The following is a 72,089-nucleotide window of genomic DNA, read 5'->3' as shown; positions in this document are numbered from 1 at the left end:
TGACTCCCGAATCCGTTTTTCTAAAACTCGTAGACCAAAGCTATTCTTTAGGTGATCCAATCACACCTTAATAAAAGATTGGTGGCGACTCCCAATTTTTGTTTTTTTTAAAGTCGACAACTAATTTTTGTTTTTTTCCAAAAATAAAAGTTGATTTCGACAAAGTTAATTTAGCATTGTATTTGGTGATACATATGCCTGCATAACTTGCAAGATTATTGTGATTAAACTGTTTCAAGGTAGAAATACTCTGTTACCTTACTTGATCTTTTATATGCTTGTGAAGATTGATTAATCGCTTGGATTGACATTGAAAAATGTTCAAGAGATTGATTAATTTAATAAGTATGTATGAGCAGTAGTTAGCAAATTATCGAGTTGTCATGAATTTGTTCGTAGCAGTATAAACATAAGTTTAATAATTCTAAGTTAAAGGAATGTAATTAATCAAACACAATTATATCATCTTGATTAAACCTTATTTGAAATCGTGCATTAGAACCTTTTTATTTTTAAATTTTTTTACTTAGTTTTTAACCCTTAGTTTTTAATCATCTTTAAACTAAAATATTTTCCATCACCAAAGTGTTTTAACATTAATTTCATAAATATTCCTTTTTACAGTCCCTGTGGGTACGATAACTCGATATTTACTTGTCACTTTATTACTTGTTGTGATTGTGTACACTTGCACATTTTCGTCGTTCCAAGTTTTTGGCGCCGTTGCCGGGGGGACTGTCTTAAAAAAACCATCATTTGTGAATAAGTTTTTAAATTTTGGTTTATTTATTTTTCTGTTTAAATCTTTACTTAATTTTTCTGTGATTATTTGAGGTGTTTATGAGTATTGACTAGATTATCGACTTACTCCCTGTGGACCTTGAAATAGAACGAACCTTTTGACAGCGAAGAAGACAAGTGAACTAGTGAAGGACCAAAGAGATAAACTTTGAGAATATGAATCAAGGAAACAGAGCAAACCTTGCTCAAAATCCTATCCTTATTGAAGATGATAGGGATAGAACTTTACGACAGTATACTGTGCCAGTATTTAACAATCTTAATCTGGGTATTAAGAGACCCGAAATCGAGGTACAACAATTCGAGCTGAAGCCAGTCATGTTCCAGATGCTTCAGGCTGTGAGCCAATTCAGTGGAATGCCTACTAAAGATCCTCATCTTCACTTAAGACTATTTATGGAAGTGAGCTATTCTTTCAAGTTAGCCGAAGTACCCGAAGATGCAATACAACTGAAGCTGTTCCCATATTCACTAAGGGACAGAGCTCGTGCATGGTTGAACTCATTGCCACCGAACTCCATTTCTACATGGCAAGAGTTAGCCGAGAGATTCCTTATTAAGTATTTCTCACCGAGCAAGAATACCAAGTTGAGGAATGAGATCACTGCCTTCCAAAAAATGGATGATAAGTCCCTGTATGAGGCATGGGAAAGGTACAAAGAGTTATTACGAAAGTGCCCTCATCATTGAATCCCACATTGCATTCAACTTGAGACATTATATAATGGTCTCAACGCTCACACGAGGATAGTAGTAGATGCCTCTACTAATGGTGCTCTCCTTTCTAAGTCTTATAATGAGGCTTACGAAATTATTGAGAGGATTTCCAACAACAATTATCAATGGCCAACCAATCGAGCAACGTCAGGAAAACGAGTTGCTGGAATACATGAAGTGGACGCTCTCACTACACTCACATCTCAGGTATCTTCAATATCCTCAATGCTTAAGAATTTTACCACTAATGGGTCTAACAGTTTTACAGCCCAACCACCTAACCAATTTGAGAATATTGCCTGTGTGTATTGTGGGGAAGGACATTTGTTTGAAGAATGTCCATCGAACCCCGAATTCATATATTACGTGGGTAACCAAAATCAAAACTGAGGGAGGAAAAGATTTAATCCAACTTTTATAACTCATCATGGCAAAATCACCCAAATTTTTCCTGGTGTAACCAAGATGCTGGAACCAGTAACACTTATGCCTAACCTAGACCAACTTAGCCGCCTAGTTTCCTCCAACAAGTTCAGAAACCAACCCAAGTGGAACCATCCAATAGCCTAGAGAATCTATTGAAGGCGTACATAGCAAAAAACGACGCCACTCTAAGGGATTTAGAGAATCAAGTAGGCCAACTTGCTAGTGAACTCAGGAACCGACCACAAGGTGCTCTACCTAGTGACATGGAGAATCCGAGAAATCTAGGGAAGGAACATTGTAAAGAGTTGACATTGAGGAGCGAAAGGACAGTAGAGCCCAACACTGTCGAAGTTGAAAAGGAGCCAGCTGACGCTCAAGATTCAGAAAAAGTTTAACCAAGTGTTGAAATTCCAGTTTCACCAGACTAGAATATGCAAAACCTGACAAAGTAACCTCAAGACCAGCTGATTCTGAGGAACTAAAAATGTCGTTAGATACAGTATTGCCGCCAAAGACGAATCAACCACAATCAGTCCCAATAATGAAACCACCATCACCCTACCCTCAAAGACTTCAAAAACAGAAGAAGGAGATTCAATTCAAGAAGTTCCTTGACGTACTCAAGCAACTGCACATCAACATCCCGTTGGTTGAAGCACTTGAGCAAATGCCGAACTACGTCAAGTTCATGAAAGATATCTTGTCTAAAAAATGAAGACTTGGAGAATTCAAGACGGTAGCTCTGACGAAGGAATGAAGTGCATATCTTCAAGAAAAACTACCCCTAAAATTAAAGGATCTTGGATGTTTTACCATACCGTGCAACATTGGATTAACATATTGTGGTAAGACATTATGTGACTTAGGTGCAAGTATCAACTTGATGCCTATGTCAATATTTAGGTAGTTGGGGATAGGAGAAGTTAGACCAACTACAGTTACGCTTCAACTAGCAGATCGATCCTTAACACATCTAGAAGGAAAAATTGTGGACGTATTGGTACGTGTAGGTAAGTTTATCTTTCCTTCTGATTTTGTAATTCTAGATTTTGAAGAAGAAAAAGAAGTACCAATCATCCTAGGAAGGCTGTTCCTAGCAACTTGAAGGACCCTTATTGATGTGTGAAGGGCGAGCTCACAATGCATGTTCAGGATGATCAGGTAACATTTAACGTCTTTAAGTCTATGCGAATTCCTGACACAATGGATGATTGCTCTGCAGTGTCCGATTTAGAGGATTTAATAGTGGAGAAGGAAGTCAACTGTGTTGAGGACCCACTGGAAAGAATTTTTACATCGGATCCTCCAAATGATGAAGAGGAGGATGAATACTTAGCTTTGCTAGAAGCTAATCAAAGGAGATTTAATCCGCAATTTTGTTTTGAATCTTTGGAGTTAGAAAAAAGGGACTATTCCTAACCAAAAGCGTCGATCGAAGAGCCACCTAAATTAGAACTCAAGGTATTACCTTCTCATTTAAAATACGTTTATTTAGGTAACACTTCTACTCTGCCTGTAATTATTTCAGCAGAATTGACCGCTAAGCAAGAAGAGAAACTTATCTTAGTTGCGAAACAATTCAAGAAGGCCATCAAATGGACCATAGCCAATATTCGCGGTATTAGTCCATCTGTATGCATGCACAAGATTATCCTAGAAGATGGCAGAAAAGGGACGATCGATGGACAGCGGAGACTGAACCCCATCATGAAGGACATAGTAAAAAAAGAGATCATTAAGTGGTTAGATGTGGGTATCATCTATCCCATCTCAAACAGTTCATGGGTAAGCCCGGTCCAGTGTGTGCCAAAAAAAGGAGGTATCACGGTCATAAAGAACGAGAACAACGAATTGATACCGACTAGAATGGTTACTGGATGGAGAATCTATATCGATTACCGGAAGTTGAACAAGGCGACTAGGAAAGACCACTTTCCTGTGATCAACGAATATCAATGGCATGTGAAAAATCATACGAACCGATTATTTGAGCCTGGAGGGCTGACATAGAAATGTGATGAAACAATGAATTTGATTCGAGATTAGAATAAGGAAATGAAATAGTAATTGAAATTAAATTGAAATTGGATGGATAATTTATAATAGTTGGAATGATATGATATTTTGAGAATGGTGTTCATATGGTTAAATGTTGAATTGGTTTTTAGAATGCTATTGAAATGTCAATATAGGTGATTTGGTTTATTGCATATTGAAATGTTATATGATGAGGTTAAATGTTAACTCACCTTTTTTTTTATTTTATTTGCCATGATAAACAAACTTTACTAAGCTAAGTAGCTTGTAGTGTTTAATTATAACTTGAGGTAAGTTACTTGGTTTAATACCTGTGAACTTACTAAGCATTTGTAATGCTTACTTTGTTTGTTTTCCCTTTTATTGTAGATCACCAACTTGCGAAACATGTCTAGTGGATTATCGAGGGGCTCACACTGTCCTATTATTGATTCGATAGTCTTTCTATCGTTTAAAGCTCGATTTTGTGGCATGTAAATAGGTGTCAATATGGTTAAGTATTGATTTTGTAAGTTGATGAAACGACCCATATATAATGCTTGCTTTGAATGTGTGTATAATATGTATACAAGGCTTGAAATGTATATGCTTGTAATTGGGATTTTTCACGTGTTTGAACTATGAGTGTGGTTGATTTTTAGATGCCTTATTAAAGTGCTCAAAATGTACAAAATGGTAATATGGTTCGCAAATGGTTGAAGCTTTCAAATGTTCACATTTGATTGTGAAAAGGGTTTAATTAGTGTGATATAAATGGTATGGAAGCGTATCAATTTAGTTGAATGGTTGATAACGTTTATATAACCTTGTTGTGAAATGGTGCAATTGAGGCATATTGGTTAGTTGATTAGGGATTGTTATATGATATGTTTTGTTATGTTTTGGACAAGTCTAAAAGTTGATAGATGCTTATGTTTGGTTTATTTGAAAGATTGGTTTTGGTAAATTTCACCAAAAAGGCACATTTTTGCATTACACAGGCTGACACACGGTTGTGTGTAACACACGGGTAGGTGATACGGTCGTGTGCTTGCTAGTAGCTAGGAAATATTTGTATCACATGATCTCAGTTTGTTACACGGCTATGTGAATTTTGATGAAATATTACATTTTGGTCCACTCAACTTCAAAGAGTTACATGGCTTGGACACACGGCCATGTGGCCCTTATTTTACAGGATTACCTTTCACCTTTGAAAATATTATAATTTAGTCATTGTTCATGCTCGAGTATACAAAAGAGCTTTTGTAAGCTCAATTAAGACTCGGATTCATTGTGTATGTTAATATATATATTTTTGACATGATTGAATATTTGAATGACTTGTTTATAATATAATTTATCAGAAATTTCAAGAATGTTACAAAAAGATCCCTATTTGATATCTGGTTGACTTTAAAGCATTTGTATGCTTGAATATGACTCGAAAATAAATGTCTATGATATTCAATATTTAATTAGTTTTGATTGCATGATTTATGATATGAAATGATGATTCTACTGTAAATTTTTCTGTAGTTCCTCCGACAATGAATATGGCACTTTGTTGCTTGGACCTGACGATCAGGTCGGGTAAGGGGTGTTACATAGTTCCACCATTCCCATAGAGATTGGAGGTGTAAATTTTTGTAAGGTGCTTTGCGATATTGGAGCGAGTATAAACCTAATTCCCTTGTCCATCTACCGTAGGTTAGGTCTAGGTGACCTTAGGGAAACTTCGGTAACCTTCCAACTAGCCAATAAGTCTTTAGTTCATCGAAAGGTAGTTTTGGAGGATGTTTTAGTGAGAGTTCGATAATTTATCTTAACGATTGACTTCATAATTCTTGACTTTGAGGAAGAGTTAGAGATACTAATTCTATTAGGGAGATCGTTCTTAGCTACCTCCAAGGCCACGATAGATGTGGGCAAAGGAGAGATGAAAATACAAGTAGGTGGAGAGGTAGAGTCTTTTAGGTGTGTAGAACCCAAACCTAAGGCAAAGGAAGTGTTCCCTAATAGTGAGCTAGAGTGTCAAGTCATTCAGGTAGTGTCCGATCAAGCAATTAACAATTTTAAAAATTTGAAGTGGTGTATGTTTGTAGGTTCAAGACCGAGGATGTGAGGCATCCAAGTAAGGAAATGATACATTGTAAAGAGATAATCGATGAATCAACTCATAGGGTTGAAGAAAAAAGACGTGTGTTGGTACCCAAAACCTTTTGCAAGCATCACTATGGGGGTGTTACATATCATATTGAGAGAAATTTTTAACTTGCCGTGTGTGGTAATTGAACCAAAAAATTGTAAATATTTGAATTACTGAGCGTGGACTCCGTGTACTTCCTGCATTTAGATTAGGATTTTAAATTATGTTAGCTTAATTTTGAACTTGGTAGGTCAAATTTTTTAGAGTTGTGAGAAAATTTAAAAATTTTGTAAGTATTTTGAGGTTTGTTCAATGAAATCACAATATCCAAAGGAGTATCACAATTTCTCAACAATTTTGATTGCGGGCCAAAAAAGTTTTTGGGCATCGCGATATCGAACATTTGGTATCACGATACCCTAGAATTTCAAGAGTAAAAAACATTTGTTTGCACAGTTGTATCATGATACCCAACCTTCAATATTGTGATACCTCAGACATAATAGAATTTGAAGGGTATAAAAACAGGGGATATCGCAATACCTATTTCGAGTCAGGCGATGCTCAATTAGGGTATCGATCTACGTATTTTGGAGTATATTTATGCCTCTAAAACCCCCAAAACATTTATTTTTCCTTAAGTCCTTCAAATTTTAAATCCCTAAAACCACAAAACACTCTCCCTCTCTTATTTCTCTTAGCTCTTTTTTAAATCTTCACTCACTTTCATTTTGAATTTAGTCCACTTTTGTTCTTCTTTTCCTTTCTTTCTTTCTTTCTTTCTTTCTTTCTTTGTAGGTATCATTTCTCCTTACTTGGGAAACACAAAGCTTCATCAGTCTATGCCACAAGCGCACTACAACAACACGGTTTAAGTTTTCCTTTTTGTCTACTTTATTTACATTTGATATTTTTATCATCATTATTATTTTGCTCCTTTCTTTTTGTTTTAGTGTTGATTTGTTGTGGGTTAGCTGGTTAGGATTTGTTAATAAATAGTCTAGTTTAAAAGATAATATCCATGCCTCCTAGAACGACAAAACAATCAATATCCCAACTCGAGGCACCTCTGGAATAGGAGTACTGCGCAATTAAGTTTAAACCAAAAGAGGCCGAAGACATTTTCTTATCCATTCAAGGACGATTGCTTATCCTTGAATAAGGCTTCGACCTTTCGGCCTCACATTGCGAGAAAGTTTGGAATCTTGTCTGTTTTTATCATTGGATGAATTTCGCCTTTGTTTCGACATCACCAGCAGTTATGCCGGTCATTTTGGAGTTTTACTCCAACATGAAGTTCTCTAAAAAAAATAAAGTTTATGTTTGGAAAGAGGTCATTTGTAACAACATGGTTTTAGCTAAATCAAAACAGTGGTTTTGGAACCACAAATTTGAAGTCGTAAAATTATTTTAATATTATTTTATGTGTTTACATCATGTGAATTAATATGTGTAAAAGTTTCGTGAAATAATTTAATCAATTGGTTGTTTAATTTGATAAAATGACTTAATCGCGTAAAATGCAAAAGTAGCATGTTATATGTTAAGTGCTTAATTGCTTTAATTAATTATTTATAAGGCCCTTATGTTGTGATTTGGCCATTGAATAATGGTGTGGACAGTTATGGGTTTATAATAAGTGATTTTATAATGTATAAATGATGGATATAATTGTAAATTTTTTATTATTATGTAATTAAATAAAACAAAACATAAAATGCATGTATTATCATCTTTGTTGGCCGAATGTACCAAAGCAAAATAAGCCATTTTTGAAGCTTTAAGTTCGACACTTAGGGGGACTTGATTTAGGTATGTTCTTTGCTCGGTTATTGATAATTTTTACATTTTTAAGATCGTTGCTTCATATACTAACTAGCCCATGCTTAAATTTTTGAATTGGTTGATGTATTCATGAAATGCCAATGATGAGTAATTAAACTTTTTGTTGTTTGATGATGGATTATGAGAGTTTGATGTTAGATTATCATGTGTTACAAACTAATTTTTGATAAAAATGCTTATTAAGGATTAAGATGTGAAATTTGTAAATTGAGGGGTTTAAATATGAAATAAATGGAATTAATGGGCTGCTAGGGACCTAAGGAATATTCGACCAAACATGGGTTAAATGAAATTTTGAGTATTTTGTGTTGTTTTGAAATAGGGACTAAATTGTAAAAATGTGAAATGTTAGGGGGTAAAGTGAAAAATACCCATTTATGTGTTTTTGGATGAAATTGAATGAATATGTCTTTAAATAAGTTAAATTTGAATTGATGTAGATCAATAAAGGAAGAAATCAGATTTGAATCGGGGAAAGTCGAAAGTTGTTGAATAATCGTTCCGATCCGTTTGTTTCCGTACGAGGTAAGTTCATAAGTAATTAAATGTTTTTAAATTCAAATGTATATATATTATATGTAGCCGAATTGAATTATATGTATTGATATATGTATATTGTCGAATTGATTTGAGATTGGATGACTAGTTTCGAGCATGAATTGATTTAATCACGAAGTCAAAAGCCCCGAACAAACCTTAGGAAATGTATAGGATACTGATGTCATGACATAAGGATTTCCGAGATGTGATTTCATGTAAGATCATGTCTGGGACATTGGCATCAAAGTGAGAGAACATGTAAGACCATGTCTGAGACATTGGCATCGTATATGAGTCGTATAAGACCCTGTCTAGGACAGTGGCATTGAAATGTGTTAACATGTAAGACCATATCTAGGATATGGCATTGTACGAGCTTTATATGATTTCCGTGTATCCTTAACAATTTCGAATGGTTCATCGGGTATTGACAAAACGAGACCAAAGATGAAATTGAGCTAAAGGGTTCAGGTATGTGAGAAGTTTATATATTCATGAAAGATCAAGGTAAGTGTAATATTTAATGTGGTAATATGTAATTATATAAGTAAGATGATTTTATATGTGTATGAGATTGATTAAATTTGGCCTATTTGAATTGAACTATTAATGTTCTTGTGATAATTTAATTGCTTATGAATTACTAAGCTTTCAAAGCTTACTTTGTGTGTCTTTTCATTGCTTTATAGATTTTGAAAGCTAGTTTCGAGCTTGGGGATCGTCAAGGATCATCGTCACACTATCGTTTGCTATTTCGGTACTTTAAGAGTTTGTACTTTTGACGTATGGCATGTATAGGCTAGTTTTGTTATGGTTGGTTTTGATTTGTATATGTATAGCCAAGCGAATTGGCTTGAAAGTGATGTGAATTCGGCTTTATAATTAGCTTATTTTGAAAGTGTGTTATATGGTATATCTTGTGCAATGTATGATTTTAACCGGTTTAAGTGATGTCAATGTAGTTGATGGATGTGTTTATGGGTTGTGGTTTATCCATGCGAGTTGGTTAGTAAATGGTGTAATTGTAGGAAGTTACTTTGACTATATAAATGAGCTTATTTTGTGCATTGATAAATGATAGATGATGTCTATAATCTATCTTGTGATTTGGCAAATTTGATATATTCATGTGGTTAATTATTCAGTTAAATGTTAATATTGGTATGTGTTCGTATTTGCTATTCGATGACTATGCTATGCCATGTGAATTTGGCTATTTGGTGTGGCTTATTAATGACCTATGTATTGATGTATAAATTGCCTTGTAAGTTGTATTGTGAATGATGAAAATTGCTTTGGTCATTAGGTGAGATAAATTATGATATATATATGATGCATATTTATATTCGACTATGGTATTTCGTTCATTTTGATAAGCATGAGATTTTGGTATTTGGTATAATTAGTTTAAAATTTAGTTACGAAATTGGTATGCTTGATTTGTCATTTGTGCTTAAAATGGGAAATTGTTATGTTGGAATGCGCATGAATTTTGGTAATGTATAAGAATTATATTTAACCATTTGTTAATGTTTGCTAATGAATCATATTTGGATAACTAATAAATGATATAATATGATTTGTTTTAACTCATTATGTGAAAGTGCATAGGTATATAAAATGGTTTGTATAATAATTAGCCATTGAAATAGATGTATACTAAAGAATGAGGTGATATATGTGATTGATATATGAAATAAAGTATGCTTGAATTTAATTTAGGTATTTGAATACCATGAATGCGATGCCTTTATGGTTCGTATGTTATATTTATAAAGTACATGTAATACGGCTTTGTTGCATGTTAGTTGGTTCGAATATGGGATTAAATAAATGATTGTGTTGATCTGTGTTTTGTACGGTAATGCCTCGTAACCCTAATTCAACGACGGTTACGGGTTAAGGGTGTTACATCGTTAACATCTCCCCACAGGAAATTAATGATTATTATGGCATACCTCATTATGAGAATGATAAGTTGTCCGCATTGGACCTCAATAAATTCAGCAATGTCAACATGGATGCCATTTTAGCTTATTTAGTCGAGGGAAAGGGAGAGTGGAAGCGCGATGGGTATCATAATCACACCCTATCTTTTAAACAAGCCATTATGTTTCTGGTTGCAAAATTATGGATGCAATTTATTTTTACATGTATTAGCCCCCTGTTGAACACTAACACTGTTAATGTATTTCGAGCTACTCTTTTGTATTGTATTTTGTAGAAAAAATAAGTGTCCCTAGAGTGATGGATAAATAAAGAAATTAGAAAATGCATCTCAGGTATAAAGGTTAGTATTTATTTCCATCACCTGATCACGGACTTGGGTCGTCGAGTGGGGGTGAAAATGGATCCAAGTGAGTAGTTTCACCGCCCCACTCAGAGTATCATCGGGGACACTATGCTTAGGTAGTTCCAAAAGCTCCATAGGAAGAAAATCAAAGAATGGAACCAAAGAAGAAAGCAAAGGATGGAATTACCTCCAGTAATAAAAAAGAAAAGTGCCACGAAGAAAAGTGACAAAGGGCATACACAATAGGAACGAAGGCTCAGTAGATATGTGCACTACAACACAAGAATGCTAGCAGCAATGAAACCATTCATGGATATCTTCATGGAGAGTCAGGGAGCAAAGGGCATAGAATGATCTGATCTGTCGAGTGATTTATTCATGGACGAGGAAGTCGGTGAGGAGGGGAGTGACGAAGGTGAAGTAGCTGATGACGAGGCGATGAAGGATGATAATGTGACACCTTACGTTGATACCACAGAGGAAGTATTCACCTTTTCACGTCTAAAGACTAAGGGTCTTGTCGTCTGAGAGCAGAGAACGCCCATTCGTCGAACGCGCACCAAGAGAACCTCTCCCAAGAGAAGAAATAGGCAGATAATCAAGGAAATCGACTTGGAGGAGGACATGTTTATTGCATAGTTACATGTTTTCACATTTTTCTTTTAATTATTTGTGCGACATGTAAACTATTAAATGACACTATTTTTGGGACTTAATTTCTGTTTTTAGATTTGGTACTTTTTTTATTTTGTATTTTTTTGTGTGTGTTTGTTTTATGTGCAGCGAGTTACCCTAAAAGGCTACACTACATTTATGAGCTTTAACGAGGAGGTGGACCCCCGAACTAGTATGGCGCTCTATTCTAGGGAAGCCCAGTAACCTCCTATTTTTTGGGGACACATTGGGGACAATGTGTAGTTTGAGTGTTAGGGGATGCACATAGTTTTATATGTTTTATTTTTCTTGTTTATTTTGAATTTTTCACCTTTTTCAAAAATTTTCAAAAATACCAAAAATATTTTTCGTTTTTCATCTTTTATTTTGTGTAATTCCATGGTGCTTGGACTACTATTAGGTAATAAGTCATTAGTTGTAAATATTGAATAAATACATAGGATTTCGAAAGTTATAAATTTTGAATGATACTAGACAATTTTTTATTCTTAATTGTAGGCTAGTTAGTTCAAGTAGTTAATGCATATAATAGACTAGAGGCAATAACTTAAATAAAAATGTATAAAGTGCACCATAGGATGAATAAAATGTACAGATCCTTATAGATAAATAATTTTAATTGTTAATTGTTCATTTAAATAGATGTATGCTTGAAAGAATTTGTGTTAGGTGATTGATTAAGGAAAGACCTAAGACTTTGTTTGAAACAGCCTGGAGCTTAAAAGCTTACTTGTTACTTTATACCCTTTTTGCCCATATCTTTGAACCTCGAGTACCCTTTTCTTACAAGCCTTTTTATCAAAGTAGAGAGCCTAAATGAGTCTAGTACTCAATCCTTCTCGGTCCCATTCTTCAAAATGCATTATGTACTGGACGTCGAGCCATGGACATTAAGGGCTAGGTAAAAGCATTATGGCGGCTTTGTGTATGAAAAAAGGAGAAGAAAATGAAGGGATTACATGTCCTAGTACATAAAAATTATGTGAACAAAAGAGTGCAAAATAAAGAAAAAGAGTGCTAGCTCAAAAGGCATGTAAAGAAAAACATTCAACAAAAAAATCTAAAGCAATAAACATAAAATGAGCAAACTTTAACAAATAAAAAGTGAAAGAAACTAAAATACATTAAACTAAATTTGAGAATGTCTTACAACCAAGGTACATGGACTAAAAATGTAAATAAACGTAAGCTACAATGATAATTAACTTCACTAACACTAAAAACAACTAAAACAAAAAGAAAATTTTATGAGAAATGTAAAATCTACTACTAAGGAAATGAAAAATAAAAACCCTATAAGAAGAAGAAGAAAAGCTAAGAGAAAACCTAGAGAAAACTAAGCCTAAACTAAGGTAATGTGGCATATTCTCTCTCTCAGCCAATTTTTGGCTGATATAATAGCACTTTTGACCCAATTTGTGTGCCCAAAATACCCTTGAACGAGCCTTCATTGATTGGTGTTTCAAGTGGAGAAGAACTACCCTTTTTGTCCTATTTTGTCCCCTCACAATATTGGTATCACAATACCAAGGAGGGGGATATTGGAAAACCTCGAATTGTTTTGAACTTGGGGGTCTTCTTGGAGGGTGGATATTGTGATACCCAAAGTGGATATCCCGATACCACTAAAAGATGGTATCGAATCTTCGATTCTATTGGAGGTATCGTGATTTCAAGGTTTGGATATTGCAATATCCTCTCATTTGGTGTCGTTTTCACTCATTTTCAACCTCCAACATGTCCCTATGTCACCTAATCGCACGTTAGGGCCCCCAATGTCACTATTGGTCAAATTAGGTCTCAAAATGAGTAAAAATAAGATATTTATACTTATTAACTTAAAAATATAAAAATTACAAAAAAATACAGAAAGGATGCTACTTTGCTTGAGAATAAGCTCCTTAGGTTTTTCATTTCCCATCAACTTTTCTTCTTGTTTTAAATGTTCTTAGTGTTAATTAAGTTACTTATCACAGTAGCTTAGGCTAAGGTTTATTTTCATTTTTAGTCCATGTACCTTGGTTGTAAGACATTTTCAAATTTAGTTTAATGTATTTCAGTTTCTTTCACTTTGTATTTATTAAAGTTTGCTCCTATTATATTTATTGCTTTAGATTTTTTTGTTGAATGCTTTTCTTTACATGCCTTTTAGATTTTATTTCATAAAAATCTTAAATTTTATATATTTTTTAAGCTTTACTTTCATGGCTTCTTTTCTTTTCTTTTCATTTCCATGGTTGTTAGTTTTATTTTTAGCACAAGTAGTTAAGTGTTTAAGGGGGTTGGTTGATGGAGATATGGTTAGCTGATTTTTGATGAAGGACCAAATTGTAATAAATTGGATTAATTTGAATGAACTTAAAAAATTAGGATTGACGACCCTTAGGGAACATTAAGGCAAGTGACACCGAGTAAAAGATCTTGTTGGGCACCAATTCAATAGTCCCAAGTTAACTGATGAGATCGAAAGTTTATTTGTGTGTTTGCATGATTAGATTATTGCTAGGGAAAATGGTAATTAAATCCATGAGTGGCTGACTACCTTAAAACGTGCGAACGTTTAGAGTTAAAATTGTGCAAATAAAAATATAAATATTTAAGTGCGGTGTCTGCCAGCTTATATGTCAAATTGTAATATACTATTGTGTTACAATAGAACATCGGTAAGTATTCCGAGGATTGTATCCAAGGGATTGCAGATTAGAGAAATTATTATTAAATTAATTATAGAAAATAATTACTAATCTAATCGAATCACGAATTAGTAGTGTGAATCCAAACTAAAATATTAATTAAACTAAGAAAATTACTTAACCTAAATTAACCTAATGAAATTTCCTATTCCTAGTGTCAATAATGCGAGCCTCTGACCTATGATCGATTAAATCTATAATTAATAAATAGAAGATTAACTACCTTCAGAATTTGGTTTTTAATATGAATTAGCTATTAATTAACTAGTATTACCTCCTGACCTCCACTAATTAATCAATAGACACATACTCGCTTATCCCCCGACCTCACTTTCTCCACCGATATAAATTATGATTTACTCGGGAAACTTGTCTCCTAACCTCATTTAACCATTGATTACTTCCTAGGGGTGTCAAGCCTAGGGTTTAAGAACACATAACTAATACCTACTAATTCTATGATGAACCCTTATTCTTTTATAAATTAATCGACTTAATTAATTAATCAGTTCAATAAATGAATCAGACAAGATATGAATAAAGCACAGGATTTATTCTAATATGCATACAAACATGAATTGATCTGGCTAACTAAATATAAATAAAAAATAACATAGAAAAGTAAAGAGAATTCTCATTGATAAATCTATTGAAGTGCGAATCCGGAGCAATCTCTGCTCTTAACTGTCTTCAAATCGGAATAGAAAAGTTCTGACTAAGCAAACATAAAAGAAAAGAAAACTAAAAACTGAATAAAATTGTCTCTGTCTAAAACTATGTTTGAAGATAAATCTAAATTTTTTGTTCTAAGTAGAATCGTATTACAACCTAATATTGGCTAAAGAGTGGCTGGAATCACAGTCCACTAAAATAGGAAACAAGATTCCTATTAATTAGGAATTCAAATAGAATAGGAAAGTGAATAAATTACAATAAATAATTCCTAATAATTAGAAACTAAATCTAATCTTTTAAATAAAAGAAAATGTTGATCCCTTTTTCTATACTCCCCATCAAGCTAGGTTGTATATGTAATGCAAACCAAGCTTAGAAATCAATTCATTGAAACCGTCCCTTGAGAATGCTTTAGTAAGAATATAAACTAATTGTCATTTTGTAGGAATATAGTTGAGCTGGACAATACTTTTATTGACATTCTTTGAAATGAAGTGTCGATCAATTTCAATGTGTTTTGTCCTGACATGGTGTACATAAGTTTTAGCTATACTAATAGCTACTTGACTATCACTGAACATCATGACTGTGTCGTGTACCTCAACTTTATGTTCCCTAAACAATCTTTGTAGCCACATTCCTTCATATATTCCATGTGCAAGAGTAGGATATTCTAACATTGCACTACTCCATGAGACTACAACTTGCTTTTTGCTCCTCCAAGTAACAAGATTTCCCCAAACATAGGAGCAATAATCAGTGGTTGATCTTTGATCAGTTTGCCCTCCTGCCTAACTAGCATCGGTGTAGATATCCACTTCATGGTTTGCATACTTCCTGAATAGTAGACCATGTCCTAGAGTCATTTTTAAATACCTTAAGATTCTTTTTACTACCTCTAAATAATATTCAGTTTGATTGTTCATATGTTGACTGACCACACTGATTGAATATGCAATATAAGGCCTAGTGTGAGATAGATAGATGAGCTTTCCAACTAGCCTTTGGCACCTTCCTTTATATATTGGACTACTTCCTTCACTTCTATTCAATCTTTTTGTCGAATCCATAGGTGTGTCAACTGGTTTGCATCCAAGTAGCCTTGTTTCACTTAACAGATCCAAGATGTATTACCTCTGAGATATGACAATCCCTTCCTTAGAACGAGCCACCTTCATTCTTAGGAAATACCTAAAAGTCCCAAGATCCTTGATCTTAAATTTTGTTGCCAGCAGTTTTTTCAAATTCATAATATTCTCAGAGTCATCTCTTGTCAAAATGATATCATCTACATAAACTATGAAAATAACCTTCTTCCCTCATAGTCTACTTTTAACAAACAGTGTGTGATTAGTTTGACACTGTTGATATCTATTGGCTATCACTATTTTAGTGAATATTTCAAACCATGCACGAGGAGACTGCTTCAAGCCATACAAAGACTTCTTTAGTTTGCAAACTAGATTGTTGTTTGACTTGTTTTCTAGAGTAAGAGGAATAGTCTTATAGACTTCTTCAAGATCCCTATCTAAGAATTCATTTTTAATATTGAGTTGATACAATGGAAAATATTGATTAACTGCAAAAGAATGTAAAACTCGAATAGTGTTGAAGTTTGCCATAGGTGCAAATGTCTCCTGACAGTGAATTTTGTATGACTGATTGAACCTTTTTTTCCACAAGTCTGGCCTTGAATCTCTCGACTTGCATCCAACTAGATTCTTACATAGAGGTAACTTGACAAGAGTCCATGTGTTGTTACTTTCCAAAGCTCGAATCTCCTCTTCTACTACCTTTTTCCACGCCTTGAGAGTCTCTTGGATAGGATTTGGCACATTCACACTATCTAGATTTGTGACAAAGGCTCTATAAAGATGCAGTAGTTTCCAATATGCAACATAATTCCCAATATTAGATGTTCAATGCACCCATGCCCATACATATCTTTTCTATGAGCAATAGAAAAATTTAAATACTAAAAAATAGGAATAAAAGGATTATGGTATGATGAATCCTTACCATCATGAACATCAGTTATAGTAGGACTCGATTCTTATGTTTGAAAATGTTGAATTTTCATAGTTTCCTCTATATGCTTGGATGGTCTTCTATAGACACAAAGCTCAGAAGGATCGGATGTGCCAAGTTGTAGAGAATTTAAGTGGGAATTAGGGTTATTTTTGTTTCATTGTTAGGGACAACGAATGGATCAGTGATTAAATTTAACGTGTTTAAAACTGTTTGAGTTTCTTGAAGGAGATCCCAAATCTAATATTCCTTTGAAGTCTCCCCCTGAATGTCAGATTTGGGAAAGAAAGATTGGTTTTCAAGAAAGGTGGTTTTCACGAAAGGTAATATCCATGAAATTCTACACTTTCCTAGTAATGGGTGAATAACACTTGTAGCCCTTTTTATTAGGAGAATAACGAAGAAAAGTGCACTTGAGAGACTTAGGATAGAGTTTGGTGCAATAATTGTGGTGGATATGAACAAATGATGTACAACCAAAGACCTTTAATGGTAGGTTTATAGAAAAAGAGAGTGTTCGAGGATATGAAGAGATGAGAACCTAACGAGGTGACTAAAATTTGAGGGCATGACTTGTCACACCCTAAATTTGGTGTATCCAAGAAGAAGGAAAACAGACATGGAGGTTACTTATTTTGGTGCACCATTGAGCATGATCCAACATTTTATAGGCTTTTGGCAAACTAAAGTTGGTGCATAATGTATCTGCTCGTAGTACTATCTAAGGATTTTATCTAAGGGTATTCTTCAATTGAAGAAATGGTACGAAAAATTAAGGGTACACCTTAGAGTTTTGGTTGAACATGAAGCACCTACTAAGTATATGTGAAAACTGTAAGGGACTAAAGTGTCTTTAAGACCACGCCATACGTAAGTCACCATCAAGGTGTAATACACTTGGTTTGCATGAACACTGTTCTAGTTGGTTCTCATAATGGGGTTAGTTGAGGGTTGAGTGGAATGATTTGACTCTCTTCTTGACTAGTCTATCTTTAAACGTCAACTTTAGTGGATTTTCCTCTACTTGCCCCAGATTTTTCTTCTTTCTGTTCCATTTGTCAAGATCTACTAAGAAAAGCTGAGTATATGTATATTTATGGTAATAAGAGAATAGAGAGATTATTTTTCTTCTTTCTATTCTACCCTTTGGTTCTTCTTCTTAGATCTAAATATTCTTTTCCTCTTCGTTAACTTAGAAGTTAAGGTTTTTAGGTTAATCAGTGGATGTTTCAACCTCCTAGTAAGTTTGATAGCTCTACATCTTATGATTTTGAAAGAGTAAGGGTGTCAAAAAGCATATAAATAGTAGGGGTTGTATAAGAGGCCCTGCATGGGGGTTGTCTGTAATCAAGATGTTAGTAAATCGATTGTAAATAATATTTTAATGGAAGTTCCTTGTTCTTTTAAGAAGCTATTGTTGTTGGTTTGGGAAGGACGATTGAAATTGGAACTCCGAGCTATAGTAAAGGTGAGTTTCAGATGAGTCTTTTTTCTTAACTCTTAGATGTTAGTTTATAATGGTAGATCAAATGTTAATGTCTTCTCAGATAGCTGATGAGTGTATGTGTATGAATTTTCATATGAGTTGTTGCATAATCAAGATGATGTGTGGTATGTATGCTTGTAAAATCAGGTATAAAAGAATATAAGATCATCATAAGTGTGAACAAATCTGGGTAGATGCATTTTGTGTTAAGTGAGTAACACGACCATTTATGATGCCTCCGGTAGGGCAAGTACATTGCTAATTGGATTGGCAAATCACGATATGAAAATGTGTGTAAGACCACATGATAGAGACCCATGACATCATATGGCAATGAAGATACTCATGGTGTATCCTCTAGTGAGATATAAATCAGACTGATAAAACACAACATGAGAATGTATAAGACCATGTGGTTGAGACCCATGGCATTGTATGACAATGAAAATACTCATGGTGATGCCTCTAGTGAGAAGTAGACTGGATTCACAGATCACGACATGAAAACATGTATAAGACCATGTGGGAGAAACCCATGTCACTCTCTGAGATAGTTCGCCAGGACAATAAACATGTAATATTCTATTAAGCCTTTGTGGCACATTCTATACAGCCTTTGTGGCATATACTGTTAAGCCTTTGTGGCATATTCTGTAAATCCTTTGTGGCATGTTCTGTTAAGCCTTTGTGGTGTATTCTGTAAAGGCTCTGTAGCATATTTTGTAATGCCCTTGAGGCGAGATCTGGATAACCACCTTTGTGGTGAAATTAGGGTAAGTTTAGAGACTTCTTCACTAGATAGCTCTGTGGTAGAGATCTGTGTAAGTTTGAAAACATCTCTTTCTGGAAAGCCTTGTGATGAAATTGAATATGACTTAAAGGCATTTTCTAAAAGAGTTCTCAATAATGTTTCTGAAGGGTGAATCCGCCATAGTAGTCTGTCAGTACAGGTAATTTGGCGTATTCGTAATTATGAATAGTCTAAGAGTTTATCAAATCTAATTTATTTTTGGTATGTAAAGAAGTAATCTGAATTATATGGTATCTGTCAAATTTGAGTGTTTCAAGCCATATATAAAAAGGTTATCTAAAGTATAAGTTGTTTTTCAAATCAGAACATTCTCATATATTAACAAGGTTGTCTTGGATTCTACGGGATAACTTAAAATATTTCATCCATCAGAATAAGTTGTGATCTGGGTTGATTTAAGACGTGATTTGACTAGTAATTTGATAGTTGTTAATTCAGTAAGAGAATCTGCCAAATTTAGGATATGGATGAAGTTCATCTTAAAATATCAGTTAGTATAAGTATCCACCAAGAATAGTATTTGTGAGCATGCCATCCTAGGAAAGGTATTCAACATCTGATTGAGTGAGAATCTGTATAAGGTAGGTTCTGTATGGATATCATTTTGATAAGTGTATTAGTTTTTTGAAAAGGAACGAAATCTATATTAAGTGTTAAAGTCTTGAATATGTTTAAAGAGAAAACTATGTGTAGGATGGATAAGTATGGAAGTTGGCATATATATATATGCCTGATATTAAGAAAGTGCATGCCAAAGACAAAGTGAAAATCCAAAGTCTTCAAGATGAAGAATTCAACAAGAAATTCTTCAAGGTAATTTGGGTTAAAATTCACTAAGTCTGTATGAACTTACAAATGATCGTTTATGTTGCAGGTTCGCTTTAAGAGTGAGTATGCCAGGAGGGACCAAGCCAGGATTGCATCAGGGTGGCAAGAGTTTCTATATTATACATATAAAGGGTATTATAGGAGTATGGTGCTTAGTCTACTACACCATGAAGAGTCTAATTTTAACAAAGTTTTAGTTGTAACGTCATATATTATTTGGAAGTCTAAAGTAATTTTAGACATTTTTTATTATAAATCTTGGGTTTAAGAACAATTGAAAAAGAAATAAAAGTATGTTTAGAATGTTTTGTGCTAGTTGTAAAAATTCTAATAAGTGTTTGTGTGTCATAACATCTGATATTCGAATCCGATGATTCAAGTCGGGTAGAGGGTGTTACATGACTAGGCATTCTATTGATGAGATAACTGGCAGTAAGAATTGCTTCCCCCTAGAAATCCTTAGGTACATTATTGGTGAACATAGTAGCACGAGCTACCTCAAATAAGTGTTTGTTTTTTTCTTTCAGAAACTCCTTTTTATTGTGGGCTGTCGACACAAGAGCTTATATGAATGATACCATGTTTAGAAAAATATGACCCAAGAATGGAATTAAAGCAGTTTCTAGCATTATCGGTTTTTAGGACTTTGATATTACTTTGAAACTTATTAGAGATCATGGTATGAAAAGATTGAAAAATGGAGGCAGTTTAAGATTTTTCCTTCAAAAGGAATGTCCAAGTTGTTCTAGTGTGGTCATCGATGAATGTGACAAACCACCTAGCTCTACTGATTTTTTTACATGAGAGGGACCCCAAATGTCATTATGAATCACAGAAAATGGATGTGAGGGTTTATATTGCAAACTTGAATAAACATGCCTATTGTGTTTTGCTAATTGACGAACTTCACAAAAATAAGAATTTGGTTTTTTATGGATAAAAAAATGAGGAAATAATTTCTCAACAAAAGTAAGTTAGGATGACCAAGGCGATAATGCCATAACGTAACTTGATTTTCAATGAAAATAAAAATAGAATTGGAAACAAACACTGAATTGAAAGCAAATTTGATAGACTTTTGACTAGAATCTGAACCACAACTTGATGGGTGAACTTCTCTAATTGAAAGATCCTTTTCCTTATGCAAATATAGAGCACCATGCATATCAGCACTACCAATCACCTTCCCCAAATCCACTACCTGAAAACAACAACAATTGGAATGGAATTTAGCAACACAATTTAGGTCTCGAGTAAGTTGGCTTATAGAAAGTAAATTGCAATTAAGTTTGGGGAAATAAAGAACATAAGAAAGATAAAGTTCCTTTGTCAAATAAATTGATCTTTTTCCAGCCATAGGAGAGAAAGAGCCATTTTCATTTCTGACTCTAGAGTGATTGGTGCGTGGCTGAAAATTGTTAAGCATTTTGTAATCACCAGTCATGTGGACTGAGACACCTGAGTCAATTATCCAAGTTTTTGAGTGATTATTTTTTACACTAAGAATAGAGGATTGGATACCTTGATGTGCAAAGAGATGGGTGTGATGTTCTCTCGTGCTTGGAGTTGCTTGGCCTGCATTAGTAACTTGGTTAAGCATTTTCTGCAATACATCAATCTACTTTTTGGTGAATAGATTAGCCTCGACACTGGTTTCTATTATCACTATAACATTTGCACGGTTCTCATATATGCCAGTAGATGGCTTCTAGTTTGTAGGTTTACCAAGCAAATTTTAATAAGTCGCCTTCACATGATTAGGTTGTTTACAGTGGTCGCACTAAGGGCGTCCTTTACCAACCCTATTTTTTTTAGATGAATTGTGTGTATAAGGCTGAACCCTTAACTATATGACTGATAGGGCTACCGATTTCAGCTCTTATGAGGTTACCGATACTTAGCTTGCATGAGCTTACCATTATTCAGCTCAGATGAGCTTACCGTTTATAGCTCGTATGAGCATACATGTACAGGAATTGACGGATTACAGTTCAGTACACCTCGTGTGTACTACCAGCGTATCTAACAATATTCTAAATGGTTCAATGGGCACTGTTTTGTTATAAGTTTATATGAGTTCATATGAACTAGTACTAGTATTTACATGAATTACATGGAAATGGTTTATATATGATATATGGATACATGGTAAAGATGTTACATGTACATGGAATTTAAATAATTGTTGAACTCATACATGATTTTCAGTTTTTATATGAATACATGGCTAACTTGGTTGATTAATATGTGTTAGGCTTTGGCCAAATTGAATTCTGATATGCATTGAGTTACTTACCTAAATTGTGGTTAAATGGTAAGTTAAATTCTGTGTTATAGGAACTTACTAAGCTTAAATGCTTACTCTATGTTATTTTTCGTGTTTTATAGTGGTTCAGAAGCTCGTTCGGGTTGGAAGTTTGGCGGAGCTATATAACAGTATCTATCAGCTATTTTGGTACTTTTGGTTATCTAATTTCTGTTAATGACATGTATAGGTTATTTTGGCTAATGATAGCCTACATGTTTTGTTATGTTTTTAGCCATTTGATTTGGCTTGTGTTTTGGTGTATTTTGTTATGTATATATGTAAATAGCCTTATCATGTTTGATGTGTGTTTTGTTATGGTTAATATGTATTATAATTTGGAGTGATTTAGTGCTTGTTGTGGAAAGCACATATGTGAAATGATGTTAGATTTTGAATGGTTTGTATTGGTGTTTTTGGTGTACAAGTTATACGTTACTTATATGGCCTTTTGATGCTAGAGATCAAGTACATAAATAGTACTAAATTTTATGCTTTGATTTATGATCTATATGGTAATTTTTGGTACAAATATGCATATAAGTTAGTCAAACAGTTGGATAAATTGAATGTTTAGATTTACATGTGATAAGTTGTCAATTGAGGTGCCTAAAAGCATATTGGTTGTATGTGATACTATTACATGTTTTAAGCTTGATTTTGGTTAGTTTTGGATGCCTATTTATGACTTGGTTATATAGAAATTCTTGCGTTTAAGTTGGTAAAAATTTGGGTGAGAAACATGGCTTGGAAAATAACCTATTTTCGTCCACACGGGCATAGACACGGGCGTGTGTCAGGTGACATGGCCGTGTGTCCCTTGTATATTTTAAAAGAGCAAGTCAATATACTCACACGGTCTAGCACACGAGCGTATGGCTTGGGCGTGTGGCACAAGTCAGAGAGTTACATGGGTAGGGACACGGGTTGCGTGCCTCTTGGTCGTGTGAGTCACACAGCCTAGCCACACAGCCGTGTGACCCCTGCAGTTTTGAAAATTTTCTAAGTTGACAAAAAATCCTTTAAAATTTCAATATAGTGTTGGAACACCATCACCCCTACAACGCAGCGGAAAAATAAAACATTCGGCGATCCTAAGCATGGATCCATGTGTGAGGAACGAATCGGGGTGAAATAAATGTTTTGAAATTACCGAATCTTTATTCTGAGTAGACAGCAACGCCTTAACAATGAGTAATCTAATCAACTATCGAACCAAGCCGCAATCTATCGTGACTCCGGCCTCTACGTAATCCACCCAGTTGACAATGAACGGAAGGAATCCCCAAAACGGTTTTTTTAAAGACTTTACTTTGACGACTGCTAGACCCCAAGCAAAGAAAAATGGGATTTTTATATCTATTTTTAGGGTTTCTAGAAATTAAATAAATATAACAATGTTTTAAACCTAAAATTATAATTACATTAATTATAATAATGATTTCGGTAAACTATATATTTATTTGAATTTATATACTAACCAAATTCATGTTCTCATTATGCGTACAACAACCTTGTACATAATGTGTTCGATATTCGATTACCCAATTAAATTAATTTTATAATTAATTTAATTCAAGTGACAACCAAACACAATACCAACTATATTTTATTCCGTTCATTTCAACTATAGGTGTGACCCTATAGGTTCTTGTAACGTTAGCAGTAATACTAGAACGATTCCAATGTTACAAACAATGAGTGGCACCTAGCAATGCATCATTGCTACCTAAGTCACAAGAAATCATGATTCAACATAACCTTTTTATGATTAACCTTTCATGCAGTAATCCTTAAGTCATTTATCTCTGGATTGGACACAAGTCATGGAATAGTCACACTTGCATAGTCAATTCCATGTTCCTTGATATCTTAAGTAGACTATGATATACAAATAAGTATGACATCTCATATTAGCTTATTTGAGCATGGCCATGCATTTCTAGTCTCACTCAATCAAGTGGCCTAAGATATTACTCTCATAATGTAGGAGGGACTTATCCTATATCGATCAAACATATCCCTCTACATAGATCGTGGTATATCCAACATCAGCCTTTATAGAACAACCAGTTACGGTGTACGTTTGACTATATTAAAATATACAACTCATGATGTTGGGATTATGATGATCTCAAGTCTGAGGATCATATACATATTAATCACTATGAGTAATGTTGTGACAATTACATAATAATCCAAGAATCATACTTATAACGGGTCAGTCCAATATGTTGTTCTCTAACACATATATTCATGCATCGATTTTAACATTCCATATCAATGACAACTTTTTATCATCAATCAACTACATGTTAGTCTTAATGCATTATTGTTGTCCTATCCAACAATAATACTTGACTAAAGACCTTTTAAGAATAATCATATTATTCTCAGGACTTTATTATAAAATAGTTTATTTATACACACAAAAAAGAAACAGAAATAATAATGGTAACGCCTTATATTAATAAACATGATAAATCAAGTATGTTATTACAACCATCTCATGATTGATCTTTGGGCATACTCTAACATATAGTTTGGATTTGTTTCTAAGGTGCCGTTGGGGCCTCGAGGGCTCAGATTAGGGACAATATGTATAAATTCGATTTGTTTTTGACATGAATGCTAAATGATATGAAATGTTTGAGATTTCTGTCTATCTGATCTGAAATTTTGATAATGATTTGTAACCCTATTCTGACGATGGATACATGTTAGGGGCGTTACAGTTTGGGTTTCATTGGTTAAGATTTTGGATACCTAGAAATGTTTAATTTTGCACTATATGTCTTTAGAATGCGTCACTTAGTTCATACAGGTTGATCTATACTCTCTTTTTTTGAATATTTTGATATTCATTCTTAGCTTAAAAGATTGATATTTAGAGGAAAAAGTGACACCCTAAGGTTTATTTTTTGTTTTTCAACTTCAATTTACCAAGTAAAATGCGAAGTGGCAATTGTCTTTATTAACCATATGAACTGGATTTTGTATGACCAACATAATTTCCTTTATAGTCTATACATTTCAAAAAAAAAAAACAGAACATGGGATCTTGTGAAACTTCCTAAAGGTAAAAAGATTATTTGTTGTAAATGGGTGTTTAAAAAGAAAGAAGGGACTCTATGAGTTGAAGAACCCAGATATAAAGCAAAGCTTGTTGGAAAGGGTTACAGTCAAATTCCAAGAGTAGACTTGACAGATGTGTTCTCCCAAGTTGTGAAGCATAGTTCGATTCGAGCTTTGCTTGGTATTGTGGCCATGCATGATTTGGAGCTTGAGCAGTTAGATGTAAAAACTGCATTTTTGCATGGAGAACTTAAGGAGGATATTTACATGCAACAATTAGAGGGTTTTATGGTCTCAGAAAAAGAGGACTATGTTTACTTGCTGAAAAGTCCCTTTACGATTTGAAATAGTTACCGAGATAGTGGTACAAGAGGTTTGATTCCTTTATGAATTTTGATGATTTCAAAAGAAGTAGCTTTGACAGTTGTGTTTACTTTAAGACAAATAGTGATGGCTCTTTTGTGTATTTACTCCTTTATGTTGATGACATGTTGATAGCAGCAAAAGATAAAAGAGAGATAAGAAAGGTCAAAGCCTAACTAAGTAAAGAATTTGAGATGAAAGATTTGGAACCAATAAAGAAGATACTTGGTATGGAGATTCTCAGAGATAGAAAAGCAAGTAAATTGTACCTAAGTTAGAAGGGGTACATTGAGAAAGTTCTTTGCAGGTTCAATATGCAGAGTGCTAAGCCTGTTAGTACTCTTTTAGTAGCCCATTTTTTACTTTCATTAGCTTTGTCTCCACAATCAGATGATGAGATTAAGTACATGTCACATGTTCCATACTCTAGTGTAATGGGATCTGTCATGTATGTTATGGTTTGTTCACGTCCAGATTTATCATATGCAGTCAGTGCAGTTAGCAGATACATAGTGAATCCTGGTAAAGAACATTAGAAAGCAGTTCAGTGGATTTTAAGATACTTACGAGGTACTACTGATGTTTGCTTAGAGTTTGGAAGAACTAGAGATGGAATCATTGGATATGTTGATGCTGATTTTGCTAGAGACCTTGATAGAATAAGATCTCTCACAGGTTATGTCTTTACAATTGGAGGTTGTGCACTCAGTTGGAAAGCCACTTTGCAAACTACAGTCACTTTGTCTACCATTGAAGTTGAGTACATGGCGATTACTGAGGCTTGTAAAGAAGCCATTTGGTTGACGGGACTCTTTAATGAACTCAATGAAGACCTTCAAATTAATACAATATTTTGTGACAGTCAGAGTGTCACTTCTTTACAAAAGATCAAATGTTTCATGAGAGAACAAAACACATTGATGTTCGGTATCATTTTGTTTGTGATATTATTGCTTGTGGTGATATTATTGTGAGCAAAATTATTACTCATGAAAATCCTGCAAGTATGATGACTAAGTCACTTCCTATAACCAAGTTTGAGCATTGCTTAGACTTGGTTGGTGTTCATTGTTGAAGTTAAACCCTTAAGGGGTTTTATGGAAAAGGGGAAGAACTTGTTCGTTGAGAGTTCGCGATGAAGAACTTGTGTATTGAGAATTCGTGTCAAGGTGGAGATTGTTAGAATTTAGTGATTCGAATCCTTATTTAAATAAAATACAGTGGTAAAATAAAATAAAAGTAAAATTCATATAGAACTACACTTCTTTTATTTTATTTTAGAATAAGGTTTTTTAAACCTTATTAAACTCCATCTATTTGATATTGATTAGAATAAGGTGTTTCAATCTTACTACACTTCTATTAGAATATGATTTTACAAGCCTATAAATAGACATAGTCTACTCCTCTTGTAATTATTCGAATTCTATATATTGAATTTTCTTCTCCTCTACCTGTGATTTTTTCCCGAAAGGATTTCCACGTAAAAATCTGTGTGTTTTTTATTTTTTATTTCTCTTTTCTTTGCGATATATTATCATTACCGACATTCTATTTTTACAGAAATAAATAAAAAAATTTTATATCGAGCCAACCATAAGGTTCGAGAGGAAACCCTTTCCAGGCAAGTCGAAGATGGAGTCAAAATGTAAGAAGGATTGTTCCTCACTTCTGCTCCTTGTGCTGTCCACGAGTTTGAACCACTGGCTCGCAGGGTCACATGTGTTATCTTTACTTATGCATTTGCAACTGTTTGTGACGATAGCATTGCTGGAGTCTACATCAAGGCAAATGGATTTGCCATTTCTAAGCTTAGATGAGAGGTGCATCTTGGAATCAGCTATCATTTCCCATTTTGAATTCGAGTCACTGCAGAAGATACCGAGTTTCGCCAGTGTCCCGGATTCATCTGCTTGTAAGCAGAAATAAGTTCCTTTTACTACCAAAGTCTTGTCTGAGGAGTAGCTCCAAGATTCAGAGTCGGCACAGGGACCCAAGCGCAAAGGGTCAAGAAATGATTTCCTTATGACACAAAGCCCCGTTGAGGGATGGAAGATGACTTTATGCAGTTTGGTTTCTGATAGACCTGGACCTGCATGCCATGGTGGAAGAATCAAACAATGGGGTTCATTGTTCAAGAAACTGTATGAAGGGAAGGCAAATTAATATAGGGTTTGCTTACCACGGAAAGGAGACTGGAGAGCTGAAATTCTCTCAATGAAGCTTGAATTCCTGGTTTCACACCAGTTATAGTTCAAGACCCCGTAGTACTCGTTTAACCCAATGACGCCTTCTCTGAGATAATAGCTCCCAACCAGTGTCCACAATGCCCAGTCCAGGTCAAGCTCAGCTACTACGCCTAAGAAGCAGTTCAAGTACCTGTTGTCATTGACATTGGTTCCTCTTTGGTCCACCCCATACTCGCTCACAAACAAGGGATATCCTTGATCCACCAAAAACCCTGATCTCCTCATCATGTCTTTCGCCACTCTGCCACACACTTGGTTCGGGTTACCAGTTACCCATGCCTGCCCATCCGAAAAGCCATACCAGTGCACCTCAAATACTAGTTTCCCACTAAAACTGAGCTGTACTGGTCGATTTTGGATGAATGACAGGTCACTGTCGTAACTCAACCCAGAAAGTATAACTAGAACATCTGGGTTTGCTGAGTGAACTGCCTCCGCTCCTTTCTGCATGTACCTATAACTCATTTCATCAACATAACTGCAATGAGTTTCCCATTTTTTTTTCACCCTTTCCAAATCTGATTTTGCGAGAGAGGAGCTTTTTTTACCTGTACCAATCATTTACGTTTTGTTTGGGGCCTCTGAGCTCATTTCTCAAGCTCATGCCAACCACATTGGTGACACCATTGAATAGGGTGGCCATCCGAGTCAGCCCAGTGATCCATAGATCAGGGTTGAAGTACTGATCACCGAAGAAACCATTGCCATCGAAGTTACTGCAACACCAACCGGGCTTGCTTAAGTGATTGTCAAGTATGACCATTACATCGTTCTTTCCAAGGCTAGACACCACTGCCTGAAATATATGATTCCCTTGATAAGAAACTCATTAAGAATTTTTATTAATAAAATAACAACAAACTACCCTTAGAAAATTTGAAATTTAATTTTTATTTTGTTAAATGGTTATGTAATGAAATAAAATTAGAAATTAAAATAAATTTAAATTTAATAATTTAATTTAATTTTTAAACCTTAAATTTCTTTAAATAAAAAAAAATAAATTCTAAACACCATATATAAATAAAAGAAAACCACACATAAAGAGATGGGTAGTCAAAAGTCAATTGATATTTAAATCATTAAGGGCAAAATAATGCAAGTAAAGGTTAAATCTTTTAACTACAACGCCATATTTCTTACCAATCACGAATATATTTGTAACTATCATCGTATTTTGACCAAGTGTTTCCTATAAACTATTAGGAAAGCAACCGCATGTTGGCCACATCATACAAGAAAATAAAGAGAAAAAGTAAAAAAGAAAAACTCATCGATTTATTGGTTAGTTTGGAGACTTTGGATAAGCCTTAATCAATTAATTCCGTAAAGTTTGAGATAACCTTAACAAGATAGCTGCAACGTTTGAGTTTGTTTGAGAGTTGGGTCTCCAAAAAGTTTCACTTTCTTAATTTCTTTAGCTTCTTTTTTTTCTTTCTTTAATATGGCGATCTAATCGGAGAAAACAAGGAGTGAAAAATTTAGATACCTGGTAAGCTTTGATGAGGGAAACGTCGATGATGGAAGGGTTGTTGGATTGGATTCCAGCGATGGATTCAAGCAGACCAAGTCTTTGAAACGATTGTCTAACGGTGAGAGAGGCTAAAGAGTCATTGGTGATCAGAAACAGTGGCCAAGTGAACCTAACGCAATTGAACCCCATTGTCACAATCCGTTTGGCGATCATATCCATTGGCTGCTTGCTCAGCCCTTCTGCAACCACTGGTTCGAGGTGTGACACCCAGTTCACGCATGCTAGCTTCACACGCTGCCCTTCCTCGTCCACGATCCAACGTGAATTCGTTGACAAAGGGAGAGACATGGCCGGCTTGGCATGTTGAATGATGGTGGGAAATAATAGGAAGAGAAGGAGAATAGATGATGAAATGAAGCTTCCCATGGATTTGGTTTTTTCTCTTTACTTGAAGGAGGGGTTGCATTGAAGGACAACTTGAGTGTCTGGTTTATATAGTAGTGACTATATCATTGTCATCCTAAAGCAAACACCAATTGTCCGTTTGGAGATATATATATTGAGATATTTTGATATTTGTAGTAAAATTAGGTTTTGAAGCTTTTCTAATGTTGTTTTCTCAATTCATAATATTTGAACTTGAGATTTTAGTTAAGAGACATCTAACTCTTTATTACTTGATTCAACAAATAATACTATTCATATTAAATGTATAGGGTAAATTACACCTTAGGTCACTAAATTATCAATAAGTTTATGTTTTGATCACCCAAGTTTAGAAAGTTACAAAACTCTAAACTATTTGGGAGTTTTCATTTAAATCACTGAACTGTTCAAAGGTTTTTGTTTAAGTCACTGGGTTATTAAAGTTTTTTTTTAAAGTTCGGTTAGCGAGCTCCAAGAAGCAATTCTATGACCCATCAAAAAGTATAACATATATTATATTCAAGTCGATCTGACAATCAATATCAGAGATTGGAGAAGAAAGTTGTTTAGACTTTGATTCGTAAATTCAAAACACTCAAAGTTGTTTCATGAAAAAATAATTGAATTGTAGAAAAGAAAGGGAAGGAAAACTTTTAATTGTTGTAAGGGTTGCAAATTGAGAAGGTCATGCAACAACAATATGAATAATCCAGTAACTTAAATGAAAACTTTTGAATAGCTCATTAACTATTTTTATAACTTTTTAAAGTTAAGTAATCAAAATGTAAACTTATTAATAATTTAGTGACCTTAAATGTAGTTTATCCAAATATATTTTACTTTTTTTAACATAATATATATATATATATATTACTTTTTTGGATTTGAAGGACATTTTTAAATTATATCTTAACTCCGACTCCTTAATTTAATTAATTAGCATAGTGTAAATGAATGGCCCGAACATGCGACTGGTTGAATCTTTTTCCCACTGGTTTACTATTTTATCATAGATTGCTTGGAGCTAATTGGAACTTTTGAGCTTGCAAAAGGTGAATGCAATGCTGAGCTACTTTGAGAGGGATTCGTTTTTTTAATGATTGTTTCTTTAAATGAAAAAAAAGAAAAAGAAAAAGGGAAGAATCCCTATAGTCTAGACTGTATTTTATTAGTCAGACTTTAACTTGTGTAGGAATTTTTGTCATATTTTTTGTTTAATCGACTTTACATAGACAATATTCGTTAATATATGGCCGACGGTGTAGCCGTGCCTAGGAATGCTTACCGTAGAGTTCTGGATTCCTCCTCCTAAGTGTAACGTTGATGCATCTTGGTTGGAGCCTGAAGGTGCTGAAGGTTTTATGGCTGTTATTCACGACTGCTATGTCCGAGTTTGAGAAGGCTCTTTTTGGCCCTGTTTTAGCTGAAGTTTGCAATCCGTGATGGCTCGAGTTTTAATTGTTCTCTCTTTATTCATTTTTTCTGTGTTTTGATATTTCTTTAACGGAAGCCTTTGATTTTCTTTAAAAAAAAGTAAAATTAAATAATTTTTTTATTTGAGTTATTTATTAAAATCTACCTTCACCTTTAAAATTTTAACACTAAATTAACATTTGCCTTATATATATTATTTGATTTATTAGCAAAGAATTTTTTTTAATTTTTTATTGACTATGAAGTTTTTTAATCTCACGAGTAAGATTAAAAAATTATCACCTGACACATTTATTTATTTTTAATTTTTAAAATATCAATTAAATTTTCTTTACCTCATTTATGAAATTAAAAACTCCTTCCTCAATGTATGAAACAATAATATTCATTTAAATTAATTTAAATTATTTTTAAAAAAGCATCAAGGTTTTAGAAAATTAAACCATTCTTATTATTCGTTATTTTTTATTTTTTAAAAATATAGAGTTTTTAAAAAAAAATTTAAACCATTATTATTAGCTATTATTTATAATATTATTTAAATGGGATAAAGAATTTTTTAGCCTTCAAACTATAGAAAAAGAATTGTTTTAGCTTACTTTCTTTTATAATTTTTCCCGTGAAATTTTTATTTTTGACAAATTGTTAAGAACTGGATTAAAAAAAATAACGGTCCATTAAGATATCGATAAGACATTCAAATGGAATTTTAAAAATTCCAAAAAAGAAAAAAGAAAAAAAAAGAAAAAGAAAGTTGCAACACCTTATTAGAGAAACAATGTTGCTTCCCAATCATGCATTTACCATTGCTCCACCGAGCTTAATTATCCTCAAACTGTATCATATATATCTAACAATTAGTTTTCTTAGCGGTTATGTATTAATTAATATAATATAATTAAGGAAATAATAATAAAATTATATAAAATGTTCAATTCCATAATCAATTCATCAAATTAAAAATAAATAAATTTATTTTGTTTAATTTTGAAAATAAATTTGATAAATTCTTTTAAAATCAAGGCTATCCAAGATTAATGACACGACTCTTCTTTAAACAATTGTTTGAATACAGATTATTTAAATATCTCTTTGAACACTTGTTTGGACAAGATCTTTGGGACAACCTAGGTATTATGAGATGTTGACAGTTTAACTTGGGCTTACATATATATTTTTATCATAACCAAATGCGCTCCGATATGTATCTCTTTTCATCTCAAACATTGGTGATCGAGTATGACTGTTTAAAGAAGTTGGAGATCAACATGCTTTATCAGGTAAGGCTTATCCTATTTATTTGTTGAATTTTCTTTGATGGTAATACTATATTTTGGGATAATTTTTTGAAGCTTTTATCCTGGATTATTATGCACCAAATTTTAGTATTTATCTCTACAAAAATTGATCTAGAAGGCTACCTCATTTGACCTATAAATAGACAATTTATTCGCATGAATGAATGTAACTTTTGGGAGTGCTTGTGCTGCATTGTCAGTGTATTTGTTGTCGACTTTTACTTGTATTTTGCACTCATTTCATAGGTTTTATCAGAGAGTTGTGGGGGTTTTATCACGATAATAGAATACTAACATGACCTTTTTTTTGTATAATATAAATTTAGTCCTAATTTTAGTTGAATTTTCAAATTTTAATAGTTTTTTTTATTTTTATATATTTAAATTATTTTTTTTGGAAATTTTAGAATCATGACTAAATTGACAAAATGTGTAAATATTGAAGGTTACATTTATTGATTTTTAAAAAAATCGAGAGTAAATTAACAAAATCGGGTAATCATTGAAGACTAAAATGATTATTATTCTAATAAAAAAAGACCACCCCATTATTTCGGTGGATGACTAAACACATTTTAATAATAGAGTGACTAGAATGTAAAATTGACTTAATATGAGTGATGAAATTAACAAAAAATAAAATCGATAACTAATTTTTATTGTAATCAATATTAACATATTAATTTTATTATTTTAACTTAAATATGTTACTAAAGTGATAAAACATGTTGCACATAATTTGTGTTGTTTAATGATATCTCACGATAACAATGGGAATAGAATAAAATGATAATGTTGAATTTTTTGGATCGATATTTTAACTCAGATTTCATCATGGATTTTCTTTTATATTTATTTTGGATTTAAATTGATTAAGTATAAATTGTTTTAAGTTGTGCATTACAATGAGTTACTTTTGTTATACATATTCGTATATGCAAGTAAAAACTTTTCATAATCATTGTGTAGATGTGGTAATTTTTTATTATTTAATGTTTAAAACAATAATTTATTGAAATTGAAGGTATCCTTGTGTTGAAGTTTCTGTCTCTATAAATAAATAATTTAAAATTAATAGATTTGAAAATAACAACCACCAAATGAAGTTGGATTTAAAATTGGGATGGAATTGAAAAGTGAAGATTACAAATAAACATGTGGATTGACTCAACCATAAAGCAAGAGTTTGAATTTGATACTCGACTAAACTATGTTAATTAATTACGCAAACCTATAAAATGCATGCACCGATGTGGATGATGTGTGTATATATATTTCCAGGGAAGGAAAGCAAGTTTGGTGGTCGATGAAATGATTGGTTTCATGGAAAGTTTGAGTTCTGCGTTGAGGAATTGCCCTTTTGGACCATTTATGTTTGTTGTTGTTGGTAACACGCAAAGTAATGAGGCCATATGTTCAAAATTGTTGAAACGAGATGAGTGAATGGGCAAAGCAAAGGCCTTCAAAACCAGAAATCAAAATCCCCACTTTTGCACTTACTCGCACATACGTTTTACTTTAGGGTTAAGTTATTATTATGTCTGGTGTAGGGTACCTTCGCCTTTGAGGTGGGTGGCCTTTGGCACACTTTCAAGGCAATGCATTCATTTGCTTTTGCTATAGGCTATGAAGTAAATAAAATCCTACTTGATTTCAAAACAAGTCGGTTAAAATTTTATATTTGGGTTAAAATATGCCTTAACTCCCTTACTCTTCACCAATTTAGAATTTAGTCTATATACTTTTAATTTTAGAAATTTAATTCTACTACTACTCAAAATTTAAAATTCAGATCTAGTTGTTAACACTGTTAAAATTTTTTTTTTGTTAAATTTGTTGATGTGATATTTTGTAATAGAAAAAAAACTCACTTAGTAGTCATGAAACTAAACTTGAATTTAACAAAATAATTTTAACGATGTTAACCACTAGACCTGAATTTTTAAATCTGAAAGTAGAAAGACTAAATTCCTAGAAATAAAAATATAAAAATTAAAGATTACATAAAATTTAATTTTTATTTTACTTGATTCAATCTTTATTTTTACGAAAAATTACAACTCATTTAAATCATAGATCAAATAAATGTATTATTGTATGAAAAAGACCCTCAAGATTTATTTCCTTCCACAACTAACAATCCGAAGGAGTCTGGTATATGGTAAATATTAGACGTTGATGGTTTTCAAATCCAACAAAAAGAATAGTTTTACTCAAAATATAAATTTATAAACAGCGCATTCACAAGAATTGATAATAAAAAAATCTCTTCATAAAATAAAAATAATAGAGGAGTTTGAAATTAAAAGTTTGATTTAAAATTACTAAAAATTGATAAATTAATTTGGTGAAAATCTAGTTAAAGATGATATTTTAGTTTTGATTTATGAGTTTAATCATCCATGCAAAGATGATTTTAGATTTTTTTATATAAATTGATTCTAGCTATCGATGAAGAGACTAGTTATCAAATTATCCTTACCTTCTCAATAATCAAGAGAATACTCATTAAATTTATTTCCCTTATTAACAAATAATCCTATAACTAAGCGCTTAGAATCTAATCTATTAATAGCATTAAAAATTAGAAAAGTTCATTTATGCTAGATTGGATACCCCAATAACATAAAATGTATACTTACAAATATTAGAATAATTAAATAATTACAGATTCAATAATTCTATTCATAACAAAAATATTCTAACAAATCAAAATATTGATAATTTAAGTAGAAGATGTGTAAATAGAAAAGAAAATGATTAGATCCTAAAAACTTGTAGAATCGAAATCTCAAAATTCTTTTAACTACAAAAATGAGTTTCGTAATTGATGTTGAGAGAAAGCACAAAAATAAACAAATTGAAGTTGTCATCTTCCTTTCTAAAGTTTAAAATTTCCTATTTATACTAAATAATATAAAAATATTTATCTTCCTAAAAAAAATGAAGATAATTAAAAAGGAAATATAAAGGAGAGAATCCTAATAAATCAATAAATCTCAAATATAAAATTTATCTCTTCTTTCCTAATTTATCTAAAAGTTTATACACTTAAATATGAAAATAAGGCGCACCCACGCCTTACAGCTCTACTTGGAATTCTCCGAAAATTTCAATTTAATATGTGATGCTATGCAGGCGTCGGATATGTAAATTTATAAGAAAATTTGGACAACAAGTTAAAAAATTTATTATTAAGAGAATTTGGATAAGGGAATTAATGGAAATAATTTCATAAAGAAAAATAAGGTAAAAGGACTAAATTACAAGTTTCGAAAAGATTAAGGATTAAAGTGTAAATTTTACTAAAATGAGAAAATTGAATTATTATTGATTATTTGGCATGGAAATGTATTCAATTATATGTTAGTGAGAGGAAAATAACTTTTAAGACTTAATTGGAAAGATTGGGAAGCACAAGAACTAAATTGTAATTTTCTTTTAATTTTACTGAGAAAAGGGAAAAGATGTAAATTTTCACCGTCCATATATCCATATCAAATTTTATAAGTGAACCACAAGGTTAGGAATTAATTATTTCCTATTAATGTGCCACAATAGGGCATTTTAGTCATTTCTAGAGAATTAAATCTTGAAAATACTATTTTATTAAGATATTTGATATTTATATTTGATTTCGGCTATTTGGATCATGTTTAAGAACAATAGGTCACAATTTGTTAAATTATGGATTTAAAATTTGTTGGAAACTTTTTGGCTTATTTGAAGACTTATAAGGGGGAAGAAGAGTGTGGAATCATCTTCATCCTTCCCCCAGCTAGCCAGCCATCATCTTTATGTGGGAGATATCTCCCTTTTCATCTCTTAATAATGTGATGAAAACTTATGGCCATAAAATGCCTATTAAAATGTGAATTGCAATGTAGTATGTGAAAAGTAGTGAAATATGGTATTGACGGGTAAATAATTAAAATGGAAATGAAATGATATTGAACTTCGTTTAATAAACATGTAATGAAATTCAGTTCTTGATATATATATATAGTTATATGTGAATGGTTTGTAATTTAGAATATGTGACAAGGTGACTTAGTCAAGTAGTGGATATGTAAATATATGAAAATGTACAAATACGAATATGATTAACTGGAAGTATTGCCCTTATAACTTAGTGGAATAACTAGGACGCATATAGGATGCTAGGGAGTTGGTTGTTCACATAGAATAGAGATATGATATGTTGCCTTTGTAACAACTCGATTTTAGGTAGTTTTCAAAATGCAATTTCAAAACCTTATTTTCATGAATCGAGTCCGTAAAGGTAAAATAGGAATATTGACGGAGTTAGTATAAAAATATATTGAAGATTTATCACACCCTAAAATGCCAAGGCTTAAATTGCAAAAGTGATTTTGGGTATTAATTTGAAAAAGCTTTCAATTTGAGCGGATTCTGGAGTAAATAAGAGCACATTGCGGGCTGGTTGGTAAAAGAATTGGATTGCAACCTTTAGTTTGATTATATTGAACTAGAAATTTTCTTAGTGCGAGACATGATTTGGCTATTTAATTGATATTGGTGGAGGAAGCGTAAGGGTATTAATATAGCAGAGACACTGTTCTTCGGTGTTATTCTTTCATTTTTTTCTATTCTTCTTCATTTTTCTCTGGTCTACTCTAAAAAAAAGGATTAATGAGTGTTATGCATGGAGGGTTAAGACTGAAGTTTGAGCATAAGAAACTGAAAATTTCGTAAGCTGGTAAGCTTTCTAACCTTTTTGTACCAACGAATTTATGAAAAGGGAAGAAAGTTAAGGATTTCAATTAATCCATTGATTCTATTTTGTATTGGGTAAGGTTGTGTATAATTGTTAAATTGCCTCTGCATGCAAAGAAATTATGGTTATTATGATAATGAATTGTCTTCATTGGAATTCTGAAATGGTTGTTATGTTTTGTTGAATAAGGAGGTTCAAGTAGCAAGGGAAAAGCTAAGCAGATGGTTTTGACGTCAACTTTTAGGTGAGTTCTAGAACTCAGGTCTTTAATGGTTGTCCAATTATTTTCAGTATTGTGTGCTAGGTATGTATGGCCGAGTGTTGTACAAATGATGCGTTATTCTATGGCTGAGTGTGGTGCAAATGATGAGTTATTATGTGGTTGAATGTTGATGTATTGTTACGCATGTTATGTGTTGATATGCAAATGCATGCTTGGTTGTAAGTTTAACTATGTGAATGCTTGGCTTAAAATGTGTCATGTATGAACAATAGTATTGGATGAGTGCTTGTGTATGAAATGCATGTATATGAATGATATGCAAAGTAAAGAGGGATGTACTGGCGGATGATATATTGTTCCACGTGTTAATTGGCTTTGTGAAGGTTCGGGCAAATTAAACGGAGAATGGATATATACATGCTATTCGACTTTGTGGAGGTTTGAATGGGCTCTGTACAGAGAAAGGTGTACACCAGTATATGATTGTCACACCCCAAATCTGGATGATCCGGGTTGAAGGTGTGTAGACGTGAAGTTGTCTATTCTGAGCAATCTAATGGTTAGTTCACCAAATTGTAAATTTCTAGAAAACTAATGTCTTGGAGAATTGAGTATTGGCCTATGGAAGTATATCAGGATTTAGTTTTTGATGTGTTCTTCAATAAAAGAAGAACTTGATAAAAGAAAAATAAGCTATGTGTAGGTTACCGCCAAAGGTATAGTTCACCTGGTTTGCTCAAGCACTGTGAAGAGCAAGTCTTGGTAACTAGATTTTGTTATAAACTAACTAAACTGATTGGACAATTAGCATATGGAATTTACCTAGTGTACAAGATGGTTTGAGGTACTGCATGTGTTGTGGATTCTCTGAAGCTTGTGTGAGCAATATCATGTATTGGTTAATGTCCTCTAGTCAGCTTGTGTGAGCATTACCCTCTCGCGTATTTGAAACCAATTTACTATTGTTCTCCGGGAAAAACAATTAGCTATTGAAATAGAAATGGAATGAGGTGATATAATGGATTATATTTGTTTGTTTATATTTTGGTATGTGATTCTTAACGTGATATGAATCATTCAGGTTTTAGTTACTTCATAAAGTGGGAATAATGAAACAAGACAATGGAATGTTTATTCTATGTTATTTATGATTTATAAATTAAATTGACAGGTATGTGATGTTTTGTTTTATGAACTTACTAAGCATTATGTAATCTTACTTTATGTTGTTTTTTTTCTTCTTTGTAGATCGTCGGACATTTGTTGTCGATTGGAATATCGTTGGAGATCACACTATCTGACAACTCTTTCGGTAGTTATTTGTTTATTTTGGTTATAAATGACATGTAAATAAGGTTTTCAATATATTTATGCTATTAGGTAACTTGGTAATGACTTGTGTCATTTGGGATGTAATTTTGTATTTTGGTAACTTGAAATGGTAGCTTATCACTTGATGCCTTTGTTTATATGTAGTTGTTGAAATGGTAATTTTGGTTTAGTAACTTCTGAACTTAGGTTGGAGTATGTTTGTATTTGAAAGATTGGTATAAATGGATGATTTTAGCATATGATATTTAAGACTTGAATGATGGTTAAATGAGGTTAGAATGTTGATTATGTTTTGGTTTGATTGGTTGTTGTTTATATTTGAATTGTGTTGCTAATGAGGGCATATTGGTTAGGCACATAGGTTGGTTGCAAATTGGTATATTCTGGCAAGTTTTGGCACATTTTGAATAGGTTTGAATGTTGGTTAATGTGTGGCTTGGAACCTAAGAATTGGTATGTGAGTTGGCTTGTGTTTGAAGGTGTTTTTGGGCACACACGGTTATGTGTCCCACACGGTTGCATGACATGACCATGTGGCTTCTTCGATTTTTGGTGCAGATTTGTCCAGATGGTCTCAAAAAGTTACATGACCTGACGACACGACCATGTGACCCTGAGTTACACGGGCTCAGGTTGTTACACGATTTGGCCACACGGGCTGAGCTCTGTCACACGGCCTAGCTACACGGTCATATGACCCCTATTTTCACTTTTTACTAAAAATTTTGTAAAAATTTCATTTTAATCCAGAATTGTTTTAGGCTTGTTTTAAATATTCCGTAAACTCGATTTAACTCCTTTTTGATTGAACATCATGGTAAATGATTGCAAATGAATTATTTGATTATTTCTGTTAATTTTCAAATGATGTTAAAGTTTAGGGTCGTAATACCTTATAGCTTGGGTCAAACATCTAGACCGGGTATATGGTGTTACATTATGTGTTCTACTAAGCTTTTAGTTCAACTGTCAGCTCAGCTACCGTTTCTAGCCCTGTTTTAGCATAATCTCCTTGAGAGGTTGCTTCCTAAGGATCATCAACATCTTCTTCATCCTCCTCTAGAGTAGGGTTATTCGGGTTACTTAATATATTACTCGAACGGAGCGTTATTTCCTTCATTTGTTCCTTCCCTTCTCTCTTAAGGTTATTTTGATTATTTCTTAGGATGGTTATACTAGTTTTCCTTTTGATGTCTCCCATCATGCTCATTAATTAGCTCATTTAATCTTCAAGTTTAGTCAATTTGGTTCTTATTTGAGTGCATTTAGACTGCATTTGTCTCACCTTTGTCCAAATTAACTGCATCTGTCCCTCAATTTGATCCAGCCTTTGACCACATACAATATGATTATTAGGGTTGGTCCTTTCTTGAGTTTTCTGCAAATAAGGAGGTTGGTAAGTAATATTTTGTCTATTTGGATTGGAATTGTTACCTCCTCCTTGATTACCACCCCATTTCATATTTGGGTGGTCTCTCCAACCTAGATTATAAGTGTTCAAATAGGGATTTCCACCCCTATTCTCGATATAATTCATGTCCTCAGTTGGATACTTAGGGTACTGGCCGATTGTTCTAATTGCTTCGTGCACCATGGGCCTAGTGGATGAGGATTCCAATAGATTAACCTGGTCCTTTTCGTGGATAGCTTTGGCCGTGGTGGTCTCAGACCATAAGTGAACCTCTCATTAGGCCACTAGTAGGAGTCCAATGCCATATGCTCTATCAATTGATAGATGTCTTTATATGTATGGTTCATCAAGGCTTATTCTACAGCTCCATCTAGTCCTGACCTAGAATGTACATCCAACCCTTGTAGAACATTTGCAACCGTAGCATTTAGGTAGACCATAGTGAGGGCATCTTTTTACCAGCAACTTAAATCTCTCCCAAGCTTCATAAAAACTTTCTCCTTCCATCTGTTTAAAATCCGCGATCTCTCTTCTCAGTTGGATCATCTTGTTAATAGGGAAGAATTTGTATAGGAATTTTTCAGCAAGTTCATTCTACGTCGTTATGGATCCTGGTGCCTGCGATTCTAACCAAGAGGAAGCATTATCTATTAAGGAGATGGGGAAAAACTGAAGACGAATAGCGTCATCGATGACCCCATTAAAATTAAAAGTGTCATAAATTTAGAGAAACCATTTTAAGTGTGGATTTGGGTCCTCCGTTATAGTTGGTCTAAATTACATGTTTTTCTGAATCATCTAGATCATGGCCGACTTTATCTCAAAATTTTTTGTGGTAATTTTTGGACTCGTGATACTACATTGTACTATGTTTAGGTTTGGTAACGCATAGTCTCTCAGAGTGAGTTCAACCATCGACAACTCTATTGGTAATTGTTGTGGTCGTGGTGGTAGATCTGGTAAGTGTGGTTTGTCGAATAGCGGGTTAACTAGTGGTAGATATATTAATGCATAGTGTTCATTTGTTGTTGTTGCTACTGCCAACGATTTCTATGAATAAGTCTTTCTGGATCAGTGGTTGGCTCTATAGGTGCTCCCCTACTCTGAGTCATACATTGAAATCCAAAAAGTAAAAGAAAAGTTTAGAAAATTAAATGAATGAAAATTAAAAAAATATATAAATCATATCTATAATTTAAAAATTTCCTAACTATTTGACCTGCCATCAAATGCAGTAGTTAATTCGGGTCAATTTCGCAGTTAAGGAGCTTGTTTTCTAAGCACTTTAGGATTTTAATTTATGTTTTCAACATTTAGGCCTTAGGATAGAAAGTTAATAAAAATAAGTGTTTTTAACACATATTGTAGGTGTGGTGACCCAATAGGCCGACACAGGCCTTAGGTTTATGCTAATTGGTTCAATTGAGTATGTAGAATAGAGATATAAAGACCCAATTGACATGGAAGTAAATGTCGAGTGATGCACAAGCTTCCTGGGACATCAAAACACCAAAGGAACGACACAAGGAATTATATTCATCTTGTGTCGTTCCATGTAATAGGTGTGGCACAACTCAAGGTCGACGTGCTGCCCAAGTATTTTGAGGTTGTTTTCGTCTACACAATCAAACTTATACAAAGATCTAAGACGTGTCGAAGACCTAATTTAGGTTGCCAGTACCTCTACAAATAAGATATTAGGGGTTGAATGTAATCAAGTTATCCTAGATGCCTTCAAAAACCATCGTATTTTTTAATTAGTTTTAGTTTATTTTCCTTTCGGCTTTTTAAATACTTTCTTATTTTTCTTCTTGAATCAGTTTTGATTCAAGGACTTGTTTGTTTAATTAAAGTATTCAATTTATATTTTCTATTGCATTTTTTTTATTTCATTATTCCAATCAATATATTTTCTACTTTGTTCCCCATTCGATACTCAATCCACAAATATTTGGAAACACTAAAATATATAGACTTTTCCAGCACATTTTGAGCATTGATTCATGCAGTTTTTAAGTAATTTCTATCGAATTTTAAAATTTTATTCTAAAATATTTAATTTGAACTCAATTTATGAAAAATTTTGAATTTTATTTATTTTTATAATAATTTTTCATAATTTGATCTATTTTTGACAGTTTTGCGCAAATGATGAAAATTCAACTTGGCAACCAGTTTGAGAAGATTGGACTGTTGAAGCACTTCTAAAATAATTTAACCCATAAGGATGGCTGATTATTCTCCAACCATGGATGCCTAAATTAGACTCCTTGAACCTTTTGAAAAATTATTTTTGATCCTATAAAAATTAGTTTAAATTTACTCCTAGCCTGATTTAGAGAAAGGGGCCTATATTTGCTAAGTTAAAGAGGACTGATCCACTAAGGGAATATCAACCCATTGCCGACCCAATTGCTTCCCAAACTAGCTGACTAAGTTGATTATAACAATTGCAAAATGGTCATTAAACTTCTATTGAAGACACGATCCAACCTCTCCCTTTTTCATGTAATTTCTTTCTAGCCACAAGCTAAAAATAGCAAACTCATTCAACCACGCCATCCACCTAGCATGGCTGACCATAAGAAGGGGGACTTCATGCTATTTTTAGTTAACTTGAGCTGCTAGTTTCAAGTATAAATAGCCCATTCACTTCTTCATTTCATTCATCATCCATCATTCATGCATCTCTTATTTCACTTCTCTCGTTCACTCACGTTTTCCTTTCATTTTCCTTCCCTTCCCTTTGTTGATTTACCCTCTTGAGAGAGAGCTAACATGCCTTTTGGATCAGCAGCAATCAAGCATTCTTGAAGGCCATTGATCGATAGAACAAGCAGAGAGGAAGAGAAGCACGCTAGTCTAACTTCGGAGATTCATCGAGATTCACCTTCTAGTTCCATTTTCTTTTATCTTTTCAATTTATTTTGTGATCATAAACATGAATACTTATTGTTTTTATGCATCTATTTAATTAAAATGGTTTCAATCTTCTTCGCATTAGATTAATTGCATTTTGTCTACTGAAATTATTTAAATCAAGTTTTTGTTGTTATAGGCTTTGGCAATTTTTTCAATTAGATAAAATCATGTCTATTATGCTTGCATTATAATTATAAGATGACAATTGAATTAATTATTCATCGGGTTGAAATTGTAATTAATTGATACGATATGTAATTGGTGCATATTTAATCTTCTAAGGTAATTGAAGGTTAAATTAGCAATTATATGAAACAATATTCTTGCTTTGCATAAATTATAAGATTGATGTGATTAAATTGTTAAGTACAAAAAAATTATTTAATTCACTCTATCTTTTACCTGCTTATGAGTTGATTAACTAATTCAACATAGGAATATGCTTATTTGATTAATTCAATAAGTATGTATGTGCATTAGTTAGCAAAAGACCAAGTTGCCATGAAATTATTCGTAACAACATGAACATAGTTTTAATAATTCTAAGTTAAAGAATGAAATTAATCTAACACATTTATGCCATATTGATTAAAACCATTTTTAGAAATCGTGTAATGAAATTTTTATTTTCTTATTTTAGTTGATTTCTTAGTTAATTTTTAGTTTTTAGATCACCTATTTCAAATCAATATATTTTTCTCTACCAATTTGTTTTAATTTATATTTCATAAATATTTGCTTAAACAATCCATGGGTACGATAACTCTACATACTTGTCACTTTATTTCTTGTTACGATTGTGTACACTTGCACATTTTTACTGTTTCAAGTTTTTGGCGCCATTGCCGGGGACTGTTTTAAAAGACATTATTTGTGAAATTGTTAATTTTGCTTTTTGGTTTATTTTTATTTTTAATTTTAATTAAATTATTTTTTTGTGATTATTTCAAGTGTTTATGAGTATTGATCTAATTATCAACTTACTCCCTATAGATCCTGAAATAGAACGAACTTTCAGAAAAAAGAAAAGACAAGCAAATCAAAGGACCGAAGAGATGAATTTCAAAAAGAAAAACCAAAACCAAGGAAATGGAGTGAATCATGCTCAAAATCCTATCCTTATTGCTGAAGATAGAGATAGAGCCTTAAGACAGTATGTTGTGCCATTACTTCATGAGCTTAATCTTGGTATTAAAAGATCCGAGATCGAGGCACAATAGTTTGAGCAGAAGCCAGTCATGTTCCAAATGCTTCAGACAGTGGGTCAGTTCAATAGAATGCCTAGTGAAGATACTCACCTTCACCTCAGATTGTTTATGGAGGTGAGTAATTCCTTCAAGTTAGCCGAAGTACCCGAAGATGCACTAAGATTAAATTTGTTCTCATATTCACTAAGGGATAAAGCTCGAGCTTGGTTGAACTCATTCCCACTAGATTCCATTACCACATGGCAAGAGGTACCAGAATGCTTCCTTATGAAATATTTCCCACTTATCAAGAATGCTAAGTTGCGGAATGAGATCACTACCTTTCAACAGATGGATGATGAGTCCTTGTACAAGACGTTGGAAAGGTTTAAAGAACTGCTACGAAAATTCCCTCATCATAGAATCCCACATTGCATGCAACTAGAGACATTCTACAATGATCTCAATGCTCACACAAGGATGGTAGTAGACGCTTCTGCTAATGGTGCTATCATTTCTAAGTCTTATAATGAGGCTTATGAAATTATTGAGAGAATTGCCAGTGAGAATTACTAGTGGCCAACCAGTCGAGCAACTTCAAGACGAGTCGTAATAGTACATGAAGTGGATGCCCTCACTTCACTTGTATCTCAAGTATCTTCGATATCCTCAATGCTTAAAAATTTTACTCCTAAAGGGTATACTAATGTTATAGCTCAACCGCCCAATCAATTCTAGAATATAGCCTGTGTTTATTGTGGGGAAGGGAACTTGTTCAAAGATTGCCCATCAAACCCAGAATCCGTGTATTACATGGGTAACCAAAACCAGGATCGAGGTAGGCATGGAACACAATCCAATTTTTATCATCCATCTTGGCAAAACCACTCGAATTTTTCTTGGAGTAACCAAAAGGTTGGACCCAGTAACACTCATGTGCAACCCAGACCGACCCAACCACTTGGATTTACTCAACAAGTTCACAAACCACCACAAGTTAAACCTTCCAATAGTCTAAAAACCTATTGAAGACATATAAGGCAAAGAATGACACCACCTTAAGGAATTTGGAGAATCAAGTGGGTCAACTTGCTACTGAACTTAGGAACCGACTACATGGTGTTTTACCTAGTGGTATGGAAAATACAAGAAATATAAGGAATGAGCATTGTAAAGTATTGAATCTAAGGAGAAAAAACATGATAGAGCCCGACATTGTCGAAGTTGAAGAGGAGCCAGCTGATGGTCAAGATAAAGTGGTAGTTTAATCGAGTGTTGAAAACCCAGCTTCGTAGAATCAGAATCTCTAAATTATGATAAGGTAACTTTTAGCCTAGTAAATTCTAATAAACTAACATATTTTTTAGATGTAGAAATGCTACAGTAGACAAATTTCCCAATGCAAGTAAAGAATCCTCCACCATCCTACCCTCAAAGACTTCAGAAGTAGACAAATTGTCCAGTTCAAGAAGTTCCTAGACGTACTTAAGTAAGTTTACATCAACATTCTGTTGGTAGAAGCTCTTAAGCAGATGCTAAACTACGTCAAATTCATGAAGGGTATCCTATCCAAGAAATAGAGACTTGGAGAATTTGAGATAGTAGCTCTGACAAAGGAGTGCAATGCATTCCTGTAAGACAAGCTACCTCTAAAATTGAAGGATCCAGGATGTTTTACCATACCCTGTAATATTGGGGTAACTTATTGTTGTAAGGAATTGTGTTACTTAGGGGCAAGCATCAAATTGATGCCCATGTCTGTGTTCTAAAAACTAGGGATTGGTGAGGTCAGACTAATGATAGTCACACTCGAATTAGTGGAAAGGTCATTGGCACATCCTGAAGGAAAAATCGAGTACATACTGGTACGTGCCGATAACTTTATCTTTCTTGCTAACTTCATTGTGTTGGATTTTGAGGCAGATAAAGAAGTTCCTATCATTCTAGGGAGACCATTCTTTGAAACCGGAAGAATGCTGATCAATGTACAAATGGTGAACTTAGCATGAGGGTTCACGATGACATAGTAACTTTTAATGTCTTCAATGCTATTAAATCCCTTGATGAGATTATAGAATGCTCTGTTTTTTCCAAGATAGAATTGCTAGTTCCCTCAGAATTGGAATGCATGTTATTAAGTGATCCAACGAATGATGATGAAGATGATGAATGTTCGGTTTTGTTAGAAGCAGATTCGAAGCAAGTCATTTCTAAACATCGGTTTGGTTCATTAGAATTTTCATCACAAGGATTCAAGGCAGCAAAAGCTCCCATTGAAAAGCCACCTGGATTGAAATTAAATGAAGGACGGAGGGGATTGACCCAATCTTGGGTATTTGATATGGGAAAATTCAAGTCTCAATGGTTAGAAGCTAGAGTCATTTATCCCGACCCTTACACTCATTAGGTAAGCCTTATTGAGCATAGGCTGAAAAAGATTGAAACGATTATAAAGGACGAAAATGAGTTGATTTTGACAAGGACGGACACAAGTTGGATGATTAGTAGGAAGCTCAACAAGAATACCTGGAAAGATCATTTCATGTTTCTTTTCCTTGACCAAATGCTAAACAAAATTGTTGAGAAAGATTATTTCTTCTTCCTAGATGGGTATGATTGGCATGAAAAATGGCCCTTTGACATTGCCTCAATCAGTGACGATCCCCAGTGACATTGAGGGAATTCTCTTCAGTTTCTTTATCGTTATTTTATATTTTCAGTTTTTTTTTCATTTGAATAAAATGGAAGACTTAGATAAAATTTTCTTTGGATCAATACATTAATTAAAATTCTGTCTAGGAGATTGGGACTTAAGAATGACTATCTATGACTTCTCCAGTCTTTCTTAGGAATTTAATTTAATGTAATTTAAAAAGAAGTATTTTTCTAAATAGCCCAAAAATTTATTTACTTGTTTTGTTAAATAAAAGGTTAATTTTTTACCCAAACATTAATTTCTTTTGGTCTTTTTCAGTTTACTTTCAGTACAAGTACTTAGTATCCATAAAGGTTTTGCATTTGGGCTTAAAATTCAAGACACTTCTAGGAAGGGAAATATCCAATCCTTTGCTACACATCCACATCCAGAGAACCTTGTTGTCGCATACTTCTGTAGCCACACATACCATCACCAACCTGCAGCCCTTACCTTGCCCCATCAACACTCCCAAGTATCCTAATAGTGCATCTCCCTTAACCCCTTAATGCCACAACCCTTAACTCCCTAAATCACCACCCCAAACACCTTCATTTGAAGCCACCAGCCATCGCACCTAAACCATCCTTAAAACCGCTACCTCCTCCATCTCTAAACCTTACTGTTGGCTATTTACCCACAGACCCAAAATTGAAACCACTCTTAACATATCTTCTAACTCTGAAATCAATAGTCCCTTCGTCTAGCACCATTCCACAAAGTGAACAGTCTACTATAATGGATATGCTGCAGAACATGCATTGGCAACAACAGGCTTATTGGAGATATGAAAAAATATGAGATTATTTGATCAAATATGCATTTAAGAAAATATTTCATAACCCGCTTGTTTTTGTCACTGAATTTTCAGACTTCATCTTTGAGACATGGAGTCCAATGTCGAGGAAGGAACAAGATGACTCAAGCAATAATAAGAATGGTGAGGCAAAAGATGGGTCAGATTTGAAAGGTCTACAAATAAATAAAAAAAGGGGGTCTTTACTTTGCTTTTCTTTTTAGGATATTTTAAGTTTTTAGTTTTAAGTTCTTTTAGGATATTTCTATTTCTTGCATAAATAAAACAATAAGTTGAAATAATTAATAAAATTAAACAATTTTCAAAATAAGAAATGTGGTAATAGATATCTACATGTCTAAGAATGGACCTATCTAGGAAAGACTTGGTATTTAAGTAGTTAACCTTGACTTACCTCCCTTTCCTAAGGTCCTACGTGGTGTACAATATCTACTTAGTTCTTTATTTTTGTTCCTTCTACTTATCGGTTTTAACAATAGGGACATTGTTCTTTTTAAGTTGGGGGACCAAAAATTGAATTGGTTTTTTTCAAGAATTCACTTTTCCTACCAAATTATGGTTAACTTATATTTTGCTCAAAATTTTGAATTTTTGTTGATTGTGCTAAAATTTAGTATAAATAAAGTTCTATTATCTCAATAATTGTTATGTTAGCTGAATTATGATATACATGTTAGTCTTAAAAAAGTATGTAAATCAAACCATGAAATTTTTAATTCCTTAGAAACACTAAGCATGAATGAAAGCTTAAGTCTCTTGAATTGACTTGTTAATTTATTGAGGCAAAATCCTAGGTGCCAGGAAATTTTGAACATGATTTAGGCAGATTTTGTTTGGACCATTTGAGCCTTTTAAGCCAACCTTAACAAATATTTATCCATTGAAACTCGATTTTGAGATTATATTGCCTGATTTTATTGGAACCTTGCATACATAAGCCGTTTGTTCTTTAATATTTATCTCTAAATTGTCTTAAACACTAAACTCAATCTATCCAAAATATTCTCTGAAAATAAGTTTGGGACAGTTGTAAAGAAGTATCAAATGCTAAAAAAATTGTAGTACATACAGTAATATGCTTGAGCGTGTTAAAAAAAGAAAAGGAAAAAAAAGTGAAAGAGAGCATATGTACTCAAAAAAATAGAGGTACAATGTACTCAAGTGCAAAATTAGTTGGTGAATTTGGAGGTATTTATTTCGAAGGTCCAATGCAAGTTGAGTTATCTTTTACCTACCCCTAGTCAAGCCACGTTACAACCTATTTAAAAGACCTATTGATTCAAATTTCTATGTTGACTACATTAGTGGAGAGAAATGCTAAACTCAACTTATGAAGGCATAATTAAACTTAGAGATTACAATTTAATCTTAAATGAGGAAATAAAAGTTAATTGGTAAAATTTTAGCATATTTTTATTGAGAGAGCATTTAGTTTATTCTTGCTATCATGATAATAATTGAGAATAATTTGAACAATGTGTATACTTAAGTTGCATGATTTCAGAATTTTTGTTCTTAAGCATAATTTTACTAAACTCATAATTGTTGGAAGCAAGGATTTTTGAATTTTTTTTGAAAGGTTATTTTACTAAATTCCTTTTCTTTTCATTATTTAGGACGATTAATGAATTACATTTGGGGTGTAGAAACACTAAAATATAGACTTTTCCAGCACCTTTTGAGCACTAAATCATGTAGTTTCTAAGTATTTTTTTGTCAAATTTTAAAATTTTTTATAAAATAATTAATTTGAACTCAATTTATGAAACATTTCAAATTTTAGTTATTTTTATAATAATTTTGCATAATTTGGTCTATTTTTGACAGTTTTGCACAAATAATGAAAAATCAGCTCTGCAGTCACCTTGAGAAGATTGAACCATTGAAGCACTTCTTAGATCATTTAACCCATGAGGATGGTTGATTATTCTCCATCCATGGATTCCCCAATTAGAATTCTTGAACCATTTGAAAAATTATTTTTGATCCAATAAAAATCGGGTTAAATTTACTCCTAGCCTGATTTAGAGAAAGGGGCCTAAATTTGCTAAGTTGAAGAGGTCTAATCCATTAAGGGAATAGAAACCTATTGCTGACCCAATTGCTGCCCAAATAATCTAACTAAGCTGATTATAAAAATTGCAACATGATCCTTAAACTTTTGTTCAAGACACAGTCCAACCCCTCCCATTTTCATGCAATTTCTTTCTAGCCACAAGCTATAAAATAGCAAACTAATTCAACTACTCCTTCCACCTAGCATGGCCCACCATAAGAAGGGGGATTTCATGCTATTTTTAGCTAATTTGAGCTGACAGTTTCAAGTATAAATAGCCCCTTCACTTTCTCATTTCACACACCATTCATCATTCACTCATCTCTTCTTTCACTTCTTTTCTTCATTTACCTTTGCCTTTCATTTTCTTTCCCCTTTCCTTTGTCGATTTCCCCTCTTGAGAAAGATCTAGAAAGTCTCTTGGAGAGGAAGCAATCAAGCATTCTCAAAGGTCGTTGATCGATAGAACAAGTAGAGAGGAAGAGAAGCACGCTAGTCTGACTCCGGAGATTCACCGAGATTTTCCTTCTAGTTCCCTTTTCTTTATCTTTTCAGTTTATTATGTGATCATAAACATGAATTCTTATTATTTTTATGCTTATATTTTAATTGAAATGACTTAAATGTTGTTTATGTTGGATTAATTGTATTCTGTCCACTTAAACTATTTAAATAATGTTTTTCTTATTATAGGCCTTGACAATTTGTTCAATTAGATAAAATCATGCCTATATTATGCTTGCATTATAATTGTAAGATGAAAATTGAATTAATTATTAATCGGGTTGAAATTATAATTAACTAGCACAATATCTAATTGATGCACATTTAATCTTCTAAGGTAAATGAATGTTAAATTAGTAATCATATTAAACAATATTCTTGCCTTGCATAAATTGTAAGATTATTGTGATTAAATTATTTAGTATAAAAAATATATTGAATTCGCTGTCTTATACTTGGTTATGAATTGATTAACTAATCCAACATAGGAATATGTTTATTTTTTTAATTCAATAAGTATGTATGTGCATTAGTTAGCGAAATGCCAAGTTGTCATGAAATTATTCATAACAACATAAACATAGTTTTAATAATTCTAAGTTAAAGAATGAAATTAATCTAACACACTTATGTCATTGGAAGTTTATTTTCTAATTTTATTTGATTACTTAATTTCTAATTTTTAGATCACCTATTTCAAATCAATATATTTTTCTCTGCCAATTTGTTTAAATTTATATTTCATAAATATTTGCTTATACAGTCCCTGTGATTATGATAACTCGACATACTTGTACTTTATTTCTTGTTACGATTGTGTACACTTGCATATTTCTGTCGTTCCACATTCACATCTCTTTTTTTTTCTCTGAATCAATCGTGTTTCTCACATGGTTTATTCAATCGAAGCTGAGATTATGAATAACATGAGTGGCTAAATCCCTTAGGGGAGATTAACAAGTGGATGGAAATGTGACTAACGAATGATTTAGGATTTCCTAAGAAGGATTAGTTGGTATAAATTATGTGTTGTTAAAATATTAGGCTTGATAACCCAAATAAGTTATCATAGGATAGATGAGATCGATAGATAAGTCGAACCAAGTAAATAATAATTTATCTTGGTTTAGAAAGTGAGTGTAACAACCCATTTTTTTAGTGGTGTCAGAAATGGTGGTTCTAGAGCCACAAGTTTGGCAAGTGAGTCTGTAAATATTAATATTTGATATTTATGAGTCAAGTATAGAAATACATTAAAATTTGATTTAATGATTTTTGTTAATTGAAAGAATAATTAGGTTCAAGTGGCATACCTTAAAGTATTTCTATAAACCGACATTTATGGAGTGTTATTAGGGTCATATTAAAATTTGGTTAAGAAATTTTAATTTTTAGATAGTTAATTTATTAAAAAGGACTAAATTGGAAAAGATGTAACACTTAATCGCTATTGACTTTCAGTGATTAAATGGTTAAATTAGTTATTGAGGGAGGAATTACATGGAAAATAGGCCATTTTTAATTAGTGTGGATGGTTAATGCTTTGTTTTTGGTTAAAATTAATGTTATTATTATTTAAAATTTAAAAGGAATAAAACATAATAATAAAGGTAAAAATAAGACAAAAAACTATCATCATCTTTATTTTTTCTTCTTTGGACAACCGAAACTCCATGAAAGAACCTTCTAAGCATTCGGTTTCCTTTTTGGTGCTTGCATGGTATGATTTTTGAGTTTATTCTTAGTAATTTTTATGTTTTTGAGATCATTACAACTAGTTCTAGCTAACCTGTACCTTCGCTTTTTAAACTCTCAAGAAATTAGGATTTTTCCATTGATGAATCCTTGTTTTTATGATGTTAAGTAATGGATTTGAAGTATTGGTAGTTGATTAGGATTAGTTTGTACAGTAATTTTTTATAGTTTTAGTTCAAGGACTAATTAGTTGAAATGTTAAAATTGACATGGTATTGTTGTGGATTTTGAATAATTATGGACTTTCCTAGTATGGATACTAATTCAGTTAGCTTGGGGTATTGAGAAATTTTATTGAATTTGTAATTTTGGGTTTAGGGACTAAATTGTAAGAAAGGTAAAAGTTTAGGGAAAATGTGTAAATAATGAAAAATTAAGGGTCACATGCATAAAATTGAATTGGGATGTATATTTGAATTTGATAATATTGAATTTAATTATTTTAGATCAAGATTTGATTAGTACGGAGAATAATCAAGAAAAAGGAAAAATTACCGAATAGTCCCTATGAGTCAACTGTTGGTGCATTAGGTAAGTTTATATAATAGATACATGTTTATATGTTCATATAATATACTGTATGAATGAGTTAATTAATTTGTCATTGAATTATTAATATTAATTTGAGAATATTAACTCTTTATGGTTGAATGTAAGGTTAGTAAGATTTACTAGAAATGTGATCAATGTATATATAAATATTTATAATTTATGCTCTTTTGAATTAGCTTAAATTGGTATGTGGTTGAATATTTAATATCATATTATAACTATAAATTGTTTACAATTAAGTACAAGGTGAAAAAGAAAATATTTAATTGGAAATTGATGAATGATTGTGAAATATGAGTTATACGATTTCAAAATGAATGTATCAGGTTCACAACATGTGTGCGAATATTTTGGAACTGCCTCTAATTTATAAATGTTAAGAATTTTGTTTAAATTCCCGTTTGAACGTAGTAAACGGTTAGGATACGATTGACATGCCAATAGGGTTAGTATGCGTGTTTGTACAAGATTGCACTTCGGTGCCTCTGTTACGTATCTTCGATGCCTTTGGCGTGGCGTAGTTACCCGAGTTTCCGGGTCATGTTTCTATAGTTCACTGGGTTATGAAAATATGTGTTTAATGTTGAAATATTGATGTATACCATTGAAATATTGTATCGAGAATGATTTTGTAATATGTTTCATATCGATGTTTTTGTGATTAAAGGTAGATACTTATATACATATATGAATTAGTTTGGATTGAATTATTATAGAACATGAAGCATATGATGAACCATTTTTAGTATTATTCCTATACGTGTCGTAAATGATTGACAAGTATGATTAATCTAATTTATTTAGTTTTCACATTGTTTAATTGGAAGAAGTGATTTGGGGATGATATGTTAAATGTGTAAACGAAATGGTAAGATGAAATGTTTAGATGAAATGGTTATACGAAATGATTGTATGGAAATATATATACATATATAATAAACGATTTTACGAATTGTTTGTACAAAATATTTATAAGAATATAAATATGGAAAAAGGGACATTTGAAACGGGTACTTGAAATAAAGATGATAAATGTTAAATTTTCTTTTATCATCGTAAAAGTGACATTTTAATTTGTTTTTATTTCTTTCTTATTATTTTTAATATATTTTATCAAAAACCTTTGTTTTAATTCTTTGTACTATAATTCGATTAAAGTACTAGTTAGATTTATTTATGTTTAAACTAGAACTAATTTAGTGCTCGCCTCTCTTGGGTACGATCATTGGAGTACTTACCTACTCCATTGTAACTATATTCAACCTGACATGTATACTTGCGGATACTATTTTTCCCATATTTTGTGCAGGATTTCTACTCTGGACCTTGGTACGTTCGGAGGCAGTCAAGCTGTTAGCACTGTTGTCGGGGAGGCAACGTCACTATATTACATATTAATAGAATAATTAGATAATTTTTAGGTTATAGTTACAAATTTAATTTTCTTGTTTTCTACCAATTTTATCTTTTTGGGTTTAGCACATGACTTGTAGTAGGGGAAAGCCTATAGAGCCAATCAAAGATCTAGAGAGAATAATCTGAAGAAATCATCAATAGTAACAACAAAAACAGCAGCAGCCAATACAAAATTAGTTGCCTTTTGGAGGGAATCTACCACCACACGAGAATTCGCTTTCAACGAGGCTAACAATAACAATATAGAAGACAAACCACCACCACCACAAGTACTGGTAAATATACATATGGCACATAACGAGAGCACTCTAAGAGAGTATCGGCTACCCAATCTGGATATGGTTCAATGGAGTATAATGAGGCTAGCTATCACAGCCAATAATTTTGAGATTAAGCCAGCTATGATCCAGATGATTCAGACAGTTCCATGAAACAATGACAAAGGATCTGATTCAGTATTTACAATGGGTCTTCCAGCTTTGTGATACCTTCAAATACAATGGGGTCACTGACAAGGCTATTCATATTCAGTTGTTCCCCTTTTCATTAATCAATAACATTTTTTCTTGGCTAGATTCACAGGCACCAAGATCAATCACGACATGAGACAAAGTCGACGGGAAATTCCTACAAAAGTTCTTCCCAATTAGTAAGACGGTCTAACTAAGAAGGGGAATTTTGATGTTCAAGCAATTAGAGGGAGAAAGCTTACACGATGCATGAGAGCATTTTAAGATGCTAATTCAGAAATGACCACACCATGGATTGCCTGAGCGGCTACGACTACAATTTTTTTACAAAGGGATGATGTGTATTCGAGGTCAGGATTAGATAGAGCAGCAGGAGGAGCATTAATGAACAGAACGTACAAGGATGCGTATGAATTAATAGAAAGTATGGCGATGAATTCTTGCCATTGGCCAACTAAACGATATACATATGGCGAAAGACCATCTTCGGTGAGGGCTATCTAAGCAGATGAAAAATATCAAGAGTCAGTGGATAGAATCAACCGAATAGAGGTTGAAAAGAATGCACCGTCTATCTATGGAGGAGACAAACCACTCTTCCACTATATTAATAATCCTACCGAGGATGTAAAATACATTGGAAATAGGGTTGAGAATCCCTATGCAAATACATACAATCCTGGATGGATAGATCACCTGAATCTGAGATGGGGAGGAAACCAATGAGGAGGTAATAGCTCGAACCAAGTCAAAAATTCTAACTATTAACCTCCTTATTTACAAAAAGCCTTAGGAAAGGGACAACCCAAGTGACCATACTGTATGTGGTCAACGTCTGGATAGAATCAAGGGGGAGATGCAGTCAATAAGTACAAATGTAAAGTAGGTGCAGTCTGAGTGCAAAAATTCAACGAGAACCTTGACTAAACTAGAAGATCAAATGAGCCAATATATAAAGAAAAATTGGCGCAGCTCTTCCTAGTAATACCGAAAATAAACTTCGTAGAAAAGGGAATGAGCATGTGAAAGCAATAGCTCTTAGATCAGGTAATGTATTGGGTAGCCCAGAAGACCCAAATCAAGAGGTAAATATAGAGAATACTGATGATCTTCAAGAAAGACCCTTAAAAGCTAAAGATGAATCGGAGTTAGAGGAAGTAGTTGCACCAGAATTTGAGCCAGATGTAGAAACAACTAAAGATTCTATTGTAGAAATAATATCGTTCCCTTCAAGGCTAGAAAAAAAGCAAATGCGGGATGAAGACGAGTTTGTAAGTTTTCTAAACTTCTTCAAAACATTAAATATTAACCTGGCTTTGATGGAATTAATTTAAAAAGTTCCTAAGTACGCCAAGTTTTTAAAGGAAATTATGTCTAGGCATAGGAAAATTAAGGTAGGTGAACAAGTTAAAATAAATGGTTTCTATAATGCTATTATTTCAAGACAGGTTCCAAAAATTGGAAAGAACCGGGAAGTTTTACTATTCCTATAGAGATAGGGAGCCTTCATTTTAATAGAGCTTTATGTGACCTAGGAGCTAGCATTAATTTAATGCCTTTATCCATTTGTGAAAATCTCAGGTTAAGGGACCTTAATAATACCTAGAAAACACTACAGTTGGCCGACAGAACTTTAGTGCATCTGAAAGGAGTACTAGAAGATGTGTTAGTCAAAGTGCATAGCTTTATCATCCCAGCAGATTTTGAGGAAAATTGAGAAATACCAATCCTGCAGGTAGACCTTTTATAGCCACATCAAAGTGCACTATTGATTTAGAAAAAAATGAACTAACCATTAAAATTTATGGTGAGACCAAAACTTTTAAGTGTGGTCACCAACAGCACGTGGAAGGTAGGAAGAAGTCAGGGGAGCATTGCAATTGTAACACCCTAAAATTGGGCCTATAAGTTTTAAGGGTATTTTTGGAATTCTAGCCTAAATGTGTTCAGAATATCATAAGTTTTGTAACTGATAATGATTTCGACAATGTCTATTAAGAAATTAAGTTAATTTTTGAAAATGAGTTTCCAACACGTTTAATTTTGAAAATCAGACTCATTTACAAAAGAGTCAAAATTAAAAGGTTTTATGAAGCAATTTAACTAGATTTTTAAAATAAACCTAAAGTCCCCTTCTCTAGTTTGTTTCACGATACTATCCCCTCTTCTTGTTTGTGCCATCCCTTACTTTCCCAAGTTTCTCGCACTTGATTTTGAACTCCAAATCGTAATTCCTTTTGACTTCCAACATCCTTTCAACCATAAATCTCCATTGAAACCAAGAAAAACACCTAAAAACCTCACTAATCTTATCATCTTCTTCAAGAGTGCGTTTTCTCAGATTTACGTCAAAGTTCATTTTTCTTCCATCAAAGGTAACCATCCATATTTCTAATAGTTTTAAATGATATCTAGTCTCTAGAACTGAATTTTTAGCCATTAAAAAGCATGTTTTAGATAAAAAGCCAAAAATTTAGTTATTAATGGTGGATTTCGAGACTGTAGATTAAAATGTGGTTTCAAAGTGTTTTTTAACTTGCTTTAACATGATTAAAATGTTTCTAAAGTTACTTTGAGGTTTTGTTAAGAATTTCTCGAGTTTTAATGAATTTTTATGATAATGGCCAAAGCTTGTCTAAAAATGTCGATACTAAGAATTGAGTAGTTTTGTGTAGTTTAAAGGCTTGGAATTAGTCATAGATGATTACGTAGATGAACAAAATTTGTGTCGTGCAAAAAGATTAATTGTAGGCTGAGATATACGAATTTAAAGTTTTCTATGTCGAAGGTTTTGGTTAAAAGAGAACGTAGCTTAAGCTATTATTTTTTACTATTTAAGGTGAGTTAATGACTGAATGTTGATTGTATATTTGTGTGTTTTGTCTTTTTTAAGTGTCGGAATCAATATGACCTTCAACGAGTAGAGACAAAGGCAAAGAAAATCTTTTCTGAGCTTTCAATTTTTCGGCGAAAGCATATTTTGGTGAGTGTTTTAGAATCGCTACTCGTAGATGATTCATTATGTAATTGGGAATTTAAAGGTAGCCTAAACCCCTACTCTAAATTCTGAATGTAAGTGTTCTCACGCCTATGACTAAATTCTATATGTGTGTTTGTGCAATTGTGAAAATATGAACATATAAGAGATGCTATGAGATGTGCCATAAGCTTGTGATGATTCTTGTGAAAGAGAATATGTTGGTATGATATTCATGCCATGTGATAGTAAATATGTGGGTATGTTTTCATACCATGGAACAGTAAATATACAGTGAATATGTGTGAAAATTCGGTGAGTAAATATGTGATAGCAATGTGGATATTTTGGCCTTATGGTTTTACGAGACCATTGGATATAATTGGCATGCCATCAAATTGTGAGTACTCACCTTGTGATGTGATTTTGAGGCGTTGAGTCCCATGGACAGTTTTCGGAGAGATAAGGGAATGTGAGCTAAGTTCCATCACCGGGATATGTGTGTCTAGTGTGTTGGGTAGTGTTTGCTATACACTTCACTTATGGAATATGTTCGACTCTATGAGTCATTTTGGTGTTTTGAAGATCTATGCATCCAATGTGTGGTGATTGAGTCCACATTATGTTTCATAACTTCAAGAGCCAAACTATCATAAAATGTGTCTGAATGTGGTTAAATGTGATTGATATATGTTGTAATGTATGCTTAAATAATCATGTCATTAATGTGATAAATGTGTAATAATATAAATGGAAGATGATTAAACGTGTGAAATATGATATTAGAGTTAAAATATGTTATGAATATGTGACATGTTTGCTTAGTTGATGCATAATGACTTGTTTGCTTAGTCGATACATAATGACTTGTTTGCATAGTGGTTGTTCTGAGCATTCACTGAGCTTGTTAAGCTCACCCAGTCCTTTTTAACCATTTCAAATAATTAGTGCCAGTGTGAGGGGTGATCCAAGCCAAATACTTTAGTCGCTATTAGCAGGTGTTATTTGACTATTTTTGTTTTGGGAATAAAAGGCAATGTGGTAGATGTTTTGTTGGCTTTGCCATGATTTTTGGTTGTTTCCATGGCTATTGTGCTAGGGAAATTTTTAGGCTTTAAACATGATGTTTGGGACTATTATTTGAGACATTTCGGTGTTTATTTTATGAGACAATTGATGCATGATGCTTGGAACCTATTTGAAATGATCTGTATGCTGAAATATGTTGTGTTTTTATGGTCTGGAATAGAGGTATCGATATTTGGGTTTTAAAAATGATATCTCTACAATTTCCGAAGTGCAAGAAGTCAGTTTTCCTAGTTGGTATTGATATTTTGCCACGAGTATCGATACTCGGGGTAAAATTATCGATACTTTTTCAGTGGTACCGATATTTTCTAAAAGTTGGGTTCTTAAGATGAGAAATAGTAAGCTAATTTGGTAACAATTTTCCAAGAGGTATCAATACCACTTGAGAGAATTTTCGATGGCACTCTACCAATATCGATACCTACGTAATAATTTTGGGATATTTTGCTAAGTGATCCTAATGCTTTTTTGGTGCTTATTTTATGATTGTACAATGTATGTTAGCACATTTTATAGACCCTAGATTAAGCATGACTACAATTCGTATGAATGCATAATAATAAAGGAAACAAAAATATGTATGTTTAATAATATGTTGAATTATGTTGTATGGGATGTGAGACAGTGGTGTAGCATCCTGTTCTTGGGCTTGATGATCGGGCCGGGTATAGGGCGTTACAACAATGAATTATCTATTTCTAATAATCCCAAGTCAAGGGATGTACTTCCTTTAATCTATGCAGGTCGAAAAAACAAGTTTAAGGAAATGAATAAGCGGACAAAGGTGGAGTGGCATGACAGATGATGAACTAATATTGATAGAACCGGAGAATCGTCAATCTATGAATTAATGATGCTGTCGGATGGATCCGGTAGTAAAACTTGAATTATTTAAATTAATATTTAACTTTTTGTAAACTATTTTATCTTTAGCTAATTGTTTAGTCTAGATTTTAATTTTTATTAAAATTATGTTTTATAGAAACCATAACACTTTAGAAATTGGAATTTTGGGTAAAAATAGAGCTAGTGTCGCGACACGGTAACCCCGTGTCGCAACATCAAAGGCAGAATTAACGGAATAATTTCGATGTCACGACACAGCCCTTGACTATCACAACACCGAAGCCAACTTACCTAGAAATCCAAGAGTCTAAATTTTGTCGTAACATCAAACCCCGTTGTTGTGACAATAGCAAATTAATAGGGATGTCACGATACAACCCCTGTGTCGCGACATCACTACAGTTTTCTACAGGGTTCACTTGACCCAAGTGCACAACCCGGTTAACCTAATTTACCTGGTTTTTAACCTCCAAAACAATAATTTTTAACCTAAAAATACTCTAATCACCCATTCTAAACATCTTTTAATATCCTAAACTCCTCCAAACTCTTTCAAACTCAAAACCCTTTTTCATTTAAAAACCTAAAATTCACTTTTTACTTCTCCTTCTTAGTTATTAGGAAAATTTCTTCTTTCAATCTTATTCGGTGCAAAGAAAAGACGGGAAACACCCAATGAAAAAAATATTACAAGGAATTCCACTAATTACACGAGGTTAAGAGTTCTTAACTTAACTTTTTATTGTTCCATTGAAATTAATTGCTTGATATTTCATTAGTTTGTAATCTGAAAATACCATACCTCCTAGGAAGGTTCGAAGAACTACTGAACCGAAATCATCGATGGTTCCGAACCCCTCTAATTTCTTAAACCTAAATGTTGAGAAATATTTTGTAGAAGTTCAAGGAAAAACCTTCATTCAAGAGAGAAGATTTGATCCGTCCATGATTATCTGCCAGGAAATATAGCCTTTAGTTAGGTATCGTAGGTGGGAACATTTTTTGATTATCCTAAAACACGTTGCTGTGGTCTCTGCTATTCAAGATTTTTATGCTTCTTTACAGAACTAAAAGTCTAGAAATACTATAGGTCATAGGTGGGAAACAGTAGCTATGCGAGGGAAAGAACTGCGAATAACTCCTCGAATTATTTAACTTTTGTAATGCCCCATACTATGAAAAATATTTTTATTGATGAAATTGACTTAGAGTATTTTCGAGACATAGATATGGATAACATTATAAACTTTTTAACAAAAGGAAGGGGTGAATAGAAATATCGCCCAGGTACCAATATCCTAACCTACTTTCATCAAGCTATAATGTTTCCTAAAGCTAAAATGTGGATTCAATTCTTATGCAGACGAGTTGTTCTTGCTTTAAATGTGTAATGTAAATACTTTTCAAGCGGTTTTGCTTTATGCTATTTTGCAAAAAAAAACATATATATATCAAGAAATGGATCTACCAAAATATGATGAGATTCATCAATGGCCAGAATGTGGGAGTTTTCTTCCCCCACTTGGTGACAACCCTATGCAAAAAATAGGTGTTCCGATGGCATCCACAAAATAATCAATAAAGTCATCCCAAATCATCATTAGCGACACTCTATTTACACAATACATTGAACTTCAAATAAAGTAGATAAAGAACTAGAACAAACGCTAACAAGAAGCGACAACTGCCCTGACTTCGTCTCAAAGGAAAACCAAATCAACCGCTCAACAAGAAGTTAAAGAAAGTAGTCATCCAAAACTAGATTGGATGTAGGAATCAGGCCCAATCTTTCAGAAGTTTGCATGGAAAAACAATATTAGGGTACCTAATTACACGCTAGATATGTTTGGGCCGACGTATCCTGAGTAGGAGGAAGAGGTGCGTGAAAGCGAAGAGGAATGAGAGGATGACGATGAAGAAGATGATGAGATGGATTTTGAGAAGGATGACTGAAATTTTTTTAAGTTTTGTTTTTAAAAATTGTATGACACACAGCCTTGTGACAGCCTGTGTCCCAGGCTGTGTGTACCTGAAAATGACCAAAGTCATGCTATCTCATTTTTTTTTTTGCAATTGCATAGGAACCCAGACCAAGTCATACCAATCCAACACATATCTAGAAACATTTCATATATTCATTTACCCTATTACATGCCATATAAGCCAAGATGTTTACAAAATCTACCATAAAGAGTCCCCGGGATAGTGTTATTCTTCGGGTTGACCCAATCTCCCAACTACAAAATGCAACCTACAAAACAAACGCAAAACAGGAGTAAGCTTACTTGAAGCTTAGTAAGTTCGTTAAATCAAATGATAATCGTACTAAATTTAAACATAACAGATCAAATTATAGGATTAAATAACTAAGTTCATCTCAATCACAATTCACAACAAGTGAGTATTGTACAGCACATTAGTTTAATTCATATTCCAAGTCGTCGTTTAGTAAGATCTCAAGTCAACAATATCCAATATGAATCGTTACACCAGCACGAAGCCTGCTAGGCATCAAGCCAGATGAACATTGGTACGAAGCCTACTAGGCTCAAAGCCCGATTGGTCACTAGCATGAAGCTTGCTAGGCTCAAAGCCTGATAAACACTGGTACGAGGCCTGCTAGGCTCAAGGCCCTACACAATACACCGACATAAAGCTTGCTAGGTCCAAGGCCCAATACAATACACCGCCATAACAACTCAATTCTATTATATATTCCCAGCAATCAACATTAAACTTTATAATACTGAAGCTAAAAAGGTAAATCCAATAATAAATAATAAAATATAACCATATATATATAAGACGAGCATCGAATTTACAAAACCAATTTCCAGTAACGGCTCAAGTATAGGGACTATCCATCGGTACGACATCCAAGACTAGCAGCCGAAATGTATAATCCCTAACGACCTGTCCTTTGTGTTCCAAGTATTTACGAGGTTCATAAGGGTCATATACCATGTCCATTTCAATTAACTTTCTTTACATTATACCATTATGAGCACACATCCATATATTTCTTATTTATCAAAAAGAACACCAAATTAACTAATAATGCAATCTAGTTCAATTTACTAATTGTCATATATCAATCAATTTAATTCATTCGTAACATAAATAGTAACTATCATATCATATAATCAGTTAAGCGTTTCTTTGTCACATGAATTCAATTATATTCTTTTCTGACTTCCAATCATGACCCTCAATTATAATTTCATTTCAATTTGATTCAATTCCATAATTTAATATTTACTATACAAGAAAATTTAAATACAATATACTTAAATTATTCAATAATTCACAAAAAAACAACTAAATCAATTATTTTATTGTGCAAACTTACAGGACTGATTTGCAGTAACAGTTCAGAGTATCTCAATTAGTGATCGACGTTGTATCAAATCATTATTTCCATTTTCATTTACACACATCAATATAATCCAACATTATGTCATTAGGTTCATATAATATCTTTAAAAATGTACTAAAATTAAACCGAACAAACTTACTAGACTAACTGCAGCAATAACGAAAGTTTAGGGACTATTTAATAATTTTCTCTTTTCCTCAATTATCAGCTAATCCTTGATCTATATAATAATTTCACTCAATTATCAATTTCCAGCAATATAATTAACTATTTTATGCAATTAAGTCTTTTTTAAAATTTTTACAAAATTACCCCTAACATTTTACTTTTATGCAATTTAGTCCCTAAGCTTAAAACTTGCAATTTAGCCAATTTTAATCAAATTTAAGTTCAACCAAACTATATACTACCCCATTTCAGCACATACTTGCTGTTATTTCACATCAAGCCATTATAATTTAATCACTTTAATATTTTAGTCCTTTAACATTAAAATTACTAAAAATTATTTTACAAAGTAGTCTTATTTAACAACCAAACTCAATGATCTATCATAAAATTCTAGGAATTTTCGTAACTCATCAATGGAATAATCCAAAACATTTAACAGTTTTACAAATTAGTCCTCGGGTTAGCTAGATCGAGCTCAAAAACATACAAATTACTAATAACGGGCAAGGTTTACCTATCAAACGAGAAACCCTAAGCTTGGCCGAAAGCTTGCTCCTCTCCTCCCATGGCTATTCGGTTTTGGAAAGAAGAAAATTCAAAAGATGATAGTTATTTTAGCTTTTATTTTATTTACATTATGTTTAATTATCAAATTACCATTTTACCCTTTTAATTTCCATTCAATTTAAACAATTTCAAGCCCATTACTATCCATAATCATCACCTATGGTATGTTTACCATTCAAGGCAGGTTTAATTGCATAATTGATCCTTAAATTATTTTAATTTATTAGTTATTAAACTTCATTTCAATTTAACCCTAACCTATTAAGACTAAATGAATAAATAACCCAAAAGTTAGTGGATTAATCATATCCACCACCGCTTGGACTTTTTGACAATGGTTAAATTCTCATTTTGGTCCCTTTACTATTTTAAATATATAGCAATCAACTTTTACCTCTTTTACAATTTAATTCTTTTACCGTAATTAAGCAATAAATCATCAAAATTACTGGACCAAACTTCAATTCACATGTAATACGACTCTATGACCTTAAATTACGGAAACGAGGTCCTAATACCTCGTTTTCAATAACCACTTGACTTTTGAACCGAAACACTTATACTAACTTTTAATTCAATTAGTTAAAATTCCTTAAATTAAAATTCAATATAAAAATTATTATTGACTAGTATAATTTAAATACTAATTATGCAAACTCACTCGTTGGATTTGTGGTCCCAAAACCACCGTTTTCGACACTAGCGAAAAATGGGCTATTATATAACTTCTTTCTTTATCATTTTTAGGGGCTACAGATTGAGGAAAAATGTGTTAACTAAAGTGTGGGGTGTAACATAGAAAATTTATTTTAAATTTTTATGGTGTTATTTGATTTTTCTTGTCATTTGTGTGCTTGGGCTTGTAGAAATACAAGTGATTGGTTAGGAGCATGTACACAGTTTACAATAAATTTGGCATGAAGATAGATGACTTTAAATTTTTTTTTATTTTTAGAATAATAAGTTATATATATTACATTGTAAAATAGGTATTAAGCAATTGAATGTAACAAATGATATAGAGAATACAAGGAAACGAGCATGGTGACATGAATGATAAATTGTTGAATTTGTGGTTGTTTGGTTTATTAGAGTTGTGAATATTGAGATACTTAGGGATGACTTAAGTAATTTTTTGGTATACATCTAGAGCCAAAAAGCTAACCCTTTTATTTATCTTTAGTACCTAATTTTGAGCCAGAAAACTTTTCTTGATGAACCTACGTACAAAAACCGAGCCAAAATATCAATTTGTACTTACCCTTTTTCTTTGGTGATGAATTGCACGGCTATAAATGTTTGGCCATACATATTAAGGGTTAAGTAGATACATTATGGTAGATTTTGTAAAAATAGAGTGAAATAGGAGGGATTAGTGTGATATAGTGATTATAGGTTAGCCAATAGGTGCAATAAAAGACAAATTCAAAAAGAAAATCAAAACGAGTAGAAAAAGGTACTTGAAAAGTAAAAGCATTTGTGAGTGAGATCTATTGAAAAAGAAAAATATGACAAAGTCATAAAAGTAGAAAAGCTTGTTCATTAGTGCACAAAAGCTCTTGAGCTAACCGTAGTTGTTATATTATGCTGTGACTTTACCTATGTGGAGAAATAAAGAAGGTGAAAGAATGAGAAATAAGGCGGTGAGCGGGAAAGGGTTACTAAGGAGGAGAATAGGGGACAATATGATGTGCCAACTATTTTTGTGCCTGAAACTATTTGATACTTACTACTATTGAAATCCATACATGTCTTAAGCCTTAGAAGGTTACAAGCCGAAAAGCCCTATTCGATCTAGGTAAACTTATTCACAAATCGAAATTATACTAAATAATTGCATTATTGACTGTTTGTAGGCTGCCAGGATAATCAAATTACTTGTATAATTTATTGATGGATTCATGCATTTGAGACCATTATTGCTTGTATGCTTTGTAATATAATGAACTTAGATGTTTGACATAAAAGTGGTAAGTCAGTTCTATTTCATGAAAAGATTATGTGTGAGTAGGAAATGCCTATTCATATGCTCCAAAGCTAACATTTGTACCATATTTTCTCAAGGTTTGTCTTTTCATTTATTATTTTTTCTTGTGTTGCTTGAGGATAAGAAATGACTTAAGTATGGGGTATTTTAATCTGCCGTAATTCGATGTAGCATATTAACCTAGTTTTCGCACTTTAAAAGCCTGAACATGAGTATTTTAGTTAAGTTTAATTACATTTTCAGAAGCATTAGTTAAGTAAATAAAACATGCAATTTGAGTCCTTTATTGACCTTAGGGGTCGAATGAGGCCTAAGGGTGAGCTAATATACATTGTGAGTGTTTAAGAGACCATTAGAAGGCGTAATAACTCAATATTGGTCACTAGATTACAATATGGAGCATGCAATGTCACAACATAGAAAGCAGAATAGGGAATTCTGAGACTGCCTTCAATATCACGACACAGCTTGAGGATGTTGTGACATACCCTTGAAGTCACCCTAAAGCTGAACATATTGCCCTCGATGTCGCGACACAAGACCTGTTGTGTTGCGACATCGCCTCTATATGGAAAATAATTATGAGCCAGGGGCATTTTGGTCACACAATCAAACATTAAACATGAGGATGACAACTGACCTAGGGTTAAGGACGACAACCACATTTAAGTCTATAAATAGGCTCATTTAGCACATGTTACAGACACCTTTCATGTTGTATAATTTTCTCTTTAGATTAGTCTTTACTTTTTCCTTTTCTTAGGTTTTATTTACTATCAAACTATGTTCATGTTATTTACTTGAAGAAATTAGATTCTAGAATTACTGTTAAACTCTGTGAGGATTTTACGCTTAATACAAATTAGGCTTCTTCTAAACTCTATTCTGGAATTGTTCTTTATGTTCATTCTTTCATTCAAGTTTATATTTTTTATTAGATCCATGAGGAACTAATCCTCCTGTGGAGGATTAGCGAGTAGAGGTATAAATAATTAACTGTTTTGTAGGAATTTCTTAATAGATCAGATGTTTAGGAAAGGAAGAATCTAAAACCTAGACCAGATAACCTTAGGAAGTCCTCAAGGTGGGAATTAACCCAAATTTTGTATGGCCTATCCGTGAACACCTTAAAACTGAACCTGTTTGGACTATGAGGTCGTAAGATAAGTAGTTCTTGCAAACTCAGTATTTTAGTGGACGTATCGAAAGATCCTGCTAGGGTATTGACTAGTTAATTGAATAAGAAAACCTAAGCTAACAATTGATTATGAATGCCAAAGAGAGCTAATCATGCATGCCTAGATTTGATACATATTCAATTATTTCATTTATTTAATTTGCTTTTATTTCCTTGCTTATTATTTTTAGTATAGTTTATCATAAACCTTTATTTTAATTCTTCGTACTATAATTCGATTAAACTACTATTTAGATATATCAATGTTTAAATTAGAATTAATTTAGTGTTTGCCTCCCTTGGGTACGATTCTTAGAGTACTTACCTTATCCGCTGTAAATATATTACAACCTAACTCTTATTCTTGCAGATACTGCTTTTCCCCATCTTTTATGCAGCATTTCTACTCTGGATGTTGGTACGTCCGGAGGCGGCCAATCGTTATCTCTCTTTGCTTGAAACTCTTCAGCTCCAAATTTTGAAATCTGATCTATCGGAGGTCTATGAATGTTTACCGTGTTGGGACTCTTAAGACAAAGGGGTGCCATAGAAGATACTGTAGGGGATAAAGGTTAAGGAGCCGCGTGATTAGTTCGCAAAAAACTGTGTATACCACTCATTCATCATTTGGAAGAAGCCACCTTGCACCTCATTTCCTGGCCCTTTCGGGGTGGACACGCTCTGAGCAGTTCCTTGATAAGAAGTAAGAACATTGCTGTCTACCTTGTCAGATACGACACGATTAAACTTGGCCAATATGATTTATCTATAAGAAAGCATATTCAAATTAGATAAGATTGTATCACACTGTAGGAGGTTATTATGGCGTGTAATTCTAGACTCGATACGCGCTACGTTCAGTCCTAGAATCAACTACATAATAGCTATGATACCATTCAATATAACACCTTTTGCCTGACTTGGTCATTAGGTTTGAGCTATAGAATGCTACAATCGAAAATGGGAACAATTACAAACATTTAACAAACAACTTAAGTAAAAAAACCAAGAACTTCTATCATTTTAATCATTCAGTATAAATTAAAACCTTTCGCGAGCCTTATACGAGCTTAAGTGAGCTCTAAAATTGACTCAAGATCGAAGAAGAACCAAATTATAAAGTTTCAAAAATTCAGATGCGATGTTGTGACATCACTACCTCCACATCAGGACATCACTAAAATAGTATGTCACGTTATAACGTCGAACCACTCAAAGTCGTGACACCACAAATTGTTGACCGACATTGGGACGAGGGGAAGTTTTCATCGGGACTAGGAACCTATTTTGGAGCAAAATAGACCATTTGACATTTCCTTCATACCATATTTCAGAAATAGCCAAATGGGATGCATTAAACATAACATATACCCACTCCAAAAATATCAAATTTATTCCAAAGCACACCGTTTGACCATCATCCCAAACATCTAAACCCATATGCCATAATTGACACCAATTCACATGAAAACCACATATGTTTTTACAAGCTATTAAACATTCATCTCCTCAAATCAATTCACATTCAATTATGCAACATTAGATACCATTCACACATAACACATCATGTTACTGAATACAAGTACATATGCCATTTTCCATTTACATCACAAGTTCTATAACAACCAGCCAGTGAAGTCTCGGTATTTGATTATTATTTAGAGTGTTTTGGTAAATTAAAAGTAGAGATGAGTAAGTAAATTGTTTGTTTTGATTAGGAATAGAATTCTTTGTATGTGTCGTTTGGCGAACTCTTAGCTTGGTGAAGATCGGTGGTTTGGTGGACTATTACATTAAGTGTACGCCACCCAGATGTTTTGGTAAACTTGCTTGTTTTACTGTTAAATAGATTTGTTTATTATTTTAGTAAGATAATTTAGTTAGTTAAATTGAGACTTAGTTACAATGGAACTAAGCTACTGAAGATGAAAAGACTTAAATTATGGTAAGCACACTTAATCATGGGAATCAAGAGTGTTAGTGGAATTATCTGATTTTTCCACTAAACCTTGTCTCCATGCTTAAGAATATAAGCATACCAGTGCCTTCACTGATTGCATTTTCTTTTTATTCATCTTCCTCCTTAATTTTCCTGACATTTTTTGAAACTTAAGTCTATAAGACCTCTCCAAAGTTTGGTTCGCTGTAGTCAGCTAACTGATACATTTGTTTCAGCTCTCTAGTAATTTTGATGAACCCTAGGATATTTTTGAAGTTATTTATGTATTTCTAGTTCTGCATGCATAAGTATAGATTGGTGTGTAAGGAAGGAAACTTCTTGGTTCTAGGTTAAATGTTGATAGTTATTGCATACATGCTTAGATTCGATAGAGTTGTGATATGATATGTTGAATTATCCCTATTTTAGCTCAAGAAGTTACTGAAGGTCCAAGTGATAAAGGCGAAAGACCTGTTATATAGACTTTGTTATATTTCTAGTGAGTTCTGTCTTACTTCATGTGTTGTGATTATCTTTACTTTATAATATTGTAATGCAAGTACTCTTACTTTGTAAAGGGTGATTATTGTATATGTACGAGTAATGTTTGTCTTTTCAGAGTTGTCAGTCTGAGTTTATTATGTCTAGGATAAGAAGTATGAGCCATTTTCATGTTAATTCACTACCATTTGTTTTTAATATGAATGAAATGATATGGACTGATATGTGGAGATATCATTAAGGACATAGGTTTTGTCTAGCCTCTGGTAGGGAAAATATATTGCAAATCGGATTGACAGATCACAATAAAACATGCTACTAAATGACATTGATATGGAGAGTTATAAGGAGTGAATGTATATTAATGAACTGAAACCATATGGAATGTATCTGGCTCTGAATTCTGGGTATGTTACTTACATGAAAAAGGAATGTCTAAGTTATGTTGTGTTGGCACATTGTGTTCACCCTTGTGATACGCTTTTGGTGTACTGAGTTTGTCTGAGTTCTGTATATTCCATTGGGCATACTCTATGATGTTGAGAGATTCCTTTGAAATATTGGATTTTGCTATTAGTATTTTGCTTAAGATCTCTATAGAACTCACTAAGTTCTTTTAAACTTACCCTGTTACCCTTTCTTTCTCAGGCCTACTGTTGAAAGAAGAATTTCTGAAGAACTACACTAGAGGACATTTATTGCTGTGAGATATCTGTTTATTTGTACTATGCATGATAAATTGGGGTGATGTCTAGTTGTATTTTGAGAAGGATTTGTACTTGAAACTTACATGTGATAAACTATGTTTTAATAAAATTCCATTTAAGTTTATGGAACGATTTCATAGTATTGTATTTCGAATGATGAAATCATCTTATTGAAGTTTATACGCCATTTGGCTTATATTTTATTTTAGTATTTTATTAAAGGTTTAATTCAAACACTACAGTTTTACAACGTTTACACCGAAAACAGTTTTAAAGATAGACATTTATCTGTAGTCACACGTCATACTTAGATCCTCTAAGGGATCGGGTTTGGTATGTTACAAGTTCATTGTTAACTAAATTTCCAAACCAAAATTATCATGTTAAGGTAACATAACAACTTCTAGGTACATGCCACATATAACAGAGCTTAAATTAAACAGTTTTATAACCGAAACATGCTAGATATAAATAAAGCACAATAATTTATTCTAATACTCATACAAATAGTAGTTGATTAGGCTAAAGAAATATAAATAAAAGAATAAAATATATGAGTAACGTCATGAATAGATAGATATATGTGCAATTCTAGAACAATCTCCTCTTGCATTCATCTCCAGAACAGAACAGGAAAAATTTCGTCTAAGCAAACATAAAAATAAACTAAAGCTCAGAACTAAATAAAGTAATATTGTCTAGATCTAGGTCCAATCCCCATCTAATCTTGTTATAAAGGTGTTTATATTGGCAAATACTAAATACCTTTGATACTTTGAGTACAAGTAAGAAATAAAATCTAAGAAAATCTGTCAAGATACGGTTATGACGTCAGCACTACATCATGATGTTGTCCAGGCTGTGTTGCAACACAGGACGCTAGTCGCGACATGCACATCCCTCTGTTGCATCATGCACCCTTATGTGTGACATAGAGGAACTTGTGTAGCAACACTCACTGTTTTGACCTAGGATTTTCATTTTTGACTTCGAAGTTCTATGTCATGACATGATCGTCATTCTTTGTATTTTTAGGCCTAAAATGGTATCCTGCACACTTCAAATAACCTATTAGTTGTAACACCCCTAACCCGTATCCGTCGTCAAAATAGGGTTACGGAGAATTACTGGAGTTTTCAAATCAAATGGACATAAATTTCAAAATTTTCAAATCATATCAATAAATAAATTAAAACTAATTCAATACAAACATATTGTCCCTTAAATTAGCCCTCGAGGCCCTAAATATGTGTTAGAAACAAGTCGACACTAAATCGTAAACTTATAGAATTTTTTGAAAAAGGATAAAAGTTTTCAAATTGCAAGGTCACATGGCTGTGTAGCTAGGCCGTGTGACTCACAAGGTCAAGAGACACGTATGTGTCTCAGGTTATGTGGACATTCGAAGTAGGGACACACGGCCATGTCCTAGCTCATGTCCGTGCCCGTGTAACTCACTGACTTGGGTCACACGGCCAAGCAACATGCTCATGTTCCAGGCCGTACACCTTTCGAAATAACCTCACACTCCTGTGTGCCAGGCCGTATGCTAGGCTGTGTAACTGCCTGACTTAAAACTCTTTGAAAGCTACAGGGGACACATGGTCGTGTGTCACACACAGCTAAGACACACGCCCATGCCTCTACCCGTGTGGATGAAAATAGGTCATTTTAGAAGCCATTTTTCTCACCCAACTATGCATGTACCTACAACCAAAATTGCACATATGCTGAAGCCATAACAAGGCACCAAAATCATGCATAATTAAGCTATATACATATGGTATAATTTCATACAACCAAAATGCCCAATGACACCTCAAATAACAACATTTAAAACATGTAACAATATAAACACATATTAGTCAATTGTTTAACTAATGCTTAATCAAGTTTATACCATATTGTACCATTTGTTTTACCAACCAAAAACATACCAAAAAGGTACTAAATATACCATTCAAAAATTAGCTCCAAGTAGTTATATAATGCACTTATAACTAATACACCAAATTACCACATTCACATACCTCATAAAAAAATCTACCATATGCATATTTACCCTAT

General features: G+C 33.1%; 1 protein-coding gene and 4 non-coding genes across 5 annotated transcripts; 1 reads left to right on the top strand and 4 right to left on the bottom strand.

Annotated features, from left to right (window-relative positions):
* Positions 1–1,386: 1,386 nt before the first annotated feature.
* On the bottom strand, positions 1,387–1,493 carry LOC121214172 (small nucleolar RNA R71). The gene has a single exon (XR_005909758.1). It is a non-coding gene; the product is annotated as a small nucleolar RNA R71 (small nucleolar RNA).
* A 25,709-nt stretch (positions 1,494–27,202) lies between these two features.
* LOC107921303 (glycosyl hydrolase 5 family protein) lies at positions 27,203–30,113 on the bottom strand. The gene is made up of 4 exons (XM_016851184.2): positions 29,465–30,113; positions 28,524–28,771; positions 27,909–28,429; positions 27,203–27,818 (listed from the first exon to the last, which is right to left on the bottom strand). Exons 1-4 carry the CDS (start codon positions 29,873–29,875, stop codon positions 27,307–27,309), a joined length of 1,692 nt encoding a protein of 563 aa, XP_016706673.1. The 5' UTR covers positions 29,876–30,113; the 3' UTR covers positions 27,203–27,306.
* Positions 30,114–40,744: 10,631 nt separating this feature from the next.
* Positions 40,745–40,851, top strand: LOC121214149 (small nucleolar RNA R71). The gene has a single exon (XR_005909736.1). It is a non-coding gene; the product is annotated as a small nucleolar RNA R71 (small nucleolar RNA).
* A 3,887-nt stretch (positions 40,852–44,738) lies between these two features.
* On the bottom strand, positions 44,739–44,845 carry LOC121214338 (small nucleolar RNA R71). Its single transcript, XR_005909921.1, has one exon. It is a non-coding gene; the product is annotated as a small nucleolar RNA R71 (small nucleolar RNA).
* A 10,030-nt stretch (positions 44,846–54,875) lies between these two features.
* Positions 54,876–54,982, bottom strand: LOC121214242 (small nucleolar RNA R71). The gene has a single exon (XR_005909828.1). It is a non-coding gene; the product is annotated as a small nucleolar RNA R71 (small nucleolar RNA).
* Positions 54,983–72,089: the final 17,107 nt, after the last annotated feature.

This window comes from Gossypium hirsutum, chromosome D01, assembly GCF_007990345.1.
Source record: "Gossypium hirsutum isolate 1008001.06 chromosome D01, Gossypium_hirsutum_v2.1, whole genome shotgun sequence".
Lineage (NCBI taxonomy): Eukaryota > Viridiplantae > Streptophyta > Magnoliopsida > Malvales > Malvaceae > Gossypium > Gossypium hirsutum.
This window is presented reverse-complemented; position numbering and strand designations above follow the sequence as displayed.

What these genes read in the sequence shown, in the direction of transcription:
- LOC107921303 (XM_016851184.2), bottom strand. Translation starts at nt 29,875, where the DNA reads ATGGGAAGCTTCATTTCATCATCTATTCTCCTTCTCTTCCTATTATTT. An exon ending in AACGTAAATGATTGGTACAG is followed by an intron (nt 28,430 to 28,523) that starts GTAAAAAAAGCT and finishes AATGAGTTATAG; the next exon opens with GTACATGCAGAAAGGAGCGG. An exon ending in TCTCCAGTCTCCTTTCCGTG is followed by an intron (nt 27,819 to 27,908) that starts GTAAGCAAACCC and finishes CATGGCATGCAG; the next exon opens with GTCCAGGTCTATCAGAAACC.